The 72,089-nt window shown below is 45.6% G+C and overlaps 1 protein-coding gene across 1 annotated transcript; it reads right to left on the minus strand.

The window, feature by feature from the left end:
- Window positions 1-27,083: 27,083 nt before the first annotated feature.
- On the minus strand, window positions 27,084-40,636 carry LOC8024228. Its single transcript, XM_029989829.4, has 9 exons — window positions 40,473-40,636; window positions 40,085-40,205; window positions 38,189-38,328; window positions 35,715-35,838; window positions 34,172-34,296; window positions 32,819-32,936; window positions 30,540-30,679; window positions 29,208-29,286; window positions 27,084-27,381 (listed from the first exon to the last, which is right to left on the minus strand). Exons 1-9 carry the CDS (start codon window positions 40,537-40,539, stop codon window positions 27,102-27,104), a joined length of 1,194 nt encoding a protein of 397 aa, XP_029845689.3. The 5' UTR covers window positions 40,540-40,636; the 3' UTR covers window positions 27,084-27,101.
- Window positions 40,637-72,089: the final 31,453 nt, after the last annotated feature.

The following is a 72,089-nucleotide window of genomic DNA, read 5'->3' on the forward strand; positions in this document are numbered from 1 at the left end:
TTCGTTGATGAGAAAGCAACCATGACACTCCACATAAACAAGAAAATTCTTGATTTATGTTGTGTGGCATGTTTGCTATTTATACTGGATGCGAACATAAATAAGTCTTCAGTTGAGAGTCAGCGCTGTGTCCTGTCGGTTACTTTCTACTTTGTCCTCGTCTTTGCGCTGTTTTGTTTTTAGTCAGTTTTTAGAGCGAAACCACAAGTCAAAATCATTGACGACTGATCCATACATACCGTAGCGTGCAGCGAGTGATTCCATGATCAGCCTATTGAATGTCCATAATACACGCTCTTTCATTCCTCCAAAAATGTTTACATTTAGTTGTAACATGTCTATTTTTTTGTTCAGTATTGCTTTTCACTCTAAGAAGTCTTGAGCACCTACGTTCTCGAAAAACACTTTGAAAATCCATCGCTGAAATCACTGGAGGAAGACATAATGTAGGTGAAACAGCGCAAACGACAAAGACAAGAAAGAAGGAACAACCAAGACGGGACCGGTGCTGACTCGCAACTAAAGGTTTTATTACAGAAAACAAAAAATTAGCATGCAAGGCAGCAATCTACAGATGCGCCAACCTTTCTGCCTCATCAAAAAAGCATTTAGCTCCGAGTCAGCGCCTGTCTCGTTTTGGTTGTTTCGCCCTTGTCTGTGTCCGTTCCGCGCGGTTCTACCTACATTATGCTTAGTTTACACCAACTATAGCTCACCTTTTAACTTTGGTAGACTGGAGGAAGCTCTGTGAACGAGGAGGCTAAAACACCGAACATAAAACGGGGGTGCAAGTAAGCTGGTCAAGAGTAAACATGGCGACTTCACCCGGGACTCGTGCCTTGACACTTCTGGACGGTTTGTATATATAACAAAACCAAATCATGGGTAAAGTCACTGTGCTAAACATATGTTGATACCTAAAAAAAAAAAAAAAAAAAATACGCGCTGATAAAGTTTTAGGCTTTTCATTTTTAAGCTTCCTCTCTAGATTGCAGCGATTGTCACCCCCAAGTGCTTTGCGGGAAAGTGGACGCACCAGGCATCCTAGAGTGTCCGTTGCACTAGTTTGTCAACGCGCTCGAATAATACCGAAGAACGGGACTGCGACGAGGGTATTCTGTGCATGGCCGAAGCACTTAGCCCGCTGAGCCGAGAAAGTGCTTATAAAGATCACTGTAACTGTTCCGTGCCGGATTCTGACAGTCATTTTTACGGTATATGGACGGATTTTGGCTCCTACAGACCGTTTTACTGAAAGAGGGCGAGAGAGAAAAGGGGAAAGGGCGACCGGCGCTTTCCCCCTTTCTGATTGTGTAGAAAAAGTGAAAGTCCCGGATGAGAGGCTTGGCCGGTGTTGGGTGTCTGCTGTGCCCCAACTTCGTTCGCGCTTTCTTTTCTGTTTTGAACTCGCAAACTTTATTAGAGGAACGGGCTTCGATGGCAGCAGTTCCCTCGTCATTGGGACACCATTTCTCGGTCGAAGGGTGCACGAATAACGACAGAAAGCGTCGAATACTGTCCGAGGACCTATGTAGCTTGCAATGAATCCGGCAAGGCCAGAGCGGCTGCAATGCCTTTAAGCTCCATCGCTTTCCACATGACCCCGGTCTTGGCGGCAGTCGGTTGCGTTCGTAAACCGAAAAGACATTTCCTCAACACCATCTTCTCGACTGTGCTCGGAACAGCTTGTGAATAGAGCGCGCACCGAACGCTGTACCGCCGATGAACATGGGGTACGCTCGCAAGGTGCGTGCCAGTTTTCTCGTGATAATTGCTGTTTCAGCTTGTAAAATTTTGTAACTGAATTTATCTTAATATTGATAATTTGCAGTGGTGACTGACTCGAATTCATCATTTACAACACTTAGTTGAAGGCTTATTTCCACCGCCGGGTGAGGCTAGAAATTGTTGAAAAGGTAGTTCTATCGGTTTTCCTGAATAACGATCCCCTGTACGATACCAGAGAGCCGGCAAAAGGGCTCCTTGGAGTGCCGCTGGTGGGTTGTTTGGGTTGTTTCCGTTGATTGGGCGCTTTGAAGCGCTGGATAGTCGCTCCAGGGTACGACTCGTGTGTTGCGATCTGCGTCTTTGAGCCCAGTGTGTACGTACCTTTCTTTGTTCGAGTCATGGCATCCGCCAGTGCGGCAACTGGGGGATCAGCGGCAGCGAACGTGTCAGTGATAGAAATTGGAGGTTAGTACTCAAAATATTGCATCAAATAGTAAAATAATTCGTGGCTGCTTTGACGGTTTCTGCGGTTCGATATAAGCACATCTAGAACGTCTTCGTCGTTCATCCACAATGAAACATGAGAACACGGACACGCAAGATAAAAGCAGCGCAGCAAAACGATATGTAGCAGCTACGGGTGTTTACAAAAGTTAATTGAGGTTCCTGTTTCGTGTATCGCTTGTTCATTACTAAAACGGCTGCGTTGAAATGGGCCTATTGCAAGCAAAAATTTATGAATGGTTCATCATTTCCAGTCACGCGGAAAGCGGTGGAGCTTCAAAACAATGCAGCCGCACGTGCCTTGCCGAATTCCATGCAAGCTACGAGGTCCTTGGGCGGTATTCGACGCTTCCTGTCGTTATTCGTGCACCCTGACCGAGCAATGGTGTCCCGATGACCGCGGGACTGTTGCCATCGAAGCCCGTGGCTCTAATTAAGTTTGCGAGTTCAAAACAGAAAAGAAAGCGCGAAGGAAGTTGGGGCACAGCAGACACCCAACACCGGCCAAGCCTCTCATCCGGGACTTTTACTCTTTCTACACAATCAGACAGGGGGAAAGCGCCGGTAGCCCTTTCCCCTTTTCTCTCTCGCTCTCAAAATGGCGCTACCCACGATAAAACGGTCTATAAAGCACGAAACCGAATGGCGCTTAATATACGCGTATGGCGGGGCGGCGCACGCCTATACCCCAATACAAGGACCGCACCTCTCCCCGGGTGTGCTTCATTCGCATGGCTGTGCCAGGAAGAACTGAGTGAGAAAGAAGCTATAAAGAGAACCTCGCTTGCGTAAAGTCGGATCCCAAACTGAGTGATTAGACCTTTCGTTGGCGGATGTCACACCTCCGCGTGCGAATTAGTTGCGAGCGTTGTTGCCTGACTTTAACGCTGATTCGCACATATGCGTTTGAGCGTGTCCAATGGCATTACAACCGCTTGCGACTGCTTACTAGGGATGGATGAAGGAAGAACTTTTTACTTTTTTTTTTTATGCGGCAGCTTGAGCCACCTAGAGCCACCTAGCCAAAGCTTTAAAAATATAGGTTAACACTTTTAGCAGCATACTTCTAAATTCGAAAATAATGGAGCCAGGTAGATGAGATAATAGTTATCGGGGAGCTCTGATCCACTTGGAGTCTGCGTACATTTTTTTATATTTTTTCCTGTTTTACGCGTCGTTCTTTAAAGCGGTGTCACACTGCTCACACATCATACAAAGGGCAGTCTGCAACCACGAGTCACGGCAGTATCCGTGGTTCGAATGCCACGTGCCAAGCTTCTCCTTGAACTCGTTTGCATGCGGCATTCAAAGCACGGATCTCGTGGTGACTCGCGTTCAATTTTTTAGGCAGACTGAATCTTGTATCATGTATAAGCAGTGTGACCCCGGCTTTGAACGTGGGCTCGAAATAATTCTAACAATGTGATAGGCGACCATCTTTCGTGTGCGTAGATTCGTTCTCGCAAATACCGAAAAAGTTGTTTTCTCTCTTGAGGAATATCATATGCCGTGCAGGCGTCCACAGACCGGCGATTCGGCATTCTTCGCCCTGGTGATGAGAACTGGAACGATGTGAAAGAACTTACCACGTACGACGAAGACGGCGCACAAGTAGGTCACCAAAACTGCGCAGTTCCAGATTCGGGAGGCCATTTTTCCGGTGTGAACGGGTGTCTCTCTCTGACCGGGTTGTAAGCTCGGCGACCCTTGATATCGGCGTTTTCCGTCACACCGCTCACCCTGATAAGAACAATAGTGGCCGATTTTTTTTTCTCGGAAAGCGGTTTTTTTTTTTTTTTTTGTGATTGTGCAGCAAGTATCATACCAGAGAACTACCCAGAAATAATCCTGAGTCCCAAAGGAAGCGCTTCTAGGTAACATAAATGCTGGCTTGCGCTGACGGACGTAACACCCCCATAATATGACTGCCGCATTCTATGGACCTCTGACAGACATTATATCGCCCTATCGCTATTCTATCGCCTTCACTTGAATTTTGTGGACACTTTATCGCCCTTCTATCAACGTTTGGCACTGACGTGGTAGGCGCTAAAATGGCGAACAAATGGCGGAAGAACCCTTTAGCATCTTTCTATTGAGAAATGTCTATACAAAATTCGGGTGTCGTCTTTTTATAGTCATCGTATTGCCAAGCTAGCGCCCCCGGAAACAGTGCAACACCGCCTAATTTCTGCTGCAAGTGAAGCAAACTTCACGTGCAAACCATAGTTATAAATTGTAATGTACGCTAGAGGTTCAACTGGTGCTAGTGTGCCGCTGCATATTGAAGCAGACCATAGATAGGTCAATTACTTGCACAATGCAAATTAATGACAATTACAGTTTCTTTGCTCCAAAAGTAGTTCAACCAGAATTACAATTACTACTACGTGAAAAGTAATTCATTACAATAAAAATTTACTTGAAAAAGTAATGCAATTACTTTACAAGTACTTATTTCTGAGAGCGACCAACTTGGGCTATGTAACTTCAAACAACGAGGTAAGAATGTAACCCATTTGTTCATTCCGTGCCCCAATGTTTGAGAAGGCTTAAGCATCGCCGTATAAATGTCACGTATTGTACGTTCCTTTTGCGAATTTTCTTAAATTAATGATAGAACTTGACAGTTTGGGGTAATGAAATCCTACGTTCTTTTCTTTTTAACAAACAATAATAAACTTGTTCGTATACTCGAAGACGCCAGATCGCTAAAATAAATATGGGTTGACACACTTTTGTTAGCCGGCAAATAAAAAAAGTTGGGGCTCCGATTCACGCTGTGAAGGTGGTTTGTCAGCGAAACTGGGGTATCACCTGCATTGCAACGATTGCCTACTATACTATACGAAATGCCGCCGTCGGTCGCAGCACGCCGCCGCTGGTCGTATTGCCGTCCTAACTATGCGGGGCCAATTCATCGTGGTACTACAGCAACAATGAAATCAGTCGCTATACTCCGTTTCATCTTTCGTTTAAGCGCAGCGGATGTTACGAGCCATGGGAGCCAATCGGAAGCCGTGCGAGTGTCACGTCACCTTAGAAAAGGGCACAGCGACGCGTGGAAAGCGTATTACAGGCCACGCCCACAGAACGGGATTGGCTAATGCTATATTCGGATGGTCACTTTCGAGCTCTTTAATCGTCCGAGTCGGAGCTACCAGATCCCGGACCCCCTCCGCATCGGAACGAGAGAATCGGCGCACCCAGCCGAACGCTCCTCAGCTCTTCGGAGCGGCAAGCCGAGCGGATAGAGGGTGGCCTGCGTCACTAAAGGACGGCGCGAGCCGCCCTCTAGCGGAGCTTTTGCTTCTCGGATTCAAAGGGTTCAGCAGTATTCAGTCATCCATCCATCCGTCAATCCTTAAAAAATGGCAGCCGTCAACGCGGACGCTGATAAGGTCATCGCAAGCCAGCCGTGTCAAGCGGAAGTTCCTGCGAAACTATCACAAACGGCAACATTGCAGCTTGAAAACTCTCGTACTTGTGTTCTTACCGCTTTGTCCGAATAGGTTCGCACTATAGAAACATAGGCCTTGACCTTGGGCACCGTACAAGGTGCGTCAAACAACTCAGCAAACTTCGCTTCGTAAACACGGCCCTCGTTGTCGTCGTCGTCCAAGGTGCTCGTGTTGTCGCTGTCTGCTAGCTTCGCCAGCAGCACTGACGGTGCCACCCCTAACATAAAACTTCTTCGTTTCAACGACATTTCACCTCAATTCGGGGAGCACAACACAACGGTGACGGCGTCGAGACTGACGGCTGTCTTTCGCAGACCTTTTTCTACGCAGCAGCTGCGTTCTCGCCGTCCCCTTCCGACACAAAAGCAAAATGGCGGAATGGCTGGAGTCACGTGACCGGTCGGCAGACAGATCTCTCACGCGCTCCCACTTTCAAGTCAGAGCGCCTCAAACCGCTCCGATTCGGAGGACGGCGAGAGTCGGAGCTTCGAGAGCGCTCCGAAAGAACCTGCGAATATACTTGGAGCGCCTGGCATCGACCAGCCGAATGCACACCGGCTTTTCAGAGCGCTCCAAGAGGCCGAAAAGCGACCAGCCGAATATACCATAAGATAGCCCGTAGCACCCGCTGCATCCGGACGTAAGGTGAAGCGGGGCATAGGCGGGCTCTTCTTTTACATATGAAAGGCTAGTGACGTCACTCCCCACGTCGCAAGCTGCAGTCGCCGCGGAAGCAGGCGCTGCTATCATTCATCATGCGGTTCGCACTTCACACGAGGGCTTCGAATGACTTCAACACCTTTTGAAGCAGCTGCAAACCTAATCCTTACCGGAACGCGTGGGAGGGTGTTCCTATTGTTCACACGCGCCTTATCATCCATTATGTGGTTTTGATGCTTGTTTTGTGGTTTTATTTATTGAAACGAATACTGAGCTGTATGCTGTATGCCTGATTTCAAAGGAGATACGCTGTTTTGACTTCAATTGTTTGTCGGGAGTTTTTTGCTTACAACGACGACACGAAAATTTCCTTGGCTGGCAGAGGTATGCAGCTCCGCTGTAAAATGCGACAATTAGTCATATTTGAATATTTTAATAGAGCTAATATAAAACTGCAACCCACACGCTCTAATACAACCACGTACATATAGAGACGTTTCATGTTTTAGTAAATTACTTACATTGAGTTGAAATTACAATGACACTGAGATATATAAACAACCGAATTGGGGCTCCCGAATCAATAATGACAATTTTCACAGGTGCGAGGTCAGTCTCGAAAATGCTTATGGAAATATTATCCAAAGTAAAACCAAGAGGAAATAAACTCGAAAATAATAAAAAAGAAACAAATATACAACTGTACTTGAACACAGACGCAAAGTACTGACAAAAAAATGTTAATAGACAATTAAAATTCTCAACCTCGGCTGAAAGCTGAACCTTGATTTTTTTTCTTTCAATATTTTGGCATGTTTAAGCTATTCTTTTCTGCTTGCAACACAGGCAGCGAGGCTTCAAAGAGGATTCTCTCAGCCCGCAGTGCAAGCAACAAAACAACGAACAACGCGACGCTATTTTTTTTGTGCGTGTGTGTGAGTGCATGTCTATGTGAGCGAGTGTGTCACCGAGCGCTAAACCGCTTGTGCGAGCGCTGAGGCGTTCAGAGAGGTTCCGTCGGTACCGCGAAGTCTTGCAAGAGTAGTTGTAATTGTGCCTGAAATTTTGCAATTACTGAGGCTCGAAAATAATTAAATTACAATCGCGCGTAGCCGAAAGTAATTAATTACGATTACAAACTACAAAAATGATTAAATCACAGTAATTCTATTAATGTAATTTAATTACTACCCAAGTGTGAAGCATACAGCAACCAGTCGGAAATTGACTTCCGGTAATGCATTTCTATGAGAAAAAAAGAGCGCATTTCCTTCCTGCGCTTGGTTATAAGAGAAAATATCATTAATAATTCGTACGTACTAGTTACATGTCTCAGTCACGGAGACGAAATAATTAGCCACGACTGTACACAAACAGATTTTAATACGTGTTAAAAAGAAAGAAAATAGGTTGGAGTTAACATCAAACACATTGTATAAAGTAGTAGAATTCTTTTTTCGATTTCAGCGTAAATACGTTAGGATACAATGTCATCGCCTTTCCCCTACCTTTACTGTTTGCATGAGATAAAAGTTATTGCAAAATGGTTTAATAATATTGTTAGCACTTCCAAAAGAGGCTATTCAGAATATTCGCTTCCAGCTACTGCATAAAAAGCGTCCAGAAGGAGTTTCCTCAATATAAGTTCAGTTGGCCATGAGACAAAAAACGATTGTTGAACCATTTCCGCATTTTTAAACGTTATACGGTAATACCCTGCAAGAATGCTCTTAATGAAGCCATACATTACGGAAGGGTATGAGTACTTTTGATACTGGAACTTTAAGACAGATCTTTAATATCCGCTAAACATAACGATGACACGCTCCTTACTGTTATTGGTATTGTAACTGTTATTTTCATTGTATTTTTTTCTTCTCTTTCCCTCTGTGATGTTTTCGGACCCTGAAGGAACAATAAATGAAATAAAATGAAATCAATTTTTTTTTGCTGTGGCCGATCCGGGCAAAGGGCCAGAATTTGCGATAAGAGGCTTACAAAAGAACCAACTTGAAAAGACTCGTGTCATTAATATATGTCGGGTGTTTAATGAAAAGATCCTTTTGTTCTTTCACATTAAATAACCTCAATTTTCTTTTATGATTTACAGGCCAGGCTGCTTTATTCAACTGCACACCATTCATTTACCTCCTTTTTACGATATATATATATATATATATATATATATAACGGGCATGGTGGCGAGAGGCCGAAGGCGTGGGTATAAAACTGAGAAGAAAAAAACCCTTAGTGAAAAACAGCAACAACGGACGATTTAATCTTCGACGTTTCGGCCGGAGTCCGGCCTTCGTCAGGAAGACTTCCTGACGAAGGCCGGACTCCGGCCGAAACGTCGAAGATTAAATTGTCCTTTGTTGCTGTTTTTCACAAAGGGTTTTTTCCTTCTCAGTTTTATATATATATATATATATATATAATCTGCTTAAAAATAAGCTATTTTTCTAACATCTCACCACCTTCTGAGGAGAATTAAGTCTTCTCAATAATCATGGAGGGTAAATATATTTTCCCCGTTTTGCGTAGCCATTATTCACTAAAATTATCTCCCTGAAATATCTTCAAAACCAACCCGACGAAATGCGGTATTCCTTGTAAGCCAAACTTGAAACAGGTTTTTTCATCAATCAACTGCTTACTTGATAAAACACCATTCCTTTGCTTCCCTGTGTTTTGTTTATATCGCCCTACAGAATGTGTACAGTTCTTAAACAGCCCACATCTTACCAGGCAACCCTCACCGTTGAAGTATGTTTAGTGTATACACCGACAACCTAAGAAACCCAGGGCTTGACGGGATTCGAACATATCGCTCTGGTCATCCCTCCTCAGCCAATCAGAGTGCAGCTTCAATCGATCATAACGCCAAACACCCAATCACGAAGCGAGAAGCATGAACCTAATATGCGACGCCCGGTGTTGCTTCAGTCGTCAGTGACGATACAGGGACCAATCGAGAAATTGAAGTGTTTTTGTTTTCTCCCGCAAAACTAAATTACGCCTCGCAGTAAGCCTAAACTCCGCGAGGATGTTTCAGTAGATGGTTGCGATAAAATGCTACCGTTTGAGATTATGTCGTTGCCCGTAGATTACAAGGTACGGGATAAAAACAAAAATTACGGAAGGACACTTAAGGCTGCCTGCCTGAAGGAATGTGAAAACGTTTTTACACGTAGCGCATTCCTACAAGCCGCGCTGCACGTCTTACTAACGCAGACGGCGCTCCGGTGGCGACATTGTGCATGCTCCCCCACTCCGCAGGTGCGGCGATCCCCGCCGGCTGCTCGTCTTTCGTGACGCTGCATCTGCGTTGCTGTGCTTTTCTTTGTGTTTTATTTCCGAGGCGCGTCCGCTTTGACCTTGAGCGCCACGCCCACTTCTGTCACTTAGCATGGGATATAACGCGTCGTTGCCAATGGGAATTTAGCTGCCGCTTCGCTGCCACAGACACCGGCTTCGCTACATGGGACAATTAATGCTTTCGCATTAAAACTTTCCTCTACGAGCCGACATCCACATTATACCCGTGCCACACGGGCAACTCGAATGCCATTGACAACGAATGAAATTCGTGTGATCGTCGAATCGGCTCGCGATCTGTCGCGCGTGGAACGCCCCACGCTCGGAGTGTCGCGCGCTGATTGGCCGATGGTTCAAACGTCATTCGTTGTAAATTGCTTTCCAGCCAAAATGTGACATTATGGGCGCCTATAGCGTTGAATGCATTAAAGAAAATTGTCAGGGAGAAAGAACAAAGTCTTTTCTTTCTGTCCTACAATTGTTTTTCTTTTTGTTTTTTTTTAGGAAAACAAATGCAACAGTCCCCCACAGCGTCCTTGCTTGCTTTGATGAATATAAGGCTTAGGCGGACCTCGACTCAATGAGAAATTTGATTTTTCTCTCGTATCCTTCGATCCAGGCAATGTCACGTTCTTAAATTTTTGGATTTTGTTACCACGATCCTACCGTCACGTTCTTGCAGATTTTCATCTCTCTGCAATGCGCAGTTTATTTTTACGGGCCAAGAAAATACACGAATTTTTGTCAATTGGGCCTTGTAGATGGTTATCAGATATTTCGAATGGACAAGAAATATTTGTAGGGACAAAGTAGGCCGCAGGCGAGCCGTCTGGAGCATTTAGTTTCTCAAAGAAAAGAGTGAAACGCATAAGGCAGCCAATTTCAGAAAAATATTCGAGCTGGTGGTGACGCCGCTGTTCTTGTCGATTCTGCTGCAGTTCTTCAAGTCAAAATCCGTTTTGAACAACTGGTGCACGGCTTTCATCGCAGGACTGTCTCGAATACACTCTTTTGTGGCCTTCAGGAAGCAATGATAGCCCCTAAGGGTGCCAGAAATTAAAAGGAAATGCGAACGCAATGTTACAGAGGGTAAGCTGCCCCGAATTTATGAAACTAACCACTTCAAATATTGTGAATACTTCACCCGAGATCTTATCCGTCCTTATTAAAACGGTAAAGAATACGATTCCAAAGTAAACATTTAATTGAACCGGGGTTTTTGAAACGTGGGGCTTTTGCGAGAGGGATTCTGCACGCTGGCAAATTGTGCTACACCCATCTCGATGTGTAAACAAAGCACTTAACACTTAACACAGAGAGAGAGAGAGAGAAAAAAAATATTTATTTTAACACGCCTAGTCCGGCGCTCCCAATATAGCTTTACCACTCTTCCCCAAGTACGTTGTGGACGTGCTGGATCAGTAGTGGCAGTAGGAGGTGTTGGTGATCTTTAGGTGGAGTGATCCAGCTCTCCCAGGAGTTTGGGTGTAGGTCGGGGGGCAGTTGGTGTAAGGTTGCAGATATGAGGGGTTTCACGTGTGGGCAATCCCACATCATGTGTATGTTGGAAGGGTGGCTTCCGCAATGGGGACAGTAGGGGCGTCCAGGGAGTCCTTGTATGTAGTGTTTGTAATGAGGGGTCATTAAAGTGTGAGTTTGAGCACGGCGTAAGATGGCACCCTCCTCGCGAGTGAAATGTGGAGGCGGATGGGGGAGAGTCGAGACGGTCATACGCAGTTCTTTGAGGATAGCCGTTCGAGCTTTGTGGAGTTGCTTGCGGTGTTCACGTGGGTCGTAGAACTCAGGCCAGAGGGTAGGAGGCCCCGGATTTCCTTCAGCGCGGGAGAGCGCGTGCGCTCTTGTATTTCTTCCCATTCCCTGATGGCCTGGTATCCATTGGATGGTGACGTTCAGATGAGGGTGAGTAGTTAGGTGTTCTTGAATGAGGGCGTGTATATGGGGAGGGAGCGTGTTGTCCCGAAACTGTCGACAAGCTCCTTGACTGTCGGTGCGTATGAGAATCCGATCGCGATGATGTGTGGGGATGATGATGGCCTCGGCGATGGCAAGTGTTTCGGCAGCCGTAGGAGAGGGTACACCTTCATGCAGAGTGGTATGGGAATAGGTATTGTTAGTCACTGCCGTGCGACATCGGTCAGGGTAATAGCTGGCATCAGTGAAGTAAAGGTCTGTATCCGGCGGTTCCCCTTGCTTCGTGAGACGTTTGACACGATCTTCCCTTCGAGAAGAGTGGGCCTCCGGACACATGTTTCGCGGTAGAGGAAGGACATGTAGACGTGGCAGTGAGTCCCATGGTGGGGAGGTTGGAGGGATGGAGGGGAGCTGGGAGGTATCATAGTGCTGGTGGTCTAGTATTCGGCGGCCTGGTCGCGATGTACCTAGGCGCTCATGTTGAGCGTGGCGATGCATGGTAATGCGCTCGTCCAAGGTGTTGAAGATGCCAGTTAGAGGTAATAGGTGGTTGGGTGCGAACCGTGGAACGCCAAGTGTGAGTCGGGTGCACTTACGGAGCGCGGTTTCGAGTTTGCGGATTTGTGTGGTGGTGAGGGTGACATAAGGTAGGTTGTACATGACTCGGGTGTAGACCAGGGCTTCGACCGTTTTACGCATCTCATGTTCTTTTAGACCTCGGTTGCGCCTGGATACTCTAGTGAGCATATGGTGAATTTCGTTTATCTGCTTTGTGATGAGTGATAACCACTCGTCCGCTTTGCCGTCCTGTTGGAGGAGGAAGCCTAGCACCCGCATGGTGCGGCGGCGAGGGATGAGGGTGCCATTTATATGTAGTTGAATGAGTGCGCGGTAGTCGTCTGCCTTCTGTCCCGTAGCGTTAGAGACAACAATGTATTCTGTTTTTGTGGGGGAGCACGTGAGGCCAAGTTGCGTTATGTGGGTGTGGATGGTGTCCAGTCCGGCCTGCACCGTGGCTTCCTGGTCTGCTGGGGAGCCGGTGCAGCACCAAACGGTGATGTCGTCCGCATAGATATTGTGCTGTAGGTGCGGGATTTCGTGAAGTTTACCCGGGAGATCCTTCAAGGCTAGATTGAATAATGTGGGAGAGAGAATAGCCCCCTGTGGTACTCCAGCTGTTAAGGTATGGTCAGGGGATATGAAGTCATTGACCTGTATCTGTACTGTTCGATCGGTTAGAAAGGCTTTGACATTATTATACATTCTAGAGCCGGGAGCCGTGTCCAAGAGGTTATCTAGTATTGTGTGGTGCGCTACAGAGTCAAAAGCTTTGTGAATGTCTACGCTTGCTATGGTACGCAGTTGTGTAGTACTGGCATTCTGGTATATATCTTCGTATATACGAAGCATGGCATCTTGTGTGCTAACATGTGATTGAAAGCCCGTCATAGTGTATGCTAAGGAATCTGTGGTCTCTAGATGCCATTGAAGGCGATTTAGAGCCATTCTCTCCATAAGTTTGCCAACACAAGAGGTTAGTGAAATAGGTCGGAGGTTGTTGATCTGGTTGGGAGGTTTTCCGGGTTTCGGGATGGGTATGATGAGGGCCGTTTTCCACTCATGAGGGAGGATTCCAGTCTCCCATGCCTGATTGATTTGGTCGAGGAGAGGTTCGAGGAAGTGCTCGGGTAGGTTGCGTAGTGTGGTGTAGGTGATTCCATCCATACCTGGGGTTGTGTTCCTTTTCAGGTTGTGAAGAGCTGCTTGTATCTCGTTCATGCTGTAAAGGGAATTGATCCCGGTGGAAAGAGAGTCGGGAGATTCGGGAGGATGGTCGGGCAGTGGAGAAAGGTTTGGTTTCTGTGGATAAAAGAGTTTTTGTATGTCTCGTGCAAGGGATTCAGGGTCTGTTCCTGCATGCATGAGAAGCTTTGTTAGTGTGTGCTTAGGTTTAGCCTGTCCCAGGAGGGAGCGAAGGATCTGCCACATTCGAGGTGTGTGTAGTTGTCCGTTAAGCTGATCGTATGTCTGGAGCCAGTTTTCGGTAGTAAGGGTGCATGCATATTCCTGCGCCTCCTCAGTGATAGCCTGTATAGCTTTCTTGAGGGGGCGATTAGTCTTGTTCTTTTTCCAGCGTTGTATCATGCGGTGTCGTTTGTCCCACAAGGAGAGGAGGTGTGAGTCCACATGTTCCTGGTCTGGGGTGTTTATTATGTGCTTTGTGTGTTTGCGGTATGTGGAGTGTAGAATGTCTACCCACTCTTGGTAGGATGAGGGGGTGGGTAGTTCGTCCAGTTCCGTTCGGAGTTTATCCCATTTGGTCATTTTAGTACGCAGTCCTCCCTGGGAGCTCTTTCGGCGTGTTTGAAGGTAAGTGAGCGAGGTCTGTAGGATGCAATGGTCGCTCCCCAAAGTTTCCTGGAGATTATCCCATGTCGCTGGCACTGGTCCGTTGTACCATGTGAGGTCTGGTGAGCTGTCGTGTTCTACGCTGTTTCCTGTACGTGTGGGCAGGGTGGTGTCATTAAGAAGGGTATATTGATGAACTTCCATGGCCTGCGCTAGCTTGCGGCCATTCGAAGTGGTGCGTTTATATCCCCAGGAGGTGTTGTGGCTGTTAAAGTCCCCTGCTGTGAGGACCGGATGAAACTTGTATCCTGCTGAGTGTTTAGCTAGCCATCCTAGGTTTGCGTTAGGGTGTTCAGGTAGCCAGTAGGCGTTCGTGATGATAGTGTCCTTGGTGTTGTGCCCTAGACGACATTGGACAGTGACATATTCATTGGATGGTGTGTTCAGGTGGGAGGTGTCAATTTGCGTAGCAGCTATGTGTTTCGATACATAGGTGGCGGTCATGATGGGGACTGAAACGCCCGTGGGTGACCGTTTGTCTTTGTGCGTGATGCTAGGTTGTGTGAATAATTCATATCCAGGAATAGTGATTGATCCGTTTGTTTCTTGAAGGAGAATGATGTCAGGTTTGGGGTCAGCCACCTTCATGTACTGAGTAAGGAGGCCCTTTTTGCGACGTACGCCTCTACAATTCCATTGCCATATGGTGTACGTTGCTTGTGGCGTGTTCAGAGAAGAGTTCAATGCGGTGGGTGGTGGCGGTGGAGAATTAGACATCTTGGTTCATATCCATATCTATCTTTGCTGTGCCGTGGGATGTTTCTCCTTGGCTGCTTCTAGTTTGTCGTTTGCGTGGTAGCTCCAAGGCATTTATGGCCTGTTCTAGTTTTAATATAGTGGCGGCTTCGTTATCGAGGCGACTAGCCAAGTGTTTGTTGTGTTCGGTGATTTGCTCTATGAGTGCGTCTCGCCTTTGGTTGGCCTGTTGCATCTGCTGTGTGGTGGACTGAAGCGCCGAAATGGCGTTTACCAGTTTGTCTACTTTAGTCACAAGGGCATCTAGCTTCTCCTCTATCGGCGAGGAAGCGGCTGTGAGTGATGAGTGAGGTTGCAAGGGCTGTGGGGTTTGCGTATAGGACGGGTGTAATGTGACTGATTTTGACACGTTAGGGGTTGGGAGAATAGGGGAGGAGAAGGGGGGTCCCTGGAGAGCTGGCTCGCTCACATTGGTGGAAGGAATGGTGGTTCTTTGGGCCGACCCTGGTAACTTGGGGTTTGGTGTCTTGGGTGGTGGTAGTGTCTTGGGTGGTGGTGGCGTCTTGGGTGGTGGTGTTCTCTTGGGCGGTGTGGTGGACAGCTCTCTTGATGTTTCGTCCCGGGTTCGGCTCTTGCTTCTGCTCCTTTGCGAGGTTTGAAGGGCTTCGAACCGGTTGTGGGTGGGTAATTCTGGCCACGCTTGAGGGGTCAGTGGTTCCAGAGATTGGAGTTGATGTCGTCGTTTCTGTAGGGCTTGCGTCTGAGCTGCTTGGTTTGCCTGCAGTCGGGCGGCGCAATTAGGGGAAGTGGGCGGGTGGTCTTCTCCGCAGTTTACGCAGTGTGGCTCGCATTCATGAGGAGTTGCAGGAGTTTGACCCACGGGGAACTGTTTGCTGCAGTTGAGGCATGTGGTGAATTGAGTTTTGTTGGGACAGACGTCGGCGCGGTGTCCGATCACACAGCAGAGCGTGCAGAGGATGCTTCGCGGCTGGTAAGGGTGCAGTCTTATGGCGACGCGGTTCATAAAGGCGTAGCGCGGTAGCCGTGGTCCCTCAACTGTGACCAGGATAGTGTTCGACGTGCCGATGCGGCGAAGGTGCAGGAGCTTGGCGTGTTCCACTTCGAGGGTGTTGCGGATGTCTTCTTCTGATAATGTCGCGGGGATTCCATGCACAACTCCGCGTGCGTTTGCTGGATCATTGGCCTTGTATGTCCTGATTTCATGCTGTTTGCCTTGGATATGTACGGTTTTCAGAGCAAGTAATTTGGTCTCGGCTGAAGGTCTGTAAGTGTCGATTGCGAGGAGGTTCTGGATTGTTCGTACTTTTATATAGGTGTCTTTTCGCTCGATGGTGTTGAGGCCAGCGGCATGAAGCACGTCGGCTCCAAGCATATGCGTTTCCACGCTGCCCAGGTTGATGTTGTCGGATAGTTTCACAATAATGGTCGTGGTGTGGGGCTGCCGTGGCGCCGTGCCGACAGTCTGCCATTCATGGGAGTTTACTCGGTCAATATCCATGACGTCGGTGTTGTCGGAAAGTGTTGTTGGACCCTGGCCGAGCGGACGGCGGCCGGGCCGAGTGCAGGGTCGAGTCGGCTGTCTCACCGAATGTCAGGCTTAGCGAGTCGGTTCCCGCAGGGGGGTGAAGTTGACCTTGGGCGATAAAGTCAGGTCTAATAGGTCCGGGATATTGCTGCTCGAAGGTCCAGGTGAGGTATACTGACCTTTTGGTGCAGCTTGAAAGGTCACTGGTGAAGTATTCCGGGATTTTCGGCAAAAATTTGCGGAGCTCGGAATGCATCAGAGAGCACTGGTCGGTGCTTCGTCTTCTTTTTTTCTTAACACAGAGAAATTGACATAGATATCTCAAGAAAGAACGCATGAAATAAACTATGGTGTGCTGCATTATATGTCCCTGTAAAGCGGAAGCAGACGCGCGGTTGGTAACAAATTCGACGTAATGATATAAAACAAGCTATCTGAAACACTTGCAAAAAAACCACTGCCAACATACCGGTAAAGTAAAAACTGGGACCCGTTAAGGGGTATTCACACGAGGGAGAAATCCCGGGGATTTGTCCCCGGCACGCGCGCATCACGAGATAAAAACGCGAGGCTTTTGCACATCGCAAAGCCTGACGTTTTCGTCGTGGGATGCGCGTGCCGGGGAGAAATCCCCGGGATTTCTCCCTCGTGTGAATACCCCTTTACGGTACACAATTCTTAGTTGCCAGGCTCCGTGATCCATAAACAGCTTTCGGAAACATATAAATGTTTTTTTAACATCAGCCTTAAGAGCAAAATTAAATGTCAAAATTATGGACGACTTATTCATAGATAACGCAGCGAGCAGCAAGTGATTCAATGATCGGCTTATTGAATGTCCAAAATACGCGCTCATTCAATTATTCAAAACTGTTTACATTGATGTTTAATCATAGCATCCTCCCTACTCAAGAAGCCTGGCAGTTCGATCGATGACGGAGCCATAAAGAGCCCGGTCGCAGATTGGGAGCGCGAGGATCTGGTAGCACAGAGCATTTCTCCGGGGGCCTATGGTCAGCGCACAGCTTTTGCAGCGGCGAGGACCACAAAAATGGTTTTCAAACCCGACGAGAAAAAAGGCGGTAGCCCGACCAACGCGAGGAGGACGAGCGGACATTCCACCGCTCGGAACAAGTGTGTTTCGGCGTCTCGCCGCAGCGGGGCGCCCGTTACATGCCACTTTTCTGCCGCTCTACCTTTTCAGTTTCTGAGGCCGCGTCTCGTGGCGATCTGCCAGGCATTGTAAGCATTGTAAGGCTATGGTTTAACATGCATATGTTTTTTGTAGTATTTTTTTTTTACTCGATCAAGTCTGGAGCTTTTACGTTCTCGAAAAACACTTGGAAAAGCCATCACTGCAGTCAGTGGAAAAAGCTTTGTGAAAGAGAAGGCTAAAACATTGAACAGAAAACGAGGGTGCAAGCATGCTGGTCAAGGTTAAACATGGCGACTTTACCCGACCTTACTATAACAAATCCCAATCATGGATTAAGTCACTGTGCTAAAAATATGTGAATACCTAAAAAAAACTGCGCCGCGTTAGAGTTTGACGCTCCACCATGCTAAGTAACACAGTGAAAACAACTTTTGTTTTTTGGCGTAAAAAAACGTTGACGCTTGTCATTCACCAAGTTTTCTCTTCCGATTTAAGCGATTGGCACTCCCAAGTGCTTTGCGAGAAAATGGACACACCAGGAATCTTACAGTGTCCGCTGCACTAGCTTTTCAACGCGCTCGAGTAATACCGAAGTGCGGGACTGCGGCGAGGGTATTTTGTGCATATAGCCGAAGCACTTACCCCGCTGAGACGAGAAGGTGCGTAGGAAGATCACTGCAACTGTCCTGTGCCAGATTATGTCAGACATTTTTACGGTATACGAACAGATTTTTTTTTCTGGCGCTTAATATCTGCGTTTGCACTGGCGGCACACGCCCTTCTGCAGTACGATTAGGACCGTACCTCTCCCCGGATGTGCGTTATTCGCATGACTGTGCCGCGAAGAACTGAGCGAAAAAGATGCTCTCAAGGGAATCTCGGTCGCGGAATGTTATGTCGGATGTTGAACTTAGCGATTCGACCTTTCGTCGACTGATTACATTTCTCCGCTAGCGAATCAGTAGCGAGCTATGTTGCCTAACTTTAACGCTGATACAGTCATTTGGGCTTGGGCATGACCAACGGAATTACAACCGCCTCTGACTGCTTACACTCTAAAAAAAGTCTGTGCGTCTACTTTTACGCAAACCACTCGAAGAGGCAATCACCGCACTTAGGGAGGCAGCTCAGCGAATGACGATGCCGAAACGTATGCTTAGACCAAAAAACTCAGTCTGAGTTGTGACATTAGGCAATGCAAAACGTCAGGATTGTATTGCTTAATGTCACAACTCAGACTGCGTTTTTTGGTCTAAACATATGTTTCGGCATCGTCATTCGCTGAGCTGCCTCCGTAAGTTGCGGTGATTGGATCTCCGAGTGGTGTGCGTGAAAGTAGACTCACAGACATTTTTTAGAGTGAATATACTACGGGCGTATGAAGGGAGCTGAATTATTTTAATCGGGCGGCAGCTTGAACCACCTAAAGCCACCCAGCCAAAGCTTTAAAAAAATAAACAGGTTACGGCAGCATGCTTCTATATTCGCAATTAATAGAGCCTGGTAGATGGGATAACAGATATCGGGGAGCCCTGGTTCATTTAGAGTCTGCGTACATTTTCCGATTTGTTTCCCCCGTTTTACGCATCGTTTCTTGAAGCCGGGGTCACACTGTTTATGCATCACACAAAGGACAGTCCGCAAACACGAATCGCCGCAATATCCGTGGTTTGAATGCCGCGAGCCGTGCTTCTCCTTGAACTCGTTGCGATTCGGCATTCGAAGCGCGGATCTCGCGGTGACTCAGCTTCGAATCTGTATTCAGACTGTCTTTTTTTTTACAGCGAAGCTGTCTATGGCTAGGTTCTGAAAAGTTTTATGTGAGCGGACTGAGCGTGTAGATCGAGAATTCCAGGCGCTCCTTCGCTCCCGATTGGAGGGGCTGAAAAGAATAATAAAACGTCGTAGTCTATACCCACCAATCGTAGTGCCTCGTTATCTTCTGACGTAGTAGGAAGATAACGAGGCACTACGACGATGGCGATTGTCGGCACATTTCCATGTCCATGTCGCGCCCACGACATGGACATGGAAATGTGCCGACCACGTGTCAGCGGTCGTGTATAGATTTAACCTTCGGCAAGAACGTGTCTAGCATAGCAGTACAACTGATCGCGGTGCACCACAGCGACCACAAAGCTACGTTCGCTGTGGCAACGAATGTGAGAAAATAAAGACCATGACAAACCCGAAGTTACGTGTATATGTCTTTATTCAATCAACATAGCGATAACCCTATAAATCAACATTGTTGTCAATATAGTCATCCCAATGCAGCTTCGCTAGTTATGCTTCTTCACAGAGGTGTAGCGCATTACGTTTTTGTACGATGCATAATGAGTGTGACGCTGGCTTTAAACGCGGGCTCGAACTAATTCTAAGAATGTCATAGGCGGTGATCTTTCGCATATAGAAGGCAAATTCGTCCTCGCAAATAACAAAAAAATATATCTCTCTTTCTCTTAAGGAATATCGGATACGCCACGCAGATGTCCACAGACCAGGGATTCGGAATACTTCGCCGTGGTGACAACAACCGAAATGGTGTGCAAGAATTTACCACGTTCGACGAACACGGCTCACAAGAAGGTCAACAGAACTGCGCCGTGAAAGATTCCGGAGTTCATTTTTCCGGTGTGAACGGGTATCTCACCTGGTTGCATCCTCTCCGACACTTTATATCGTCGTTCGTTGTCGCCCAGGGTCACCCTAATAACAACGATAAGGGCCGTTATTATTATTTTTTTTTGGGGGGAACCGCATTATTCTTTGCGTAATTGCGTGGAAAGTATATTATCAGAAAAAATGCCAAGAAATAATCCCGAATAACAAAAGAAGCGCTGCGAGGTAACATCATCACTGGCCTGCGCTTACGGATGTAACACCTCCACTCGTCAATCACCCGTCAGTTCCAACTTGCAATTTCAAGGCGGCGCCAAGTTAATCTTCGTTTCACTCCAAGTCTCAGCGGAACCATCGTTCCGACGGAAAAAAATCAAGCAGAGCCGAAATCGCATCATCAAGGCGTTCCTTGTCTTTTCGCTTTTGAAGTTGCAGGATAAACCGATCTCGCACACAAAACAGAAAAAAAAAAAGAAGAAAAAGCGCAGGTTCACAAGGAGCATTCAGTCTGCCTTACTGGTATCGCCGGCGATATAAAACGCAGAAAGACGACGATATCTCCGTGGAGATATCGTGCACCAATTCCTCGAGAACGGCAAGGTGCGCGCGAGGACGGATCTTCATGATATACTGTTTTGTAAAGCGTGAAATGCTTTTTTAACGCTACCCCCCGTTCCCGAAATTTTGTCCGTCCGTCCTTTCGCCCGTCCGTGCATTTTCCGCTAAATTTAGCGAGGAAAGGGGCGTCACGTGACTTCACGTGTTTTGTACACCTTGGGAAAATTGACGGTACGTCAACTCAGTTTCCCCGCTAAATGTAGCGGGAAAGTGACGTCACGTGATCTATTCACAAATTCAGTTACCCAGTAAATTTAGCGGGGAAAGTTTGCGTCTTGTGACCCAGACACTAATCCAGTTTCGCCGCTAACTTTAGCGGCGAGAAATCGACGTCACGTGATCTGACGTCACGTGGACTGTACAAGCATCCAGTTTCACGGCTAATATTAGCGGGAAATTACACGTCACGTAACGCACCAATTCCTATTAATTTTAATATTTATTTTGCTTTGTAAAATCCACCTCAAGCCGACACGTTTTTTATAAACATGAAAATTAACAAAGGACGGACTGACAACATAGGGCCCATTGTATTTAGGCCAAACATTAAAATAGTGGGAGAGGAAAGTCCCTCACCCCACACTGCAAAAAAACTCGCGTATAAGGCACCAGTATCACCTCTGGGGAAATATTACAATATTCACTAAAGACAACACCTCCCATTCCGTTTCAGATTTAAACATGAACCCTCAACTGCATACACGGAACCATACACTTAAGAACAAATCAGCGAAAACTGTCGAGGAAAAGAAAACGCACACACACGCAACGTTTCACTTGTCGAAGACACCCCACCCCCGCCCGTTTCGATCTGGATGAGCATCGCACCGGCGTGCGGTTTTGTGTCACTACTACGTGAAGCACGTTAAAGACCCCAGGCTAGCGGTTGTACTGCACTGGCTAAATTTCTCATCTACAGCTGGGAGACTCGTCGCCCGTTAAGGCAGACCAAGTTCTAGGCTGTATAAACGTACACACAACCCAATTTTTCGCTTGTCAAGCTTACTGTAAAAGGCCGGTTCACACATGCAACGAAGCGCTGCTGCAGTGCTGCTCACCTGTCGTCAGCTACGTATCGCCTGCCACGAGGAACAGTCCTGACGGTGCGATACAAAGCTGGTGAACGCTTCCGCCAGCATGCGCTTAGCGGGAGGTCAGCGCTGTGCTTGCAGCGCTCCGATGCATGCGTGAACATGCCTTTAAAGAAACAGAATGTCGTCAAGATGGACGCGTTCAATCTGGTTCGCCTCTTTTAAAATAATACCCACAAATGAGAAGTCTCTCCGTCGACGCACTTGATGCTGGGATGACATGCACAAACTGCGCAACAGTAGTATGGTCCCTAGAAAGACATCTAATCTCCCATTCGAACGCTTCTCTTCACGGAGCGAGACGGCAGCGCCGTGAATGAAATTCCAGGGGCACTGCGCGCAATCGGCGTCCTGTCGTAGCTGCCAGCTTCCTCACTCGCTACCTTCTTTAGTCTTAACAAGCTTAATGAGAAAAGCATTGTTGACCTCTACCTTTTTATGAAGGACGTATTTACCTTTGCTTGACTGTGAGGTGCACGCAGTGTCGATAACAACAAGCATACACCAGTTCTTCTTCCTCCTTCTTTTCCGCCCTCACACCAAAGCAATGAACCAAGAGAGGGCAGCAGGGCGAGAACGGCTGTGGCTTCTAAAGGCCCAGGAGGTGAAAATAACTCAACTCCGAAATGCCTATCTGCCTGTGTCGGTCGTACTTTCGCCAGATTTCTTCGGTGACTTGGTAACTGACAAATTCTGGCACGCCGATTGCTCGCGGCGCCGCCCCGCGTTTTCATTCCGCGGCAGTCGCCAACGGGGAGACGGGGCAGTGAACGGAAGACAAGCCAGCCTTGCTGGCGCAAGTTTCACCACTCCAGAGAATCATATTCAATCTCCTCGATCTACATTTACGCGAAAAAGCCACTAGTAGGCTCCCTCTACTTTCTTCTGGCTTCAACATCTTTTAATTATTTTTTATTGCCGAAAGACCGTTTTTTTTTTTTTTCCAAAGAAAAACAGCTTTGTTTGGGACGACTTATGCTCCTGCATTCCTTAGTTTTTCTAGGGACCACATTTTATGTGAGATAGAACGTTCTAAATCGATCTTCGGCAAGAGTTGAATCTTTCTTGACGTAAAGAACAATTTTCTCCTCGGTTCACACCCTTTTATCGAAAGGTGTAGTTTGCTCCCGCAATACATTCGAGGATGCACTTCATAGTACCGCTCAATTATTCCCTCTGCACTGTGCGGCCCCACACGTTGATGGGCCCCCTCGGCAAAAACATAAAGCTGGATCCGCAAATATCCGTATCCGATCCGCATCCGTATCCAGTTCGGATCCGGAATCCGCCAAATCTCATTTATTTTTATCCGCATCCGCCAGTCTACTGCGGATATCCGCGGGTACTCCGCGTGTAATTCGAGGATATGGACGACACTAATTATAGGCTTCGGCTGTTTGTGGACACAAGAAAGATAGAATAAAGAAAAAAAAAAAAGGTTAAAATTGCTGGTAATTTTTTTTTTCTTTTTTTTTTTAATGACTGGTTAGACAAGTTACAAAAACAAAGACGACCGCGTCTTTCTTTCCGCTTCGTTGTCATCATGTGCTTGGGCACATAAAAAGAAGACCCGGTGATCGTGAAGAAACGGTGAAAGGACAACCATTGACAGCTTAAAGGGGTCCATGAAACGATTTTCCTACTTCTTCCTCCTTAGCTTTAATCCTCAACACTAAAGCCGGGAACACATTTGCGAAAAACCGAACCGAAAATCGGAGAGAAATCGGAGGCTGCGAAAATCTTGGCAGGCGATTTGTGGATGACGAGCCACATGAGGTGGAATGCGCGGCGCGGAAATCGCAATGCACTGCGGTTTTCGTGCTCCGACTTCAGGAGGCTGTGCGGTAGTCTGGCGAACTGGCGTCCCATATTTCGCGCCTCTTAAAAACTTCAGCTATTAAAACCTCGTTGCAAGCCACGCGAGCCTTTCTACCACCACCCTTTGATAGAGACAGAAGGGGTTTTCTACGCTGCACTGCTTCCGAAGCTGCGTGAGCCGCCATGTTGCGAGCCGATCGTATCTTTTCGTTCCGTCCTGTTCCGGGCTTTCGCTCACCGAGCTCCTCCGCCCCGAATTCGGAGGCGCCGTGCGAAAATATCTGGCGCTGCAGATCTTTCGAACCGCTCCCGATTTTCGGAAAAGGGGAGGAGCCTAGCTGCCGTGCAATTTTCGTGTGCGGTTTTCGCACAAAATTCGGCCTTTTTTCGCAAATGTGTTCCCGGCTTAACGCGAATTGTGAAATCACGTCGTCGTGAAATTCTTCGGCACCGGTGCGATGACTCCTAGCTTCCACCGCCCTTTTTATGCACACCATAGAACTTGTCATTCCCCAGCGACGATAAGTTCCGTCAGGGCACTCATCGGCCACCAACGCGAATCCAAATATTGGTCGACGGATTGATTGTTGACGAGCGCATACGTCCCGGTGACGCAGTTCTCGTGTCCAATGCGTGAGCTGGGCTCTGCTGACGTCAGGTTGGCGCCGCTGACGCGCTTTAGGAACCGCGGATGCATCATAATGAAAAGGCGGAGAGCTTTCGAAGGAAAGAAGGTACAAAATAGTCCGCTATATTTTCAAATTTTCGTACCGAAAAGCTGGCTTTTGACTTCCTACCCTCTTTCCTTTTGCCAACTAAACGATATGCGATAAGTAAAGTTCCAATTTAAAATCATTCATCCCAGCCCAAAATTTGTTTCATGGCCCCTTTAAGAACCGCAGGGCGTGGCATTGTTACGTTCATGCCTCTTGCTTCCCGATTGGTTCTTCGGTATTCTTATTAGCAAATGCAGCAATCTGATTGGCTGAGGAGCGATAATGAGATGCTCGGGGCTCACCACTCTCTACGTTTTTCGAGTTGTCCGTGTCTCTGTAATTAGTTCATTTGAAACGGCACTCCATGTGGTAAAAGGGGAGGTTTAGGGATCCGTTTACGCAAATCGGATCCGGTACGCACTGCGCGTACGTGAGTGTTCTGTGATTGCGCATGCGCAGTTCATATCGGAGGGCCCACCGGATCGCACATCCATCGGATGTGCGAAAACGGATCACTAAAACTCTATTTTCTCCGTCGACGGTTCCGTCCCATGGGCCATGCAAACGCTGTCTAGAGACGTGCTCGAAGCATTTGTACGCACGAAGCAGACGTGCCTCCAACAAGCCCGAGGCGCGTGTACTCCGCAGACAGTTTTGTCATCGCGTTTGCAGGGAACCGTGCGTCTTATGTACGATATACGTACAACGTGACTGGTCGGTAGTCGACGTATTTTAGGAAAGGGGTTTATTTTTCTCCAGATATAACCCCTGTCTTCTACAATAAAAATCTAACAGTTAAAAAAAAAAAGATTTGCACACATATAATGAGAAGTTCCTGTTACTATGTCTGGTACATATGTTTATGATACATTTTCAATGCCTCGTTCGATCAATTTCCTCTTTCATGGTTTTTAATTTTTTTTTTTGTACTGTATATATAATTTCCTTAAAAATAAGGCCCTCTTTTTAAATATGTCCTATTCCCGTTCTCCAATATCTGGGAAGAATTAACGCTCCTCAATATTCATGGCGGGTAAATATATTTTTCCCGGTTTGCGAAGCCACTATTCGCCGAAAGTATCTCCCTGAAATGTTTTCTGAAGTAACCCAACTCAATAAGGTAGTTCTTGCCGGCCAATTTTGAAAAGCTTTTATTTTTTTTACCAATCAAGTGCTTACTTCAAAAACACCATTTTTTTGTTTACCTGTCTTTTGTTTCTATCGCCCTACAGTATGCCTATAGTTCATAATTAGCCGAACTCTTACCAGGAAACCTTCATCATTGAAGTGTTTTTATTGTATGCACCGACAACCTAAAAAACCTAGGACGTGACGAGTTTCGATTTTTTCATCCTGGTCATCGCTTTTCAGCCAATCGGATTGGAACCACAGCCGATCATAACGACAAAGACCCAACTACAAAGCGAGAAGCATGACCTTAAAGGAGCGATGCAACAATTTTTGTACTTTGCGCAAATACAGCTTAAAACGGATCCCTAACCTTAATGACCTATGAAACACGCGTTCGTTCTTCACCCCACGCAATAGAAGTCCCAGAAAAAAAATTAAGAAAAACGAGCAGCGTTCACCCCCTCAACTCACAGCCAGAATAAGCGGCCACGTGATCTGGAGCCGATTATATGCCGCCAGTGCTGATCATAGCCACGCGCTGGGGTTGGCAAAGCGCAGGACACGCGCTGAGTTCCAGACATTGTTATGGCACGGCTGTTGTCGTCGTTGCAGCGATTGGACACGGGTCACTACCCGAATGCTTATTGAGCTAGCAATTATCACGAGCCCAAGTCGAGTGCCCACGCAATGCTCGGGTCCAATCTATGAACCGCATATAAATATCGTCACTTGGGTGTACTGCGATCCCCACGTTACGTCATCAAATTTTGCAAAGGAGAGATTGAATGAAAATGATCGCCTTTTTCCTTGAAATTACACCGCAACAAAGGAGTTTCTTAGCCAGTGGCCTTGCGTGTGGGTATCCTTGAGTCCCAGGTGTGCCAGTAAGCTCGTGTAGAGTGAAAAACATTCCAATTGAATATCGTTGCACCGGTCCTTTAATAGGCCCCGCCCTTCATCTCTTAAGTCGTTTCTTATGTTGTCAGTGACGATACAGGGCCAAATCGGAAAATCAAAACGCATTTTTTTTTTGTTTTTCCTAGCAAAAATCTATTACTGATCGCAGTAAGCTGAAACTCCGTGAGGGTGTTTCAGTAGGTGAATGTGATAAAATGTGAAAGTTTAAGAACATGATGTTACCCGTTGATCAAAAGATACGGGAGAAAATCTACATCTTCTGAACGAGCCGACATCCACCTTAGACTTATATTCATCATGCCAAAATATGACAATATGTTCGCCTGTAACGTTAAATGCAAAAAAAAAAAAAAAAAAAGATATATAACAACAAGAAAGAGGATATTGTTTCCTTTCTGTTTGACAAGCTTTTTCGAGGAAAACAAATGCTGCGGTCGCCCCCAATATCATTTCTTGCTTTGATGAATATTAGGCTTAGGTGAACCTCGGCTCATCGAGAAATTTTGTTTTCCTCCCGTATCGTTCGATCCAGGTAACGTCACGTTCTCAAATTCACGTATTTTGTCCCCACGACCATAGCGTCACATTCTCACAGACTTTCATATTTCTGCGGTTCACAGTTCATTTTTACAGCCCCCCTCCACCCCCCTTCCCCCCTCCCCCCCCAAAAAAAGGGATTTTGGTCGATTGGGCCCTGTAGAAGATTATGACATATTTGGATCGCACAAGAAATATTTGTAGGGACGAAATAGGCCGGAGGCAAGCCGTCTGGAGCATTTATTTTCTTAAAGGAAAGAGTGAAATGCATAAGGCAGCCAATGTCAGCAAAATCTTCGGGCTCGTGGTGATGCCGCCGTTCCCGTCGTTGCAGTCGATTCTGCTGCAATTCTTCAAATCAAGAGGAGTGGTGATGCCGTCGTTCCCGTCGTTGCTGTCGATTCTGCTGCAATTCTTCAAGTTAAGATGAGTGTTGAACAAGTCGTGCACGGCTTTCATCTCAGGACTGTCTCGAGTACACTTTGTTGTCGCATTCAGGAAGCAATTGTAGTGGTCATGGCTGCGAGAAATTAAAGGAATACGGGATCAAAAAATTACCGAGGTAAAGCTTCCACGTATTTATGAATATAACCACTTTTAACATCGTGAATGTTTCATCCAAGATCTGATGCTCTCAGTTAACGTTGCCTCAAACAGCATTTCGTATTAGGGTGAAGTAAGTTAAAGCTTACAACATAAAGTTCTATCCGTCCATATTAAAACGGCTAAGGATATGATCCTCAAGTAAACATTTATTTATTTTGTTTTAGAGCGCAGCTCTTAGGCGCCCGTTCCCGGCTTGAGCGGCGTCGGCGTCGCCGTTGGCGTCGCCGTCGGCGTCGGCGTAACCGCGCGGTGCATTATGGGTAAATTTCCCCGCTAAATCTAGCGGAAAAAATTTCCCCGCTAAATCTAGCGGAAAAAATTTCCCCGCTAAATTTAGCGGAAACAATTTCCCCGCTAAATCTAGCGGAAAAAAATTTCCCCGCTAAATTTAGCGGAAAAACTTTCCCCGCTAAATCTAGCGGAAATTTTTTTCTGGGGGTCACGTGACCCCCTGAGGTCACGTGACCCCGTGGTCACGTGACACCCCCAGGTCACGTGACCCCCACGTGACCTTGGGGAGGGGATGTGACCCCACTGTCACGTGACCACCCCCCCTCGAGGTCACTTGACCCCCCCCCCCCCCCCTGAAAACACGTGAACCTCAGTACCCTTCCCTCCTCCTCCTCAAGAGCTGCGCTCTAATTCGGCGTTACAGGGAGTTGTAAACGGCTTTCATTTTTTTTTATTCTTTCATAACTATTTTGTATTAAAGCATGTATGACTTTTTAACGGAATCTCCTATCACAAACATTTGCCAATCCGTCCTTTCATTCGCTTGTTTAGGCATTTTCCCTCTATATTCACCTGGAAAAGTGACGTCACAAAACATTTTGATGTCACTGGGCATCACGACATGACTTCGTGACTTTGCGTGACGTGAGATCACGGGACTCAAGGTCAGTGATGACAATTTCTCCGTTAAATCTAAAGGGGAAATTGATGTCACGCGACCTGACATTACGTGACATAAAGTCACGTACGTTACGCCAACTTTTACGCTAAATTCGGTTAAGAAATTAATAAACAATACTTTTTCACTTTCCGAGACGTCTTCTTAGTATCTTAGCAAATTCAAAAAAATCCCTTCTTATATAAAGCATGCCATGCATTGCAGGACTTTAGAGATAAAGGTCAAAGGTAATTAGTAATATTTAGTGCAGGCAATAATTACTTCTCAATATATATGTCAAAGATATCCTGCCAAAGTCCATAGTCAAGTCATCTCAAAGCAAACTTCTACTGGTTTGAAAAATATCGGTCTAAAAAATTTGACTAACTTTTCCTCATCTCATATTCACCTAAGAATGGTAAGCGTCTTTAACAAAAGAGTGCCACTGATGCACCCTTCTGTTAAATAATTTTATCCTCCCTGAAAGAAAAAAAACAATTTAGCTTACAAAAAGAATTGAAAAAAAAACTTCTCCTAAGCATTCTTTCTTTACAGCCCGAAATAGCGTTTGACAGAATAAAAATAGTTATCATTTATGTATTCGTTAAATTAACACCAACCGGTCCAGCGCATTACCAAATTGGTTTTCTCAATGTCTTTCTCTACCACATAGGCATGATTCTGGTATTTTGCTTAAATATTATGACTAAACGACTTTTTTAAATATTTGTACAACAGGTCCATGCTTACGTAGTTTTTAGTCATTAAAACTAAACTTAGTTTAGCGTACTAAAACCGCCCACCGTACAGCAGCCACCTTAAATGACCCCTTCTCTTTTAGTTGTCGTTACCTGCAGAGGTCGTATGACGCAAGCTTGACGCAGGATTCCATGGCATTTTTGTCCAGGCACTGATTCAGCTCAAGCGCACCTAGAAATGCGAAAGGTTGTTCAAGCTAATTACGCACATCTTTTATTTTATTTTCTACTAAACATTTTAGCGAGAATAAGCTCCGCGTGTAGCATGACTTCTTTAATTGTTTTTTTGTAATACACTCGTAGGGCGCTTTAACTTATGAGTTAGAGTTTTATGCGTACACAGCGTGGGAGCACGAGCATGCGATTGCCGACTTTCAATTTTTTCTTGGCAACAATTGAATCGCTTTTGACAAAACTGGTCATCTTGTTTAGATTGCTTATATGGAGCTCCAACCTAAGTGATAAAAGATTCGCGCACGTCGATACCCTGTCTCGGTAAATTTCTGAAAGCGTCGAAGCCGTGTTCGCGCTGCGTCGTGTAACGCATACAGTGCTCAGCTCACCTGCCTTAATTTCACCTTGTTCTTTCTGAGATTAACGAATTCGGAGCTGCAAACTGTATGCTGCAATGCACGTGGTCAGCAGCAAGGCCACCACAATGAGCCCCCGATATGCCATCGATGCAAGTAATGTGTACCGAACACACTAAAGCCGTTGGAGGCCGAATAAACGCGGAGGTCCCGGGCCACCTTATTAGCGCCCCTCAGCCAATCACGCAGCACCATTAGTATATACGAATGTTTAAAGAAGGATTCCGCAAGGTAAAGCGTTTACACAACAAGCCATGCCCTCAATGTCTTATGCTGCCCTTTTCTATAAGTGTGGATGATCTCATGGGAGGTTTTTTTCGCGGCGGCCGAGAACCGAGCGGAGACCACAGCAATTTTTCGGGCCAAGACATCAACACTTAGATTAATCAAAACCTGCGCAATAGGATTTTGACGTCATCGCAGTGAGATCGAGCGAAGTCCCTGATTGGACACGAGAGCCGCGTCAGCGTTCGGCTGGGACTCGTCTCCAATCAACGCGTCGAAGGATACTCGGCTTCAGGCTCTGGCCCAATTGCAAAGTCGGCGCCATCCGGGTGCGGGGACGTTGCATGGAAGGAGAAGAGGCTTTTCACAGGTATTGATTATTCTGCAGTTCGTTTCGCTCTAAGTCCGACCGCATTCGACGCTACAGCCTGATGGAGCCAATCAAGAAAGCGGAAAAAGTTCACATTTCACGCGGATCTCAGACTGTGAATAAATACCTTTCAATAATCACAAAGTTTTGATTCTAACAATTTAGCACGAGTGTTAACCACGGGCTGATCTCAAAACGAAACGTACGGACCCTTATACACATTGAGTAAGATGAACTCACTTGTATGGAGGTTTGGGTCGCAGATGTGGGTACGAAGGGAAGCAAAGTCACTTTTCAGATATTGGAGTCTTTGCTTGGATTCGTCCGAGCATCCTCCAGTCTCCATGTATTTAGTGCAAAAATCAACAGACTCCAAAACGCTGAAAGCGAAGGTCAAATTAGTCACAATATATGAGAGCAAGCGCAACTTGCTTCTTTATGTTCTCACGAGCGTAATGACAAAGTTATCATTTGTTTCAAACCAAAGTTTAATTTAAGTTTTAAGAATTTAAGCTGTGGCACGTTAAAATGGATAATGCGGAGTCTTGAACACGAGATATGAGTGAGGCATATGATAAAAAGACACACACAATGTCACTTGGAAAAGTACTTACACTCGCAGGTCTGTAAATAGGGGGCAATGAGCAGCCTGTGTTTCTTTTTTTCACAGTGTGTTTTGTCGTTGCCTATGGAGGTTTTATGTGCGTGTAAACTGCGAGATGTGCGCAGCAGAAATTTTTTAGCAGTTGTGCTTTCCAGTCATTGATTGAAACACTTGCTCATGTCATATCAAGAGCTGTTCACTCCGTCTCCGAGAATACTAGTTTACTTAAATATTTTCATGCCGTCACATCAGTGAAATATTGCAAAAAAGAAATATCAACATGATTCAAAACATTAAACAATTTTACACCCTATATACAATTCCTTGAGAACACAAACGCAAGTATACAGATGATTTTGTCCATGGAGTAGTCAACAGGGTGTGAAATTGTTAGGATTCCATGCAATTTGTTACATTCGACAACGAATAGAGAGGAAACAAATACATGAACTGGATACTCAAGTAATGAACGCGCGTAAGAGGAACGGGCGTTTAGGCGGCCTGAAGAACTAATATACTTCGTGGTATCAACGTTTCAGGTTTTCGAGAATACTTTTGAATAAAACGTTCAAGCCATGTTCCCGCGCTCTTTCCCTCACTGTCACGTACGTAATTCCAAGGCAATGTAAGTATGCACGAGCCAGTAGGTATGGCCCCACACGAATTAGAGGCCAGACGGACGAGCTGGTAACCTTTCACCATGTTGAAACAGACTGAAGGTGTTTTTATTGCTGAAGCAACGTACCAAGCTAAGATCAGAAGGTGAAGAGGAATTGCAACGGCCAGGGTCTATATGAGGTTACAACCGCCACAAAGTCCAGTGTGGACGGAGTTAGCAGTGCCGGGCATCACGCTTCCTATATGGCGGACTGTGCCTTTTGTCAGGCACCTGTCTCTACCTCTAGGTGTGCGAAACCGAAAGAGAGCTGGTCAGGACAGCCATTCAAGCAGTACCGAAATAGTCCGTGGGAGGGTACGTGGGCTGATTCAGCTTTGACGACAGGGAGGCCCGAAACTGAGCTGGGCTTTGAGTGAAGTCTCAGCGGGACGCTGAGGCTTCACCTAAACAGAAGCTCAAACCGCCTGTCTAGACAAGACTTTTTAAATATTTGTGGCAAAAATGTGTCTAATGGAAACTCTTGAGCTGCACCAGGTAGAATTTGGGACGTAATATTTCCTTAAAATGAACTTCGTCACTGTTCATGATCCCGGGTGTTGCTGCAGCATCGGGAAATTACAGCCCCGGTACCTTCCTTTGCGAGTCTGCCCAAAACGCGGCAAAAATCGCGGTAAAAAAAGAAGAAAAAAACTAACTGCCTAAGTGCGGCCCACAGCTACAATGCCAAATGCCCCAAATAGCACCAAGAATGCATGGGAGAGGCTTATACTTCATTCACGTCGTTCATGTGTTCTATCTTGAGTGGAAAAGCGGCGAATCCTTGTGGTGATATCTGGCAACAATTGTCTGAGCAGGCATTATAAATATACAAGAGGCAATGGCGGAGGGCAAAGTCAGCCTGTCATATTTGCAGTGAATAAACATTATCGCTTTTCGCTGCACATTTCCCAACATATTGGCGTTGAGTTTCGCGAATGAGTTTTCCGCTCATTATTTTGAAGAATGAGAATCTATTGATAACAAGTCATAAGGAATACATAGGTGTAATGACTTCTTAAAGTGTTTGATTATCTTATCAATTGACTAGACCCTCAACTCCAAGTATGCCATTAAAATATATATTTCTTATATTTTAATATTTCCGATCAGTTGCACGATTCTGAGCAGATGGGCGGGCGTATAATATTGCTTGATGGCCTTTCTGAGAGCATGTTATCTTCTGCCCTCTTTTCCGCCCTGTCTTTCTCCGAGACGATGCTTGCATCTTGACGATAAAATTTAAGAAACTGTACTCACTTGCAGTCTTTAGCGAGCGATTTGTCGTCATGAGTGTCTGGAAATCGGACATTTTCCACGGCCCTCTCGAAACATCCCAAATATCGTTCGGCATCGCAGCGTTGTTTGCCCGAAGAACCTTTAAAAAAAGAAGTTAAATCAACTAATTGTGAAACTTTTGAAAAAGTAAATTTTCCCCTCTCTAGTTTTTCTAAAGTTGAAGCAGGTGGAATACCACTTTAAACATGCGTATTGACACGACGAATAATCTTAAGCCTATGGTCACTGTCAACTAAATAAACGCAGAGTATGGCTCAACATATTCTTGTCTCTTGCTTCGTCATTGGTTCTTTGACGTTCTTGTAAGCTAATACCGCAATCGAATTGGCTGATAAGTGATCAGGAAGTATCGGGGAATCGCCAAACCCTGCAATTCTTGCGTCGTCAGGGACTAGAGTTAGAAATAAATGGTATTTCAGAAGTGTTGTCCCAAAACATGAGAGAGCTCAGATCAGCGTTCTATTGCTCTACTTATTCTAATAAAAAAAATACATTTTTTTATAAGGAATAATAGCTTTAATGGCTCACATCACACCCCTTAGCCGCGATTCGTGTCCGCTATTGAGCAGCACACTCCTTGGAGGAGAGAAACGGAGTGCTTTATTAAAATGTTAATTATTTTTCCTATTTTTTTTTAATATTTCGGCTTTTTAAGAGGCAGGCATTTTTTTTTATAAATATCCTCTAAAATTTTTACGTTTCCTGCCATGTCCAGATCAAGTAATGTGAGAGTCAAAATATACCTTATTGATGCATTAATTAATTAATTAATTTATTTATTAATTTATTTTTTGGTAGTTTTATGTGCTCACGAACTAATATTTCAATAAATATATGGGAAATAAGCGGGTTAGGATAGTTTTTAGAGTATATTAATTAGAACTGAAACACCATCTGCAAAATGATATAATATATAAGACATTAGTCTAGATTACAGATTATATAAAATAAATATTAAATTTTATTACGTATATTGTTTTATTAGACTAAGCTCTCCCGCTCGTTTGAGAAGTACAGGGCGATGCATTTCACATTGCTTCATTTCTCAAAGTCGTCATTTTATTCCATATTCATATTTTATAGCGGAAGGTGGAACATCTTGTCCTTCATCTCTGTGCAATTACAAGCTTGCATTTTATACTCATTGTTTGTGTCTCATTTTGCGACGCTATCCTAGTGAAGCTGCCGCCGCAGGAGGCTTGTTCTCTGTCAACTCTCCTCAAAAGACAAAAGTAAGGGATCTCTCTTTTTTTTTTTTGCTAATATTCTTTGTTCTGTTATTATTACGCAATGATTTCACGCATTTGTACTCACCGTCAAAACGTGGGCAGTTGTACAGGTCAAGATTGGTGTTGTAAACGTCCTTCACCGCCTTCGTGGCAAGACTCGTGGATAGACAGCCTTCGCCGGACTTTAAATAACACGCATATCCTCCATATCTGACAAAAGCAAAGATGACGTCTCTACCTACTTTCGTTCATAGGTTCTATAGAATTTGTCAAAGCAAAGGCCATTACGGTTATTGAAGAATTTTATTTTAGAGCGCAGCTCTTAGGGGCCCGTTTCCAGCCTGAGCGGCGTCGGCGTCGGCGTCGGGGGGGTCACGTGACCCCCCCCCCCCCGAGATCACGTGACCCGCCCCCGAGGTCACGTGACCCCCCCCCCCCCCCCGAGATCACGTGACCCCCCCCCCCCCCCCCCCCGAGGTCACGTGACCCCCCCTCCGATGTGACGTGACCCCCCCCCCCCCCCCCCCCCCGACGGTCACGTGACTACCCGCAGGTGACGTGACTCCTCCTCAAGAGCTGCGCTCCAATTCGGCGTTACAGGGATTTGTAAACGGCTTTCATTTTTGTTCTTATCAAAACTTGCTTTTCAGGTGTTCCTCGTTACGGGGAACTCTCGTAACCTTATTATATATCAACCTTTTTCACTTAAACATTCTCTGCGTCTTCTTTAAACTTTACGCTTTGCAATAAACTGGCCTCAATAAAAAAATTCGAATACGTTGATGTTATGATGCTTCAAGCGACCCTTTTAAAAAGTCGACGGCTGACCGCCATTGCTTGCTCACATACCCTGAGCATGGATTAGACACGATTGTGAGGTCACCGTTTGGCAAGGACTCGGGTCCAATCACGCTCTTCGTTTCCAAGCAATGGCGACTGCCAATGTTGTTTGATGGACGTTTGAAAAGGGGTCTATTAAAACACGACCAACAATAATGACAATAATTTTTTTTTTCTATAATAGGATTCACACCTAAAATAACGCAACGATATTAGTTCATTGCACAGCCTGCTCATACAGCTGCATTACTACTCACTCATCCCCCAATCGCCTGCTCGAATCCAGAGATCTGATTGCGCGCGAAGAACCCAGATGAAGTATATATATATATATATATTATGAATTGTTTAGCCCGCTTAAATGACCTATGAAAATATCCTTCAGATCGCAACCATGGTGTAATAATTTTAACATAAAAAATCTAAAATAACATTCGAAGCGGTGGCGACAAATCTTAAACTTAGGTCTAAATGTTGCGAGTCATAACGACATTAAGCTTCAGAAGTAGTCAGAGAAGAAACCTTTACCTTATGAAGAATAGGTCAATTACGATCTCTCGCACAAAATCAAGCAATCTAATTGAATACTTTTTTTACCTGGAGTACGTGTAATTAATTGTAATGGAGAAATATTTTTGTAAACAGTTTAAGAAAGCGCAAAAGATAGTTACAACTCATTACGCGTGAACATCAAAAGCACTCCCTTCGTTTCATGCGCTGTCACTGCTTGAATGTGAGGTTCTGTGTCTTCACAAGAATGATCGCGGATGAATTCGTGCTGACATTACCTGCATTCTTTTTCATCTCGGGTAAGACGGCCAGTTTCTTCAAGTGTTTTCCGTTCATAATTGTATTCACGAAGGCACACATCAAGCATCGTCTTGTTGAGACAGCGGTTCCATTCATTCATGCCTGTAAAGATCGCATTCATTGAGCACATATTGCTGCATTGCACTCCAGTGAGGTAAACGACAAGCCATAGTACGTGGTTCCAAAGGCGTTTGCAAAGACCGTCGAAACGTGACACTCTTTGTGCATATTTGCCTCCAAGATGCGACGTTTCCGGTGCTGGCAAGCACCCAAAACTTTTTAGCTATAGAAATAATTTAAGGCTTTTATTTCTTGTACAGGGTGTGTCCGAAAAACCTCTACAGTGTTCTCTTCGCCTTAGAAATAAACTACAAATCGTGGAACGCTCAATCTCCCCGCAAGAGTAGCGCTAGTGGTCCAGACCAGATACCATAGTTTTCAGAAGTAACCATTTCCTTATTCAAAAGTTATGAGTGATCTTTTTTTCTTTTTTTACTTTTACCAGGAAACGCGGGCCCGTTGCCGGCAGTCGACGCCTCTAACCCCGTGCTTTTACGCGCTTCGCAAGGTCTCACTTTTCAAGTCCCGCTTGAGGAAGAAGGGTCCCCCTTCGAAACGTCGCGGTTTCTGTATAACTTACACATGTTGGATTAAACCTTCCAAGTTTGTTTGACCCTCGGTGCTTCTACTTTTATAAAAAATACGCCTACAGCCTACTTAGCCCCAAGATGTCATTATATATATATATATTGTTTGGGGGGGGGGGGGGGGGGGGGGGGGCATCATGCTGCATTTGAAGTAAAGTCACGGAGTGTTGATTTATGCTTCATATAATGTGTGCTTTCCAAGAAAAGTACAACTCTCGATTTCCCAATGTCCGTTTTTCTAGACTTGTGTCACAAAAATATCCTCGCAAAAATAGGAGATTTTTATGACGGAGCTGTTAAGGAGTAGTTTCATCAGGATCGCGTCCCCGCGAAGAAATTAAGGCACCGAACTCTGGACACATACCGCCATCTATGAGCGATGGCGGCAAGCCACGTATCTGGTTGCCGTCGTCGCTCAAAGATGGCGGCAGCTTTTCCACTCTGACTCGCCGACTTCCGGCCGGCCATTACTTTCCATTGTACAGCTTCGCTGATCTTCCTTCTTCACCAGAATGGAAAGGCTGAATGTTTTTTTTTTCTTCTTTTGTTCCGGTACCACGCGCTTTTGTACTTCGTTTTCCCAGTACGTTGTCGGGGATACGTGTCAGAATTTTGTGTTTAGAGTTTAGCGTCCTATTCTGCCCGTGCATAGAAACTTTCCCAGACTGGCAACAAACGACGCCACACAAGCCGCAGCGTCATGCCGTCGCATGTCGCGATCCTGGCGTCTTGGTCGTAACATTTCCGGCGACAAGTACGAGCCAATTCGAGTGTCGCTGCGGTCACGGCGTCCCAACTCCTGGCCGCCGAAGCTTCCGTGTGTTGTTGAGCTGGAGAGCGAACTGCAGCTAATCAGGTGCCGGCCACGTACACAACCGCTGCCGTGACACCGCCAGGATCGCGGTCGGCAGCAGGGTGACACTTCGAAGGACCGCCTTTTTCTTTTTATGACGGTGTCAACACATCCGTCGGAGAAGCGTTCCAGGCACCATACAGCTGTTCGCGACTATAGCAACAAAATGGCTGATTGCGTTCATGTGAAAACGCTCAATTGTTTTTAAAACAACATCTGGCCACTTTTTACTGAGAGAAGCGATGTCTGCTGTGAACAGGGTGTCCCCCAAAACAATTTACGAGGTTTTATTTACCGCAAACTTCAACTGCTCATCACGGGAGGCTCATCTTCCGGCCAAATGTAGCGATAGTGGTCCGAAACAGATGCGAAATGTTTCAGAATTAACCGTTATCATCTTCAGAAGTTATAAGTGATTTTCTAAATATTTTTTGGGAAAATCGGGCCCATTTTTTGCCCGTTTTCGGGAATAAGCACGAAAAAGCTCAATGTATTCGACAGCTCTGTCGACCACCATTTTATCATTGAAAATTTCAGAAAACCACAAATGACTTTTGAATTAGGCAATGGTTATTGCAGAAACGTCGGCCTCTAGTTCGAACCTCTAGCGCTAGATTTTGGGCGGAGAATGAGCGAGCAGCGATGCGTAGCTCTTTTGTTTGATTTTTTTCTCGCTAAAAACAAATCTTTAAAAAAAAATTGGGACGCCCTGTATATAAGATAAAAGCAAATCGGTGTTTACAACTGTACTCTGGCTGGGACATAATCTTTAGTACAAGAAATTTGTAAAGAGAACTTGTGTTAAATAAATTGTGAGCAAAAAAAAGACCGAAAAAACTACGATGTGGCTTGTTGGACACTTCCGGTATACGCCGCCACCATGATAAATATTTTATATACTTTTCTTTACCAAATATTAGTTTATGAATGAATGAGTAGAGCACATGCTTACTCTGGAAGAGATTTTCGTGACATAAAGAGTCTCTTGTTGAACGAAGCCCGTCTTTAAGGAGTTGGAGCTCGCGTCTTTCTTCTTCTGGGCAGCCGTCGATCTTTAGATCATTTACGCATGCAGATATGGCGTCCGCATTCCTGGGAACAAGATTTTCAAAGAGTTACTGAGACCAGTGAAACAGTGGTTAGCGCATATGAATCTGGCTTGAGGACCGAGGCAGGAATGAGAATCAGAAAACATTACGTCTGCAGCGAGAGCTTTGTGCTGGTAGCTCCCCGGTCGTTTCTTGCTAGTATTGGTGTGAACGCAAGACGTCGCAATATCACGTGACATTAATTTTGCCGCTGAACTTCGAGAAAAATTTATCTCGCGGGACATGGTGTCACACGAGGTTATGTCATGTGGCCCCAGTTTGCACGCTAAACTAGACAAATGACGTTAAAGCTTGAAGTCGTTTTGACGTGTGACGCCACCTGGCGTCAATTTCACCGCTAAATATAGCATAAAAATTGACGTCACGTTATCCGAGGTGTCATTACGTGGTCGCGAGCGCAACCACGTAATGACCTCAACCTGAGCGAATCATGGTTCCACCTGACGCGATGTCATTGTTTCGTGTGACGTCATATGTTACGCAACGTCACAATGTCACGTGATGCCCCAATGGCGAGGCGTAATAAATTACGGTTAAATTTAGAAGGAAAATGTCCCCGCTCAATTACAATAGCAAGGGCTGCTTGATGAAAAAACCCACCAAGTGTAATCGCAGCTTCACTGTGTTTGGCGGAATGTCTAAGCCAGGTAATTCTTCGTTGAAAGTAATCCATAATTGTGTTACAGTGACTTATTCGTCAAGCAGCTAAAGAAGATTTCACTATCTGTGTTCGAAACGAAGAATCCTGTATGGTAGGCTAATCCTGTGCAGGAGTATATACGTGCACAGTACACTAAGTATACGCGCAATCAAGTTACTTGTGGCCGCTCACTTTATGAACTAATTTCTAATATGTAGATTACATTTATTAGGAAGTTGCCACAACAGTAATTTTATTACTTTTGGAAGCTCTACAACTGCTCGTAACTGTTACTATTTTCCTTCCCACCTCTAATGTCGCCCTCTGTACAAGTTTCCTGCCAAGAAATCCTCGACCCAAATCTCTGGCTGGAGGGTGGTTTACCAGAACCGGTGGTTAAAGAAGTATACAAGTTGTTTATAAATCGGTGATTATAATTCAATGATGGACAGTGCGAAAGACCCGTTTTAAAACGGCAGAAAATTCAGCTATTTTTTAAATTCCGAAGAAATAGAAGTAGTGGTTACTATTTCAAGTAACGACCAATTACTTCTATTTTCAAGTAATGAAGTAATATAATGGAATACTTCTTAACCAGTGGTAATTGTAATCGTAATCCTTCAGTTTTTTTCTTTTTTGGAGCTGAGCTCTTAGGCGCCTGTTTCCGGCTTGAGCGGCGTCGCCGTCGGCGTCGGCGGCGGCGTAACCGTGCGGTGCATTATGGGACGCGTGACGTCACTGGTGACGTCACTGATGAACGTCGTCAGAGACTTCATCGCGGTGACGTCATCACGATGACGTCATCCTCATCGTCATTATCACGATGACGTCACTTATAGCGTCATCACGATGACGTCACGTGACCTCACGGTAGTCAAGTGAACTCACGGTTACGCCGACGGCGACGCCGACGTCGCTAGGAGGGAGGAGTAGTACGCAGGATGAGGAGGTGAGGAGGAGGGGTATACGCTCCCCTCAGTACCCTTCTCTCCTCCTCCTCAAGAGCTGCGCTCCAATTCGGTGTTACATGGGGTTGTAAGCGACCCTCATTTTTTTCTCACTAACTTGCACAACACCGTGTAGGATTAAGGACACTTACGTGCAATCCCTTTTGAGAGAATTCACCGTGAAGGATGTAATCTCGAACGTCACTTTATCCGCACCCTCAGGGAGGCAGGGACTTGATGCAAACTTTTCACATGTTGGAGCGTCGCAGGCACCTTCAAATAAAATAAAAATTGCGATAATTTTACTTCTTACTTACGCTCATGTGATAGAATAATTAATAAACGCGTGATCGAAATAATTCCAAGAATGTGATAGGTGACTATCTTTCGTAAATAGGGCGTAGATTCGTTCTCGCAAATACCGACACACTAGCTCCCTGTCTCCTAGGGAACATCATATGCCGTGCAGGCGTCCACAAACCAAAGATTCGGCATACTTAGCCGTGGTGACAAACACCAAAAAGGTGTGCAAGAACTTACCATGTTCGACGAGGAAGGCGCACAAGCAGGTCATCCATACTGCGCAGTTCCAGAATCGGGAGGCCATTTTGCGGTGTGAGCGGATATCTCTCTCTGACCTGGTTGTAAGCTCGCCGACGCTTAATATCGGCGTTCGCCGTCAGGCACCTCTCCCTGATAAGAACGATAAGGGCCGTCATTTTTTTTTTTCTCCGTCACTGCGTTTTTTTTTTATGTGTACGCGTGTGATTGTATACCAAGTATTATATCAGAGGAATGCCTAGATATGATCCTGAGTCACAAAGAAGCGCTGCGAGGTGAAATAATCGCTGGCTTGCGCTGAGGGACGTAACACCTCCGCTTGCCAATGATCTGCCTGGTCGAAATTGCAATTTCGTAGCGGTGCCAAGTTAACCTCCGTTCTTCTCTAAATTCCAGCGGAACGCTTGTTCCGACGGAGCCAATCAAAAGCAGCGCCGAAAGTTCCTCCTCACGGTGCTTCTTGTCTTTTCGCGTTTGAAATTTCGGGATGAACCGATCGCGCACACGAAAAAGAGCGCAGGATCACACGGAGCCTCCTGTCTGCTTGATTGGAATGGCCGTTGATATATCAAACGCAGAAAGACGACGATATCACCCAGGAGATGCGCTTTTGCCCTCCTTGATTGGCTCCCTGAGATTGTCGGTTGCGTTTCGACTTGAACCATAGTAGAAGTTAGCTTCGCTGCATCCATTGGTTACGTATATAGCGCACCAACTCTTAGAAAACGGCAATGTGCGTACAAAAACGTATCTTTATTACTATCTTTTTTTTTTTTTGTTTTTGCTCGTTAAAGACAGTACTGAAAACAACTATGACCGAGTCTTTATTGACGCGATAGGGTTAGGGAGCAGAAGAACGGGCGTAGGTGGCGTTGTGACGGAAAAATCCTGATTGGTCAATAGGGTCATGACGTCGCAGCCGCATGACGTAGCGCGGGAACTTCAAACAACCCACAACGCTCACGTGAAATGGGACGTCACGCGTGGGATAAAAGTGATTAAGAAAACGTTACATGTAATGCGAATTAAAGGTCGCCGCATGTCCTGAATGATGGTCGCTTCATAAAGTAATCGAATTGCCTTAAAGACAACATTTTAAGAATTTTAGGTGGGATTCAAACCCGCGACCCTTCGAATGCGAGCCAGACGTGCTATATACTGGCGAGGCCACCGTGTCCGCCGCACTTCCTGCTCATAGGCAGCAGGAGCATGAGAAGGCAATGAGAACGCCAATGCAAACGGGGCGCGATAACGCTATCGTGTTCCACCCTTAAAGGCGAGGCTTAAGTATCCTCTAAGGTTTTTTTTTTTTTTTCGCAGGGTTCTCGTAACGTTCGTGGGCACATACAAAAGGAAAAAAAAAGGTAATTATAAATATTTTTTTGAAATCGACACTACTCTCTACTGAAGAAATGGATGGCGTGGATTACTTTGTTTCCACCCCCTGCTTCATTATCGGTTCTTCGGTGTTCTTACCGGCAAATGCAGCAATCTGATTGACTGAGGTGAGATAATGAGATGTTTGGAACCCGCCATGCCCCATCATTTCTGGAGTTGTCGGCGACTCTGAAATTGGTTAATTTGAATCGGTGAATAGTTTGTAATTTTGTACAAACAGTCTAAATAGACTCGGGCAATTCACGATTCGAATGAACTCGCAAACAATATTGTCTTTTTACCATCTTTTCATGAATTTGTTACAGGAGTTGACATGCATTTGTTTTTCTTTTTTACAGATTGTTGTACGGTTTGACTGGCGTTTTGTTTTTTCTAATTTGTGTCGTAACCACTTCTACTATGGCTCATTGAGCGGGAAAGGTACAGTTCTGCATAAACAAATAAACACGCGGTGTAAAGCCGTGGAGAAGGTACTAATACGTCGTGCAAAAGACAGTCGGCAGACAGGAGAGAGTTTTAGGGAACCTTTTTTTGCACATCCTAGAATGGTACGATGGAGACTCTCCGGTACGCACTGCCAATGCGCTCCCACAAAACACTCACACATGCACATCGGATGGGCCAACACGGTTTCCTAAAACTATCTACTGTCTGAGGCGAGTCTGTTCCTTGTGTGACTCTCCTGCTACATTGATCCTACGAAAACGGTCTGCGGACGTGTTCGAAATGTACAAAAATGTGCGAAGCCAGCATATTCCGAAGATTCTCGAAGTGCGCCCACAGATACTTGCCTCCTCATGTTTGCAGCGAATGATGTGAGAGAAGTGTGACGAATCGATCGCTGATGATACTTAAGATAATGCTCTCATGTTCAGAGATAAGCGAGCATGATCAACTCAATCTGCTAATGACGATAGCACGTTTGTATTTTGAACGAATGGCTATATTTTGTTTCTTCATTCCAAAGCATCGATCCCAGCGAGAGCTCGAGGATCAGCCATCGGGGAGCGCGATGAATCACGGGAGAAGTGACGTCAACTGGCCCAGGACGGGCAAAGCTGTTTGGGGGACTGGCGTGGTCATGAACTCCGCCACTTGGTGTCGTCAACGCCTTACAACCTGACCGTTTTAGGGGCGATGCTCCTTAGGGTCTAGCCTTGTCCGGCGTCCGCACTCACATCGATTGCCATCCCATTTGTCTTCTTAAAAAAGGAAAAAATGTTTGCGCAGTCGACAGGATTCGAACCTGTGCGGAGAGACCCCAAGGGATTTCTAGTTTATCGCCTTAACCACTCGGCCACGACTGCGGGACGAGTAGGGGGCTCTGAGGTGTGGTAGTAACTCAAGAGCTGGAGATGTCATGGATGAAACGTTGCATGTATACGCTCAACGTCTATACAGGAGAGGGCGCTGCGGTCAAATGCGTATATAATCGCTTTAAACTTTGCATGCATCGGCTAATGAAGTCGAAACACAACCCGGAACTCAGCACTACCTATGAGCAATAAAAATAAAAAAAAATGTCTATTTCAAGGACGCTCGTTAAAAAGAGCAATTGCCGCCAGAAATGCATACATACACAACCATACAGCACTACCTATGAACAAAATCAGTATCATCAGCACCACCGGAGCTTCGCCCCAATCAACATCATTCACCACGTGGAGATGCGGTCATTTTTTATTTGTCCCACACGTCACTCCCGCAGGAGTTGAATAGGCCGGCAGAAGAGAGAAACCTGGTTCGACAGGGCACGCTCGCACGCACCTTGCCGTCGTATCTCAGCGGAGAGGCGCTGCTTTTAATGTCAAAGTGACGTAACGGCACTAGGTTTATTCTTTTTTTTTTTTTCGGGGGGGGGGGGGGGGGGGGCGAAGCTTCTTTGGGGCTAGCCATGTCTGTATATCCGTCCGATGTCTGGCGTTGGGTGCTCGTGTAAAACAAAAAAAAAAAAAAACAGAAAAAAAAACAACCGCATCTTTACATAGTGAATGATGTTGATTGGGGCGAAGCTCTATATGGTGCTTGTCTGCGTAGACGGTGAGCCGCAGCACGCCGAGCCTTTCGTTCGTTTTCATCACGGAGTAAGAGACACTCTTTAGGTAAGGACACGGCGGGGCTGAACGCGCGGCGCGAGGAATCAGATAGTGTTCGTTCGACGGGCATCCGAAAGGCTGCATTATTCCACGGCCACCGTGCCCGTGCCCGCGGCTGACAGTGTCGCCGGCGGCCAAACGGCGAAACTGTAGAGCGAAAAAATTATCTCGTTGCCATGACACCCCGGTACAGCGTGGTGTTTTTGCACGTACGACAACCTCGCTGGAGCTTTGCGCGTGTGGTACATGAGGCGGCACGAGCCGTCTTGTACGTGCGCACGGGTCGACGAGTCGCCTGCCGGCGCTGCTTGAAACCATAGTGAGAGATAGTGAAGAACGAACTTTATCGGGCACGTCGCGAGGAGCGCGCTGTCCTCACCCGAAGAGTATTATCTTACATCGTGGCTTTCATCCATGTCAGAAAGAGAATGTGTGGTATGGAACGTGGTTATAGGGAGTATTCACTGGACGCCATATTTGTGAGTGCTGTTTAGAGCGCATGCTCAAAACGAGCTCACATCAATAGGCTGCTAAGGCCGGCACTCTTGATGGTGCGGAATGCACGCTCCGAAAGGACTGCGGAAGCTCGCCGTCAGCACGCGCTCAGCATTCGCGCACACAGCTATGGCCGCCAGTGAATAGTCCCTATAGTACACTGTAGTTATAGGGAGCATTCACTGGCGGCCATATCCGTGTGCGCTGCTGCTGAGCGCGTGCTGACGGCGAGCTTCCGCAGTCCTTTTGGAGCGTGCGTTCCGCATCATCAAGAGTGCCGGCCTTAGCAGGCTATTAATGTGAGCTCGTTCTGAGCATGCGCTCTAAACATCACCCTCAAATATGGTGTCTAGTGAATACCTCCTATATACGCATTTGAGCATTTGACCGCAGCGTGACATGGATGAAAACGAACGAAAGGCTCGGCGTGCTGCGGCTCAGCGTCTACGCAGACAAGCACCACCAGAGCTTCGCCCCAATCAACATCATTCACCACGTGGAGATGCGGTTTTTTTGTTTTTTTTTTCAATAACCTTTAGGTTTTTTATTTTTTATTTTTTAGAAAGAAGGATGTTGTACCCGTTGTATGACCAGAACGTGGTTGACATTTAGACTGTGAAATAGGCGCTAGAATTTCGTTGCAGTATTACTTCAGGGCTGGTTCCCACGGCAACGTTTCCTTACGTTTTCTTATGTTACGTAGTGCAGGAATTTTTAGTGTTTTTAGTTACACACTGTTGGCGCCCCACGGTGGCAGGAGAATTACGATAAAAGCAGCACCCCCTGGAGGGGTGAAAAGACGAAAACGTGTGCGAGAGAACCGTTCGTGAGCCTGTGTGGCAAACCAGTCCGTTTTATTTAAGGGGCGTTGAAGCGGCTTTGCAGTTCAGTAAATGCACTTAAGTCATCCTCATTTGTAAAATAAAATCACGAATATAAAGATTAGTTTTCAATTTGGTACTCGAAGGCTGTAGGAAATAATTTTCGAGGTATCGCTGAAGCCACTCCTTTCCGGAGCGTTCCGTCATAAAAGGAGTTTCGGAATCTCCGCTCTCGCGCATTTTCAGCTCCCATCGAAGCTATGCACGCGCACTCTGGCTATTCTAAAAAAAAAAGGCCAAAACAAGATGTCACGACTGGTGTCAGTGTGGGGCGTGATGGTAAGCTTGCAACTGTACCCGCTGCCCACAAGAGCGACACGCGCTTGGCGGTCGAAAAATCCTTTTACGACGTAACGACTGGTCGGAAGTTTTTCCTGTGTTTTCGTTTCGCATTTAGATACATCGTCGGGGAAAACGAACGTGATATTGACATTCACGAAATAAAAATACTCTAAAATTCATCTCAAACTCGATTTCTTTTTTTTTTTTAAGAACCTCGTTAGTTTTCTTTTAAAGTGGTGATGCAACGATTTTTGTGCTTAGCGTAAATACCGCTTAGAACGTATCCCTGTGAAACACCCGTTCGTTTCTCCATACACGCAAAGGAAGTCGCAGAAAAAATAAAAGAAAAAGAGCAGCGTTCACCCCCCCCCCCCCCCAAAAAAAAAAAAAAAAAAAAAGTTCTGTGTATGTTTACACAGCCGGAAGTTAGTCTACATCAGTGGGCGTCTGGTGTCTCAGCTGTAGATGAGCAATTTAGTTAGGTGCGGTACAACCGCAGCGTTCACCCCCTCAACCCGCAGCCAGTAGAAACGGCTACGTGAAATGGAGCAGATTATGTGCCGCCAATGTTGATCATAGCCACGCGCTGGGGTTGGCAAAGCGCGGGACACGCCCTGACTTCCAGACATTGTTACGGTTCGGCTATTGCCGTCATTGCCGCGATTTGACAGGGGCCTGCACCCGAATGCTTGCCGAGCTATCGATTATCACGAGTCCAAATCGAGTGCCCACGCAATGCTCGGGTCAAATCTAAGAGCCCCATTCAAAAATTGTCACTGGAGGATACAACGATCCCCCAGTTACGTCATCGAATTTCGCGAAGGAGGGATTGAATGAAAACGCTCGTGTTTGTCCTCGAAGAGTTTCTTGGCCAGTGGCGTTGCGCGCGAGTATCTTTGAGTCCCACCACTAGTGCCAGTAAGCTTGTGTAAAGTGTAAACATTCCAATTGAATATCGTTGCACCACCCCTTTGAACCTCTAATTTTATTTTCTATTTATCACTTCAAGTGAATACTTTGAGCAGTCGACCGCAGGATAAAGAAATAGATAACAGTACAAGTCACCAAAATATTCCTGTCTCGAACGTCGCGTGCCAGGCTAGCCCCTTGAACTGGTATCCGCCGTTGGTAAATACGCTTAATATGAAGCACAGATGTTCCAGGGACTTGTACGTAAGCCTTCGTAACATAAGGTAACGTAAGGAAACCGGGCTCTGTGAACCAGCCTTTAGGCGTCGGAGGGATCGGTGGCCGAGCGCGTTAGCGCAGCCCCGCTCGGAGCACGTAGAGCGAAAACTCGCTCTGCATAGCCCAAAAGATCCTGGGCTCTCAAAACCCCATTCCTGAATGCCCTTTGACATCTGGATGAGCGTGGCATCGGAGTGCGGTCGCCTATCACTACTACGCGATGTACGTTCAAGAACCCAAATTTGCGGTGGTATACTGCACTGGCTAAATGTCTTATTTGCAGCGGACACTTTGGAAGCTCAACGGGGTTGACTGAGTTTCCGCCCTCTAAACATACACAAAATACCATTGTATAGGCCAGAATGTCGAACCAAAATGTTTATCGGTTCGGTTCGTCTTCGGGTTCGGGGCTTTCGGTTCAGTCCCGGTTTAGTTCCGGGAAGCAGATGTAACGGTTCAAACCGGTTTGAATCATTCAGTTGAGAGTATATTTTCCGCTTCGTTTTTTTTCATAGGCGCTATTTCCGCCTTGAAACGAGTTAATTATATGTTTTTTTTTATCGTTCGCACAATCCACTTTTATTTAGAGACACAAAAAATAAGAAATGGTATTATTTAGTTTTGACGCAACATTAAACGCAAGTCCAGATTAACATAAAAAAAACATCGTGTTTATACGACTTAGCATCCATTTGTTTATGTTAGTCACACACATTTTACCTGAATCGAAAGGTTGTTACAAAGTCCGGTAGATCGCGTAAATTGGACAGCGTTTGCAGTCCAATTTAGCGGTTTCCACACTTGACACCACCGCAGACGAATTTAGCGAGCTCCAGATTTGATACCAAAAAGTTTAACGACAATGTAATATTGAAAACAGACTAATCTACAGCTAAACCAGAATTGCGTGTGCCGTCCATGCGTCCCTCCCTCACCTCCATCGCCTAGCCGACGTCATGCGCCGCATCTGAAATCCTGATGTTTTAGACGAGTGATGTGCAAGCCGGGGAGAAATCCCCGAGGTTTCTCCTTTATGTAAACACCGCCTTACAGCACATTACGTTTTAAAAAACGACCCCCCCCCCCTCCCTTTCCCCCCTTTTTTTTATTTTCGTTGCTTTTTTAGAGAATATTTTCGATTTCGGGGGAGCCTCCCTTCTCCTTTTGGGGGGTGTTCATTCGGCAGTTATATATGTGTCACTCGTTAACAGATATACTCCATTGCTTTTATTTTGCTCACAAAAACTGTGAAGTTTAAACAAGACACGGAAGTGGTCAAAGCTTGGGGAAGTGCTTTAGAACGACACTTTTGTGAGACATAGAGCGATTTCTTTTAGATCTTGCTTTTAGGTAGCCCTCCTGTAGGCACTTGAAGTGCTATGTGGCGTCGAATTAATAACTCACATTTAGTCCTTTCAGCTCTCCTATTCTCGGGGACAACTTTCTATAGGCAGTTCAGCAACAACGAAAACATGCATGGGTGCCTCAATGATGTCTCCATGTAAAATGAATCGTGCAACAATTTTTGTACTTTCTGTAAATACCGCTAATCACTAATCCCTGATATTGATAACTTGCCAAAACGCCCATTAGTTTTCCTTTCCGCACAATGGCAGACGCGGAAAAAAAAAAAAAAGAAAAGGGAGACACCGCTTTCCTTTCCCCAACTTACAATTAGAACAAACGGGCACGTGATCTGACGTTCAGTGTTCATCACATAGCCACGCGCTGAGGTAGGCAAAGCTTAGAGCATGGGCTGAGCTTTAGCCATTGTCCGAATAGGGCTATTCTCCTCTTTGATGGAACACGAGTCATTACCTAAATGGTTGGAGATGGTGATTGTCATGAACCCGCGCACTCGACTCGTGCCCATGACAGCCGAGCATGTCAGGGTGTCATGTGACGTCACGGTGAGAAGTCGTGATGCCATGTGACGTCACGGTGTTAACAACGCTAATAAATCTTGTGGCTTTCTTAATTTGAATCAACTTGACGCAGTGATTCACGTAACTACGTCAAGTGACATTACTGGGCCACGTGACATGACATTGTTTGACAAATTCAGATCATGCCGTCACATGACCATGTGACACACGATTAATCATAATGTCAATACAAAAGCGCCACGAAAGCCCACAATTTTTCCTACGTTGCAATCATGACTAAGAAGATTTGATCAATTATTAAATATCCGGCTTCAAATTTTTATTATCAATTATTCATTTTGTGATACTAGAAAAAAAGAACAAGAATTCCCGTGAACCGTTTTGAACCGGTTACCGTTATATTTTGTTACGGTTCAGCCCCGGTTCAGTACCATGTTGGTGGTGAAGATTTCGGTTCGGTTCAGTTCCGGATCGGCTAAAAATAACGGTTCGGTCGCGGTTTTCGGTTCGTTTCGGTTCCGGTTCGTCACTCTGGTATACACATCAAGAAAGCACATCCGTCTACCAAGGCAGCACACTGCATCTAATATCACAAATGACGCATTATAGTATCTGCGTCATTCGTGACGCGCTGAAATCCACGGCAGTTACCATTTCCCGTATCTGTGTAGTACGCGACGGCCGTTGTACTCACTGATATGTAGCCTACACCAGATCACGGCCAACGTCAACCGATAAGAGACTATCAAGAGAGAAATGCTCGGCATGCGAAGGCATTATCGCATCGCCGCGCCTTTGCTATTGTTACGTATACGGATACTAATGGGCTTGTTGCGCAACAATCCACACAAGACAGCCAACACCACTCAACGTTCAGCTCACTGAGTTCAACGATATTTGAACTTTGCTCAAATATTGCTTAGAATGAATCCATGACGTTGGTAGGCTGTGTTCAGATATGGACAGATATATAGGATGTCATGCCTATTTTTTTGTCGTCAATTATATTTTTATAGAAGCTAGCAAACCATGTTCATGCAACAAAATATACCTGACATTCGCACAAAAAAAAAGTTTTGTTTTCATAGTAACAGATTGCGGTTGAGAGGAACTTTAGCTACGATTTTTCCAATTACGCGTAGACGCAACTTTGAGGTCCACAGGAATTTAAACAAAATTCTACAACGTGTTTTTTCTTACACAAAGCGCGCCAACTGGTCTGCCCGAAGCAGTTAAATCTAGTTTATTTGAGCTTATAATTCAAATAAAATGAAATGCTAAACTTGGCATCAGTGAGCAACTCTTTCATATTAGGCATTTTTCCGCATTCTTTGAACACATCTTAGAATAAGGCTTTTAGACTAAAACGGTTTGTACACAGGATTTCGTGGTTTGTTCACTCTTAACAATAAAAGCATCCCTCAAATATTGTAAGTGTATTTGCTCCAGGAATTTCTCGAAGTATCGAAATAGTCAAAATTCTGCACTTTGTGTGCTGCAATATATAAAAACAATCATGTTTAATTTTTTAATGTTTCCCCACCCCCCTCATAACGATCCCTTATAAATTAATAATTCAGAATCCGGAAAAAATATGTTGCAATATATTGCTTTAAATTAGGAAAAAAAAATTTTTTTGCCAGGTCTATGTTGCAGTCCGTTAAAGGCTTCGTGCTTCAACGTACTCGTGCTACTCGAGCACCGGACCCACGGTTGCCGTAGTTGCTGACACTATCTCCAAGACACCATAAAACAATGTACAGAAGAAGAAAAAAAAGACCTGTTAGATTATTTTATTAGTCATGTGGCTGATATTGGAAATGAAAACTGAACTTTTCGGCGCAATCGGTCATTATAGGCGTGGTGCACGGTTGATTGTGCCGCACTGCACTACTTTCCCATGGTAGTACTTTAATGTGTGTGTTCAGTTGACACAATGACTGGATTCATTTATCTAGACGTCATTATACTGCATTTTCCATTAGGGTGGATTGTGGCGGAGGTTAAGAGCTATCTCAGCCAATTTACCATATCATGTGGCAAAACGCCAACGCACGCATCCTTAAGGTCCCGGGACAGTCACACGACAATGGATTGATTTGAATGGCTCGTAGCGGTGTCTGTGATCCTTCGTAAGGTAAAATGAAGCTCATGAACAGGAGACGTGAGGGATCTAATGCCCCAACCGATGGCTTGCGTACTGAGGACGAACCAATAGCTGGTTGCGGCTATACAAAGAAAGAGAAGAAAAAGCAAATACCATGTAAGCCAATACTGGCAACTCCTGCGAATTGCAGGCGAAAGTTGCACGGCGGAACCGCCCGCTCAGCGGGCAGTTCTGCCGTGCCCGCTGAGCGAGAGAACCGGGGGACCCTCACTAGAGCGCTTCCCTTTTCCGCCGCGGGAGGGTGAGCGTCGAGCTGGAGCAACACCACCTAGATGAGAAGGCCAGAACACGCCTCCGGTGACGTCACGGCAGCAGGCTGACGAGCGCCGCGCTTTAGACCTTTTCTGCAAGTGCGCCGCCATCTTGAATTGACGTCACTTCCAGTATGGGCGAAAACATTGTTTTGCCTTTGCCTCGCCAATAGAAGGCATTTAGGATATAAGCGCAAACGTCACACTTTGTCGTTTCGCTTCCCCTTTATGTTTTTACTATTTGCAGGTTGAAACGCTGGATTATTTTTTCGTCGCCCATACCGGATACGCCTATTAGGTGGCTGGAGTCGAGAGTACAGAGAAAAGGTCTATAGAGCTGAGCTGAAGGCTTTGCGCGTAGCTTTTACGTCGTAGAAAAACGGGTTTTCGCTGTATTTATTTTTTCTGAACTAACATGAGAGCTGTGAACGCCGAGTGATTTAAAGAACCAATTTTAGAAGGCAGGAAAATTATTATAACCTACAATTATTGTAGTGAAATACAAGAAAGTTATATCTCGAGACAGATGTGTTATTTTTTTTAAGCGATAAACTGGGTGGTGTCATTATCTCTGAACGACATGGGAGTTATATATAAAAAAAATCCCTATGAAATGACAATAATCGAAGTAGTAGGACCAGATAAAATGACCTAAAGTAACAATTGGATAAATGATGCAGAGGCATTAATTTCATTTCATTTTATTCACCTCAGAGGCATCCAGAGACGCATTACATCAGGGGGGATTCAAAAATAAAAGACAAAAAAGTAATTAAACTTAAAAAATAGACACCAACAAAAAAAAATTGTCACACAAAAAACGCTTATTAGCATGTTATTGTTATGATGCAGTTTTACAAATCAAGGTTCAGTTACACAAATTGATACACTTCTTTTTAAATGAAATCGGATATCTCTCAGTTACAATATGGTCAGGTAGTTGGTTCTAGTCAGTGTTGCAAAGTACTAAGGAAGAAAAGAGGAAAGTGTGAGTATGGCACTGAAATGATTCAATCTTGCAGGAATCATCTAAGATGGATAATATGAAATTGGCAGCCCAGCACTAAGTAGATTGAAAATTAGAATCTGAGTAATATTGCCGCGCGCAAGGCTGAGAAAGCAACGCTCGGTCACGGTCCTCCAGACGTCTGTCTTCCTCGGCGCAGGTCGCTCTGGGGGAACGTGCGCCTGATCTTCCGGCCGTCGGGGGTACTGCGGCGTTGGGGCGTCTCTTCGGGGTGGCGCCGTGGCTTGGCGGGAAGCTTGCGGCGGTCGTCGGGCCATGGCGGCGTAGCTCAACGTCGGTTCCTCCGGTGCCACCCTGGTGACGGGAACCTCTGGTTGGAGCGCGCGATGCACTTCTTCTCGGACAGCCTCGGCGATGGAAATGGTTGGCGGACGGCTGGTGGTTGGCAGCAACCTTCGCAGTTCCTCCCGGACAACCTCCCGGATAATTTCGCGGATGTCCGTACCAGGCACGTTTTCACCGCTAAGCAGCGCGGTTGCAGTGACGCTTGGCTGCCGCTGGTAGTGGGAAGCGCGCGCTTGGAGGGCGCGCTCGATGTTTGTCGCCTCGCTGACGAAGGCGTCAACGGTTGCCGGCGGGTTGCGGACGAGGCCTCCGAAGATGTCGTCCTTCACGCCCCGCATCAAAATGCGCAGCTTCTTTCCCTCGGTGGCCTGAGGATCGGCGCGGGAGCTCAGGCGGAGCACGTCTTCCACAAAGCTCGTGACGCTTTCATTGGGGCCCTGGGTCCTGGTTCGCAGTAGGTCCTCGGCTCTCTCTCGGCGGTGGTGGTTGACGAACGTAGCCTTCAGGTCGGTCTTGAAGATGTCCCACGACGTCAAAGAGGACTCATGGTTCTCGTACCAGTGCTTGGCGGTTCCCTCAAGCGAGAAGTAAACGTTGTGCAGGCGTTGCTCGTCGGTCCAGCCATTGTGGCGGGCAACGCGTTCATACTGGTCAATCCAGTCTTCGACGTCTTCGTAGAGTTCACCGTGGAAGGGGGCAGCCGTCCGCGGTGCGACGGGCATGTAGACGACGGGAGAAGCGGCGGGGGCTTGCGACTGGTTGGCCATCGTCGTCTTCTGCGGCTTGGGCTTGTCCAGGAGCAAACCGTACTCAGGATCCTCTCCCTTGGTGCGGCGGCTGGTCCGAATTTCAGGTTCTGCGGTGAGTGGTCTTCTCACCGAGCCGGGAATCGGACTTGCACTGCGGTCCCTTGGAGGAGAACGCTGCACGGGCATGCGGTACCCCGCACCTCCACCAAAATGTCACGGGTGGTGACCAAAAGAAAACAGGAAATAAACAAGAAGAAATAAACGTTTAATGTGGCGAACTTGTGCCAAAAATAAAAGAGTACAAAAGATAATAATAGAGCGTCGCGGGCGTCGAAGTCGGCGTGGCAGCAGAGTCGAACGCTGGGGCGAGACTGACTCGACAAGGTCGCGGGCGGCCTCTTATCTAGAGTGCGCCGCTATCTCGAAGATTCGGCGAAGGCGGTTCGAGCGTCGCGTGATCGGGGCGAGAATGAACACGCACTTTCTAGAAAACAAAAGCAGGGATAAATGATAGAAGTTACGTGCGGTACATGAATAAACGGGAACTTTCTGGAGGACCGTGACCGAGCGTTGCTTTCTCAGCCTTGCGCGCGGCAATATACTGTACATCTTGAAAAAAAAAAAAAACACAATCGGGCTATGTTTGTCTTCTTTGCAGATTAGGAACATTTAGGCTAGCTTTTAAAACGGAGACACTAGTTTCGGATGAATAATCACTGCATATAAATCTGGCTGCTTTGTTCTGAAGATTCGAGCTTCGAAGATTAGGTAACTTAGGTGTGGATTCCAAATTATGCTTGCATATTCTAATGTTGGAAGGATAAATGTTTTGTATGCGAGTAGTTTCGTCTTAATGTCTTAATCCTTACCGAAAAATCTTATTTGTATGAGAAATTTTTGTGTCCAATAAACACATATGAATCATACAAGATATATAAAAACATATAAGAGCCCTATAAGAACCGCATAAGCACTAGATTACAACTATATAAGAAACTTGTAAGAAGTTTCTTATTTATCTTATATAGTTCTTATATGGTTATTATATATCTTGTATCATCCATGTGTTTATTGAACACAAACATTTTCTCATACAAATGGATTTTTCACAAATTGTTTTTAGTGCACTATTTACTATTTGCTCAATCCATGATAATGAGTCTGTAAAATACATGCCCAAATACTTTTACGACAATGAGTGTTCTAGTGGTTGGGAAAGTAACGAGTACTGGGTTAGTGTTTAAGTGGAGGACTTAATTATGGACATTTCTTTGCATTTACATGTGTTAATGTTCATCTCCCATTGGGAACACCATGATGATATTGTATCTAAATCGTCCTGAAAAATATTGTGATCACTATAGGTGTATTCATTTTCCGGTAAAAAACTCAAGCAGCAGCGAAAAGTCTAATTGTCGATTTAATTGATGGTTGGTCATTGATATATATTAGAAACAATAGAGGCCCGAGTACACTACCCTTAGGGGCCCCCGATGCAACAGCAACGGGACGCGAATTGCCAGACAAGTTTAAAAGTAATAACATTCTAAAATCGTGATGTGCTGGTTTGAAAAATGTATTGCACATAGTTTGAAAAATGTATTGCACATATTTTGACAAACTTTTCTCAGAACTTTGATAAATTTGCATAGGTTCAGCAATTCAATGCACTCTGCCTGTTCAAATATAGTACTTGTTTTGCAGCAAACAAATTATCTGGTTACTACATCGAAAAAACTCCTGTGACCTATTTCTTGGCAAAGTCATAATGTGAAAACTTAAGATTTTCAAAAAAAGTACCCTAATACCCGAGCGTTGCCCCATACGCTGATGTACTTCGACAGTACCGAGTCTGTGAAACGACACAGCTAGGGCGGCTAAAACCAAGTTTTGTACACAAACAGAAGTGGGCATGGGAGCTTCATATTCAAAGTTGCTTGAATTTACAATACAGAAGAGTCATAAATAAGAAATTGGTCACCTTTGAACACTGCGAAACGAGCCTCCTGGTATCCATAAGTTCTGAAAATATCCGTCTTGAAAAACATTTATACACATGCATCTTAGATGCTGTAGATTTTGTGACACCGAGACACACATTATCTGTGCAGCATGTTGGCATTTACGCTGTAGCACCACAAGATACCCAAGAGACTGCTACAAGGACACCGACTATCTGCACATACACACACACACACACAGATTCACCGACTTCAGAAAGCAGTTGCCTTTGCATGAGGATGAAGCGCAAGCATGTTGCTGGCCGGACAGGAACTAATTTATTCAGCCTTGACCCCTTAGCTTTTTTTTTTTTTTTTTTTAGATGCTGCACTGGCACTTATAATATTGTTGTCATCTTGCAACAAAGGTTTCTGAGTTGAATGTTTTCACTGCAGTAAAACGCATGCTTCAGCTCGAACTCACGATGGGATCCCAGGCGTCAGACATACTCTTCCTTGGTCTGAGTTCGCTTCTTGACATCCGTGACGGTTGGCAGCGAGTGTCTTTGATTGCGGAGTTTCAGCTTTTCATTTCTTTTGTTTGGCATTCTTGACATTAATGCGAACATTCATTTTGCTGCAAACATGTCGCAAGAAAATGCTTGTGCATTTTCTTACGACAACACGTGTTTTAAAATGAGCTCACTCGTATGTTAATTTTCACAGTCGGAAGTCTTTTTTTTTTGGCGAGTAGTTCCATTATGAGATATGTAACAAGTCGGCACTGGCTGGGCATCACCAATTGGTGAACAACATAGTTGTGTTCTACAGCATTTACACCAGCTCAGTCTTCCTGTGCAAGCAAACTGTAGCCAACTTGTTTCGTGCTGTCGATGCGGCCTTACATTTTTCGCCCCTTAGGCTTTTCAAGGTGGTGTATACTGCACGGCTGGCCACATAGCCCAAGGCCGGGAGGCTGTGTCTTATTTTTTACAGCCCAGGGCCACATTGCAGGTATACCACGTTGCAGGTAGGGCGTAAAGTATCCGCTCCCTTGGGAAGATCTTTCTAGTTTCCATCCTTGCTAGCTGTAGTGACTGTTGACATTGTGCTCCACAGCAGTGTTTTGTTTTCATCTTCGTAAATATACCTTGTAGAGATGTGATATTAGAAGCGAGCCAGTTGCCTATACATTCCGAAGCACTCTTCTAAGGTGTCAGTTTTCAGCTTGTCCCATGGAGGCCGTACAGTAGCCCGAGTTCATCAAAGCAGTATCCGGGATGTGTATCTGAACGCTTCTGCGGGAAATACAACATAAAAGGAGGTAATCATATTAATCCAAAGAAAGGTAATGTAATCAAAAGTTACTATAAAAAGAAAAGAAAATGCTCTTGAGAAAAAAACACTGGCGGTGTTTCGATCTGGTATTTTGGATCACAAACATCAAAATTATTCTTGAATTTGATGTTCCGAATGCGCTATAATAATAATAATAATAATAATAATAATAATAATAATAATAAGAAGAAGAAGAAGAATGTTTATTGCACGAGCACATAAAGCCAGCTACAGAAAATAATAAATAGTATTATTAACAATAATATGCTCCATAGAGCTTCCTGGTGTGTGGTGGGATTCCTTGGGGAGCCTGTAGGGGCTCCAGCTAAATTGTTTAGTATATGTAGGGTGTCTGGAATGCGTCTCCGACTGGTGTGTTTACCGCGACCAAAAAAGTGGTCCTTCGATTTCCGCCTGATGACGTCATCGAAGTGTCATGCTGTCGCCGGTCGCGACCCTGGCGGCGTCCTAACAGTGGTGGTATATATGGCAGACGCCTGTTCTGTTGTAGGACGCTCTCCACTGTGACAGTTCACGGAAGCTAGGGCAGCCGGAAGTTGGGACGCCTGGGACACCGTGACGACAGCGACACTCGCGCTCGCTCGTGCTTTTCGCCAGCATTTCTACGGCCAACCGCCAGGATCACGACAGGCAACAGCATGATACTCCGGCTTCTGTGACGTCATTTGTTGCCACTTGGGGACCACTTTTGATGTATGGGCGGGATAGGACGCTAAACACACCAGTCGAAGACGCGATCCAGGCACCGTAGTATATGGCTCTGGTGTATGGATAAGTAAACCGGTCAATGAACCATATTTCGGCTTGCGTGCACTCCAAACTACAGCTAAGAGACCCGCTAAAATATAGATCGTACTAGTTAGTTGTAGGGGGATAATTTCTGCGCTCGGATAAGGATACGCAGAAACGACAAAATGTACTTCTGGTTTTTTTTTTTGTTTTTTTTTTTTAATAGACCAATTTCACCAAGCGTACGACGCATGCGCGAGGCAGCCATAACTTTAGTTCACAGGAGGCAATCGGCAGTGCACGAGACTGATCGTGCCCTGCCAATATTGCCCTGCACGCGCGGAGCTCCAGGGAGGTTGTCGCACGCGCAGAAAGACTAAAGTTCCCTCGATGCATAGCGGCAGCGGTGGCGTAGTCAAACTGGCTGGTGAGATCGGTCCATTGATGTGTTGGTTGCAACCGCGATAACCTATCACTTGCATACCTTGCGAAAATATTCCAACCTGAACTCATAAATCAAGTCATTTCTATTTAGTTCTGCACCTACAACTAGCGCCAGCATTTGAATCTGATGCTTCCAGGCCGCAACCAAATCACTCCCAAGCATGCATTCAGCGAAAAGTAAAAACAAAAAAAGCAAAAACAAAAATCAAAAAGTTCTCACCTTGCCATGCCGTCAAGGAGCGAGATCTTCCCATCGATTTTCGTAGTCATCATTGCAGAAACTCAAATATGGACACTTTCACGTCCAGCTTTTCGCCAAAGTGCGGATATACAACATCTGTACGGAATCACAGCTACGACAATCGAAAAGCAAAGCTCACGTTCACCATGACGTATACACACGAGGCCGCGGTTGTGTTGTATTCCAAAATGTGCTCGATCTTACTCGAGTGTTGAACTTCCGACCCTCGGCGTCCAAAAACCTACTCGCTTCTAGAGTTGTTCTAGTTCATTCCTCCAGCCTTATTGTCACGTGATCCAACTCGCAGGAGCAGCTAAAAAAGCCGTCGAAGAAAGGAACGCGACCATGGAGAATAGAAGGGTAGGAGAGGGCATGACGTCGGCCGCGTAGCCTCCACAAGCCATGCTCCCTTGACGCCTCGCCTCTTTCTCATTTTCCTCCTTACTCTCCTCACTCACCATGCCAACATGACCACATCACGTGACCGTAGCTAGCCTTCGTCTTGCTATGGGGTACTAGAATACACCACAGCCTAGACTTCGATCTGATAAAACCTACCGGACGGAGCGCGCACAAGCCTGCAAGGAGTCCTTCTACAATCAACCATCCATCTCGCACTTGACATGTCACGCGCACCAATCGCCAGAGAGATCTGAGGTCACGCTGGGCACAAAATCGTTTAAACTTTTTATGACTAGGCTTCACCAATATTGCAACGTGCCCCCTCCTAGTACTTCTAACCTCCTTGAACGCGACGGACGACCGTTGGGGAGAAAAGAAAAAAAAGAAAAAACGCGACACCGTGGCGCTTTTTTGTTTGTTCGCGCCGCGTTAGGCGTAGAGAGAAAGGGAAAGTAAAAGAAAACGTGCATTGCAAAGAAGCCAACTGTCAAGGGGAGGCTTGCGGAGAAGCGCACTACCAGTTCAGCCTACTCACGCCGACGCTCCTTGAAGGGAGAGGGGGAAGCGCTGCGGCTTTAGATCTAGGTGGTGTTGGCTGGAGACGCGAATAGCAAAGGGTCAATCTTTCGGCGTCGTACCTTCGTCTTCCAGAAGCAACTCTAAAAAGACCGTACAAAGGATTTGCTTCTTTTTTTTACGTTAACACCAATTTTACACAAAGGTTCTCTACAGTAAATCTTAAAGGAATTTTATTTATTTAGTGCTTTACAAATTTCGGACACGTTATTATTTAGTACAACATCGCAATAAGAAAAAAAAAAAAGATTGAAGTTTTAGGAGTTACGTAAGTGTTACGTTTGCCTGAACATATCTTAGGTAAACTGAGCATGTTGAATTGTCGTATTCACCAAATATGTCATGTTCAACTTGATGCCAGGCATTATGGCGTTGACAAACTGCAACGTCGTAAGTTTCGAACTGTTAGCTTCAGCAGCCACCATTTAACGTACACTAGATTCAGGCAATTTAGCAGTTATCTCAAAATTCACGTCTCTAATATTGAAGGCCTTCTTAAATTGGGTTTTATGTGTATAGCAGAAATATGCTTTCGTTTATAAATGCGGCAGAAATACAGCAAAAGTCGCCACACACCTCTTTTGATATAACAACAACAATTTTGAATAGCTGTGACCAAACCAGTTATAGGCTGGTCGCAAATCATCATACAAAAGGAAGACGAAAATTCCTCTGGTGCATTGGTCCCGCAAGACTTACTAGCCCAAAATGTACGCGACCGTAAAAACACATGCGCATTGCAATAAAAGACGGAGATATTATACACCACTGCTCAGCACTTTGCTTCGTTTGTCTCATCGAATGTCAATTTCATATTTTACTAATTTTCGGTGTTTTTTAATTGCTTGTTTTACACATGCTTGTTGCTATTTATAGGTGCTTCAAAAGAGGTATTGCGTTGAGCGTCACATAATATTGGTTTACACAATTATCAAATCATCCATCAAAGCGTTTCATTCACATTTATTGCAAAAAAAAAGCCCTAACGCAAATAATGAAGTCCCATTGATAAGCCGTGGATAAGCTTGACACATTTCAACTTTGAATATGCGTGCAAAGGATTTATAATATTCTATACTAAAAGAATGTCTTAGAGCCTCAGGATAACCGTTTTGCGGAATTACCCAAGCATAAAACAGTATGCCGGGAACATAGGTGCACGCGCTGCGCGTGCTGGCGTCTGCAATTGTAACTGTTCGAAAGCAAAACTCTAAATACAAATGGCACATAGCACACGGTATCCACAAACGCTTTATTTTGGTCATTTATTTCGATTATGTTGTATAGGGAAGGCTAGCGCGTGCAGCCCGTGTACCTGCGTTACCAAAATTTCCTTTGGTGCTTGGGTAGTTAGCGAAAGTTCTATAAGAGTAGGCGTTTTTCCAAGATAATTAGTTATCTGAAAGAGCTAAACGAATTAACGAAATATTGCCTGTAAACACAACTCAATCGAAATAATTGCTGGGCTTATGCAAGTGTTCAGTCTCTAAGCAAAATGCCCTCTCGCCAAACATTTTTTTTAGGCCGGGGGGGGGGGGGGGGGGGGGGGGGTATCCTTGCATCTGCATGCAGGAAGGGTCGACTATATTCTTTTTTTTTGGGGGGGGGGGGGGGGGGGAGGGTGATACAGCCTAAGAAACCGCTTCCTTTTCCCTACCTAAGTTTCTCAAGAACGACTTTAAACCATAATTCTCGTGCTGCTCCCAGGACCCTCACGTACACGTTTTCTTCGTTCTCTCAAGAGGCTACTGCAACTTTAGTATTTTAGAGACGTAGGTCATAGAATATCGATATTTTTATGTTCTTTGTGAAAAAGTTACAAGTTTCCTAGCTGGAATCAAGCTACAAATTCTTCATTGCTTTTGCCTTACCGTCGTGTCGAGGGCAACCTTCGAGGTCAAACTCGGTGTTCAAGGAATTGTCTACTGACACAGTGGCCATACTTGTGAGCGAACATTGTTCTGCTGCCATCTGAAGGCATAGATGTCCACCTAACCTGCAAATAAATGCAAGCAAGAATCAAACGAGCTTGAGCTATCGCATCAAACTGAAAGTCCGAACTATCAAGCTCTCGCGATGGTTAGCAAGCTTTTTGCAAGATGTAATGGCACTAGATACAAAACTTGTTTGATTCGACTGTGTTGTCACAGTTCCTTTCCGGAAGAATCTCTGCAACATACTATGATCGAGAAAAATAGATCCTGCCAAAGGGAAACAGCACATTCGACGCACTCAAAGCCAGACTTACAAAATGACTTAATTGAAGAACCGCTAATTGACTAACATAGCATCTGGTATATCGTTACTGAAAAAGTTTTGCTTTTCTCATCTCTGTACTAACTGCAATTTCATCTCTTTAACGTATTATTATAGCCAAATATTTTTCATTCGTGAAATTTATTCATTCATGATCTGGTTTAAATACCGAAAAAAAAAAGCAACACATGACAAGCGCTCACTCGCAACTGAAGGTCTTCTAATTGAAACAGATAAACAGAAGAAAAGAGCAATAGAAACACAATATAGCACACTTGCACCATTCCTGCGTCCACACGCATCAATGTAGGTCCCCCATCATAGAACCTTTCTACATAAGGTCACTGACGTTTCGCTTATGTATAGCTCGTCTAGACCGAAGATCTAATAGGTCTCAAACGCCTCCCGCGCGCGTGTCCTTGCGCCTCCCTACAACTGCCGTGTAACCAATGGCCGGGTAACAGACGCATGATCCGCAGTAAAGTGACAAGTGTCCTCCATCCCTGGCTTTCAGGGAGTAACTTTGCTCCCTCAGGTGCCAATTAACAACATGCTCAGGGAGCACAGTTACTCCCTGAGAGCCACGATCGGAGGGAACCTTCCGCTTTACTGCAGATCGTGCCCCTGTTAACCGGCCTTCGGTGACACAGCAATCGTGGAAAGGCACAAGGACAGAGTCACGCGGGAGGTTTTGGAGGCTATACTGAATTTTCAGTTTGAGCTACCTCTGCATATGCAAGACGTCAGCGATCTTATCTACAAAATGCATCTTTGTTCGCTCTACGATAGGGGACATACGCTGATGCGATTGGGTGATGGATTGGTGCATGGGTGTTACATGAGCAGAGGTGCATGGATCCGACCGTAGAACTTCGAATCGAGATATTACGATTGTGATTGGGTAGAAGAGAAAGAAGCAGGGTGACCGGACGCATGGGATTGGATCGTTCTCGATTCAACGCGCTGCTATTGCATCCATGTAAACACAGTCATTAGCCGCGGGTACATGAATGCGACCGTATCCCATCGAATCCAGATGACAATTGTGATTGGGTTGAAGATGGGGTATCAGGAGGACTGGAGCATGTGATTGGTTTCATTTAAATTCGAAGCGCTACTGTCGCACTCCTATAAACGTAGCCATTGCGCTCTAAAAAAAAAACCATGTGTCGGCTTTCCCGGACAACACTCGGAGAGCCAATCACCGTAACTTACGAAGGTAACTCAGCGAATGACGATGCCGAAACATATGTTTAGACCAGAAAACGCAGTCTGAGTTGTGACATTAAGCAATGCAAGCGTGACGTTTCGCATTGCTTAATGTCACAACTCAGACTGCGGTTTTTGGACTAAACATATGTTTCGGCACCGTCATTCGCTAATCTGCCTCCGTAAGTTGGGGTGATTGGCTCTCCGAGGTGTCGTGCGGGAAAGCAGACGCACGGGCATTTTTTTTAGAATGTGTGTTGCTATGGCCCTTGTCTTTATTTCAGTTTTTTTTTTGTTTTGTTTCAAGTAAAAAAACATTTGTTGTGAGTTAACGGTTGGCCTGTGTTGTTTAACTCTTCCACTCCGTCCGTCTTTTTTTTATTTTTGTGTGGTTTGTTTATACCATAATATGTACAAAGAAAACCAACTAGCTCAATTTTTGACGTAATAAAAGAATCACTCATTTTACTTCAAACAACACATCAGAGTCCTCGAACTTTTACCTTGACATCCTTTCAAGAAAGACTGCAAAATTCTTACAGAAAAAAGCATTTCCGGAGGTCTTTCATAAACGCTCATCTGCAACTTACAGGTTGTCGCGAGCACCTATTTCACACCCTGCACATTCAGCAGAAAACAATGCAAAAACTCGTGAGCGTCTAAGAAAGGATGACGTCACGGTTTCCGGTCGATGACAAAACAGAATGCTCATCTTCAGGACCTGTTTTCTCAAAGCTGGTTAGCTTTAACCGCGGCAGAACGTTAACCGCATTTCTCTACGAGGGGCGATTACAGGTCACGTGACCGGAAGAGCAAGGACAGCGGGAAATTTTGGCGCAGCCCCTCCCAGCGAGCATGGCTCGCTTTGGAACAAATTTTCTGTAGTCGCTGCAAAATCGGGCTTGGTTATCATCAATAAGTGGTGGAGGAGGCTTTCCCTTTGCCTTCACTTAAATCCCAAAGTATAAGCAGTGATCTCGCACCATTTGTTTTAAAGTCGTTTTTTGTTTCTGGTTATTCCAAAACCTAAAGACATGTTCGTCTCTGGATTCCTAGTGGATTATCTTTAGCCCAGTGCTGCACAACTAACCACACTCTAAGGAATATCTGCGCGTCTATATTTACCCGCAAAACACTCGAAGAGTCCATCTCTGCGACCTACGAAATCTGGTAACCGAATGATAAGGCGGAACATCTGCTTAGACCTCAAAATTAAGTCTTCGCTGTGGCATTACGCAATGCAAGCGTGGAGCTTTGCACAATGCCACAGCACAGACTTCAGTTTTAGGTCTAGATGGATGTTCCGCCTCATCATTCGCTCAGCTGCTTTTGTAGATAGCAGAGATTGGCTCTTCGAGTGTTTGGCGGGTAAGTAGACGCGCAGGCATTTCTTAGAGTGCATCAGAACACCCGAGGGATCGAATAAGCCGAAAGGTTTAGTTTTCATAGGCAATATCAGTCACTTCACTAACAAAACAATGCTCATAGGATTTTAGTTTTGTATAATGCTCCATAGAGTCTAGAAAAGAATGCGACTACCTGCGGCAACGGTGGGTCCGGTGCTCGAGTACCACGAGTCGTTCAGACAGAAAGCCTCCAACGGTAATTGACTTTCTCTCTAACCGCACAGCCATACTTAAGATCGGGGACATCACCTCCAAAGCACCCATCAACTTGGGATGCAAAGGGACTCTCCAAGGTTCGGTCCTGTCCCCCCTTTTATTCAACATCGCGCTCCTGGGCCTCCCTGAGCAGTTGGGACGAATACCGAACTTAAACCATGCCCTCTACGCGGACGATGTCACCCTTTGAACGGGCACCGACTCCCTCAGGGGCTTGCAGGACACGCTTCAGCTCGCCGCCGAGACGGTGAATCAATACGCAAAAAGTTGCGGACTGTCCTGCTCGCCACAGAAATCCGAGCTTCTCGTGGTGAGGAGACGGCGAACCAAGAAGGACGACGACAACATCCACGTCACTCTCGAAGGGCACGACATCAAGCCAAGCAAGTCCCTCAGGATCTTGGGCTTGCTAATTCAAGCGGACGGCAAGAACGACGCAATGGTGCAACAGCTCAGTGAAACCTCTGAGCAAGTCATGCATATGATACGCAGAGTCACGAACCGACACAGAGGCATGAGAGAGAGCGATACGGTCAGGTTAGTTCAAGCCTTCGTCCTCTCGCGCATAACTTACGCTGCTCCCTACGTCACCCTGAGTAAAGCGGAACAAGACAAGCTCGACGTGCTCATACGCAAGACGCTGAAACAGGCAATCGGATTACCCGTGAACGCATCTACGGACAAGCTACTTCGTATGGGGCTACATAACACCGTGAGGGAACTCATTGAGGGCCACTTGTCAAGTCAAAAGACACGACTCGCTCACACTCAAACCGGCCGCAACTTGCTGATTAAACTCAAGCAGGTTCCACGGGACCAGACCCTGCCGCTGGCACTCCCGGAATCGTGGCGCCAACACATCTTTGTTTACCCAATCCCTCGAAACATGCACCCGAACCACCATCAGGGCCGCAGAGCAGCAAGAGCAAGAGCACTAAATAAGACATACTCCAGAATACCCACGACGACGTATACCGACGCAGCCAACTACAACGGCAAACGAGCCATGGTGGCCGTGGACGGGCACAAGTACCTGACCAGCGCCTCCGTCCCACGGGGAACGGCTAAAGAAACAGAAGAGCTTGCCATCGCCCTCGCCCTCACACAAACCAAAACCTCCACAATAATCACGGATTCGCAAGAGGCATGCCGTAGCTTCCAGTCGGGCTGGGTGGCACCTGTCACGCTACGTATCCTAGAAAACAAGGCACCGGACAGGCAGGTCGACATTGTGTGGACCCCAGCCCACTCCTCCATGAGAGGCAACCAACACGCCCATCTCACGGCCCGAGACCTCGCCCACCAGGCCACGGAGGCGACACTGGAACCCATACCCCTCACGACCTATCAAGAAATTACACAACATTACAGGCTCAACAGAAGAACATTACCCGCACCACACCCTTCCCTCACGAGAAGTCAGGAAACCACACTCAGATTACTACAGACTAACACATTTCCCCATCCAATTAGGATGCACCTGCTATTCCCCACACAATTCGACGCCCAATGTCAATTCTGTAACCAACCCGGCACCCTGAGACACATCATATGGGAGTGCGACAACAACCCAGACATGTCACCCCCTTTTCCTTCCCCTACCCCCGAGCAGTGGGAGACACTGCTGTCCAGCTCCCTCCCTCAATATCAGCTCTTGCTGGTGGAGAGGGCCGATCGAGCCAGGACGGCACATGGGTACCTGAATTGAGGATCCACCCCACAGCGTAAAACGCTTAATAAATATGTTTTGTCCTCCTCCTGCACTTAACAGCACGTTTTTTTTTAACACTATAATTTAAACATTTTAGGTTAATTCTGAATTACTCATTTAGAAAGACTATTTATAAAAAAATTAAAAAGAAAATCGAGGATAACTTTTTTTTTTTTTTATCTTGCAGCACAAAAGGTGGACAATTGGGACTATTCCGTATTTCAAAAACATTCTAGCGCAATTACACTTACAATAGTTGAACGCTGATTTTGTTGTTAAAAGGGAACAAGGCACGACATACTGTCGCGACAACGAACTCCAAGATGTAATGCTCACTATGAAGTTCCACGAATATACACTCCGTGCGACGCGACTGGCGCGCCGCCGCGCGGCCGGTACCGAAGGTAGGCAGTGAGAACCCCAGAGAAAACGAAACCGAAACCACGCCGCGTACGTTGGTCCGCATTGAAGTCGGAGTGGTGCGATTGCGCTGGGTTCACAGCATGAAGTGCTGTCTGTGCTGCGTCATTAAGTGCTTCAATGGTTATGCGTCGTATCTCGTGGAGACAAAGTTTCACAGTTTTTCACGTCGCCGATGTTTTGTGGGACAGTGACAACGATGGAGCCGTGCCGTACGACGCGAGAAATTCGGTCTCCCGATCATGTCTGCCACTGTGTCGGCACGGCTGACATATTCTACACTGCCGCTTTGCGCTCTGCGTTTGTTTTCGTACCAGTAACACCTACATGTGTCAGCGCCGATGGGACAAACTGAAATGCCATCCCACACTCGCGGGTATGCAGTGCCAATTTCGTTGGAGGAATGCCCTCCAAAGAAGTTTCGTCCCCATCGTACGTGTCGATGATATTTCCGGACAAGTATGGCACGCAATCTGTACTTCATGAAAAAAGATTCGAACGGTAAAAAAAGTGACAAATATAAATCTAAAGAAAACAACAATGAAACTCGGAGTCGCTGGAGAATCGACGTTTGAGTATGGAAGTTTATGTGGTGTGCTTTCTTTCTTGATCAGCCTCCTTTTGGATGTGGAAACGCTGACGCTCAGAGTTCTGGAGACCACAATTTTTTTTCTTGGCTTTAGAGCCACCTATCGCAAAGTGGTTCGAACTGGAAGTACCGTCCACTGGTCCCTTCCTACCTGTAAAGTGTGCACCTCCCACGATGAGTGGTATTATCTGACAGCCTTTGACGGTCAAAGCAAGTTCCCATTTAGTTACGCCGCCCAAACTAAATTTCCACCTGGTTTCGCTATGCCAACTCTTTTTGTTATAATAACGGTTGTGCCAAGTGACGGTCATGTCAAAGTACCTGTGCGCCGAAAATCAGGAGCTCGCACAACAGGTTATTACACAACAGCTGACCGCAAAAGCCCTTTGCGGCCAAACCGTGCTTTGGCCAACAACTTTATTTTCTCGGTCTTGGAACCACCTTTCGTAAAGTCGTTTCAACTGGAAGGACGGTCCACTAGCCCCTTCCTGCCTCTAAAGTCTCCACCTCCCCCGACCAGTGGTATTCTCTTGACAGCCTTTTCATGGACAAAACCGATCCTATTGAGTTACGCCGCCCAAACCAAATTTCCACCTAGTTTCCCTATTTTTTGGTATAAAAATTGCTGTGTCATGTTACTGTCAAGTCCAAGCACCTGTGTGCCCAAATCTGCACTTCGCACAGCACGGTTATAACACAACATTTTGGGTCCAATATTGGATATCCCGTACAGCTTTATTTCTTTATTCGTTAGAAACCTAACTTTCACACCTGCTGTCTTAAAGAAACTTGGCACTCCTCGTGCACAAACTTAGTGAACATCTCACTCACCTCCAAATATCATCGTTCCAGCAGTCCTAGGTTTACAGCGACGAGCAAAATAAATTTCCCACTCAGAGTAATTAAGGTGGCGGCCGTCTTGTTTTTCGGAAAATTGCTCCAACACCTTTTTCGGCCGCAACTAGAGAAGTTACCCCTAATAAGGACTCAAACTCAATATATAAGAAGTGGAGAACAGCTAAATGGCCCTTCTGCCCCAGCACTCATGCAACGTCACCCTCAACTTATCGGCTCAAAAAGCAAAAGTTTCGTCCGTGCGCGCTTCCGCCGCCACAGCTTGGCATGCGAAAAGGCGCCGCAGGCTGCTGAACGCGCCTCACAGTCGAACGCCAGCTCCTCCGCTAGCGGCGCTGCGCGCGTTTTTCAAAGCGCCCCCTATAGTTCCCGCACGGAGTGTATACAATCGCTACGGAGAAAGCATTAGGGCATTTTATGTCCCGAAAATATTCAACGCGTTACCGGATTCTAGATTTCTTTCTGAATCATGTTGTCATGTAAAAAAAAAGAATTAAAAAATTTCATTGCCAGTTATTTACCTTTGTTCGTATTTGTTAATGTGAAGAATGTGCTTTCACTGCGAGGTCGCGCCACACAAACCTACTCTGGCTTCGGCAGGCCTGGCGTTTTGTATTGTTGATCTTGATTAATAAATAATAATAATAATATTATTATTATTATATTATCATTATTAATATTATATTATCATTATTATTTTATGTACAAAAAGATTTAGCCTAAAAACCTTATTCTAAGTTGCGTTCAAAGACCTCCGAAAAATACCTAACATCAAAGAGTTCCCTACTCAGGCCAAGTTTATCAATTTATTTTATTTGAAATAGAACCTTAAACAAACTACATTTAGGTGCTTCAGGTAGACCAGTTGGCGCGCTTTATATACAAAAAATACGTCGTAGAAATATGTATTTTTTTATTCCTGTAGCCCTCAATGTTGCGTCGACGCGCAATTGGTAAAAATCGTAGTTAAAGGTCCTCTGAGACGCAATCTGTTATTACGAATACAAAATATTTTTTGTTCAAAAGTAATGTCTATTTTGTTGTATGAACATGCTTTGCCACCTCATATAAGAACTATGATCGAAAACAAAATAATGGCATGACACCCCATATAGCCCCCCCCCCCCCATTTTTATCTTAACACATTCTGCACATACAGACTTGTACCGTACGCATTACAAGTAATCAAATTACTTGTAATCGATTACTTTTTTGGAGTAATTTTGTAATCATTTGATTTCTTTTATTAGGCAGTAATCACAAGAGTAATCTGATTACTTTCTGATGTAATAAAATTACTTGTAACCGTTACAATTTGTCCACGGGACCCCCCCCCCCCCCGGCACACGCCTTTTTTTTATGAAATAACAAAAATAAAATTTGCATTTCTTTTTTTTTCGATCGGAAAAAAGAAAGATTTTTGCGGAGCTATAGGAAACGAGGTCAATCTCTTTCTATGCACAGTTTCTGTGGCATGTCCTTTTTTTTTTTTTTCGAGCTGGGACCGGGAGTGGGAAGCCCCAGGAAAGCCACAGTGCGTGACAAAGGCCATTCAGGGCGAAGTTTGAGGAAGCAGAATGTAGCTTTGTGAGTCCTTCGTTCAAACTAGCCCCCTCACGCACACACACACAGAAATAAAAAAAATTAAAAAATCCTGATTAGGGTACCCCCTCGCAGCCCATAGGAGAACCAGATCCGAAGAATGCCTAAAGCGGATGCAAAATATAACAAAGGCATTTGAAATATTTCCCCATTTCCCCTATGTGGTCTTTGTGACAAGCAATGTTTCGAGTTGAGAAGTGGTCGGGCGATCTCTTCCGCTAATGGATACTACACATGATCCATTTCAAATCCTGGAGCTGCTGCTCTTTTGTATAACATGCGAGTTCATCCAGGTGTGAATAATAAAATGAGCGACGCAAACTTTGAGCGACAACCCTTGCTCAAGCTTAACAAGATCTAGAACCCCCTCCGCTCCCCCCCCCCCCCCCCTCCCACATACACACACACCGGCGAACGCCCAAATCATTAAACGTCTTCAAACGAATTCTATGCTTGTGTCCGCATTGTGAAGGTGCAACGACCACGAAGAGGGAGCCAGTTTTTCTTCAATACTTGTGCAATTCTGAAATATAGGTTGGAAGCAGTTCATTGTTATGACTCTAAAGATGTGTCTTCACACAATAAAGTAATCGGAAAAGTAACGATTACTTCTTTAAGTAATGTCCAATTACTTTTGCCGTCGAGTAATCAAGTAATCTAATCGAATACTGTTAGCCAAGAGTAATAGTAATTATAATTGATTACTTTTTTTTAGTAACGTGTACAAGACTGTGCACACATCAGGGACTCAATCTAAGCGGTATTTGAGCAAAGTATAAATATCGTTGAACCGCCCTTTACGGAGAAACGGAGCATGAGTGGTGTTGGCTCCGTCTTGTGGCGTTTTTGTGCAACAGCTCCATTAGTATCCGAATACGTGCAAATAGCAAGGCGTGGCGACGCAATATTGACTTCGCCGCTGAGCATCTCGCTCTTGATAATCCCTTATCGGTTGGCGTTGGCCGTGACCTAGTGTAGGCTATACTCTGTTTCACCTTGTGTTGTACCTCAGGAAAAACTACGAGCGCGAGCTCCTTGCTCTAGGGCACATCTCGGAGGCACAAGCTCTCGCGCAACAAGGGCAGATGCCAACGCTATGAGCTCGCGCTTCTAGCCTTCGCTGCGGTACAACATAAGGTGAAACGGAGTATAGGTATCAGAGGCTACAACGGCCGTCGCGTACAACACAGAAACGGATAACGCTAACTACCGGGGACATCGGCACGTCACGAATGACGCAAAGACTATAATGCGTCATTCGCGACATTAGACGCAGTGTGCTGCCTTGGTATAAGGATGCGCTCTCTCGACGTTCATACAATGGTGTTTTGTGTATGTTTAGAGGGCGGAAAACCCGTCAACCCCAATGGGCGTCCGATGTCTCCGCTGTAAATGGGAAATTTAGCCAGTGCGGTACGCCGCCGCTAACCTGGGGGCTTGTACGTGCATCGCGCGGTTGTGATACACGACGGCGCGCCGATACGATGCTTATTGAAATGTCAAAGGGCATTCAGAAGTGGGGACGGAGCCCCGCATCTCAAGGCTCCGCAGCGCGAGGTTTCGCTTCACGCGCTGTCCGAGCTGGGGTACGCGAAAGTGACTGGATCCTATTAAAGTAGCGCCAAGCTCCCCGTATTGTCGTCATATTACACTCTAGAAAAAGCCCGTGCGTCTGCTTTCCCGCACAACACTGGGAGAGCCAATCACCGCAACTTACGGAGGCAGCTCAGTGAATGACGATGCCGAAACATCTGTTTAGACGAAAAAAACGAAGCCTGAGTTGTGACATTAAGCAATGCAAGCGTGACGTTTTGCTTTGCTGAATGTCGCAACTCTGACTGCGTTTTTCGGTGTAAGCATATGTTTCGGCATCGTCATTCGCTGAGCTGCCTCTGTAAGTTGCAGCGACTGGCTCCCCGAGTGTTGTGCGGGAAACCAAACGCACGGGCTATCTTTAGAGTGGTATAGTATTGTTGCGCAGTTCGGTGCACGCCATCTCAATATTATGTGCATCGCCGGAGAGACTTCTCATTAGTGGTTAATATTTTAAGAGAGGCGAACCAGTCTGGGAATCCGTCTGTGTGAACGACGTCCTGTTTCTGCTTAACAGCAACCTCGACAAGTGAAACATTGTGTGAATGTCCGTTTTCTTATTCCAAAAAGTTGGCACTCGTTTTTTTTTTTTTTTTTTTTTTAAGTGCGTATATGGTTCCGACTCCCGAGTGTGCAGTTGAGGGTTAGAGCTGTTGTCATTATTGAATAGTGCGATATTTTCCCAATGGTGTACTGGTGCCTTATAGACGAGTACTTCACTGTGGAGAGTGAGTGACTTTCCTCTCCCACTTTTTTAAAATTGTTTGGCCTAAATACAATGGCCCAATGTTGTCAGTCCGTCCTTTGTTAATTTGAATGTTTATAAAAAAAACGTGTCCCCTTGAGATGGGTTTCACAAAGTAAAAAGGAAAGTAATATTAAAATTTCGTTCCAAATTTTGTAAGTGACACGGACTCCCAAGACGATCTTATAATTATCTGCGATCATCTTTCCTGCGATGCGAAATGACTGGAAAAAGGATCGAATATTACATAAATACGATGAAACAGAAAACGATAAAAAGACTTTCACCGTATTTTCATACGAAGAGTATCTTTCGCAAAGCGAAGCAGACGCGTTATAGGTTACAATACAGATAGTTTTTTTTATTTTTTTTATCTACGCTTCATTTCATTATGTATAATAATATGTCGATTGAGGGTGGGATGTGGTTACGAATTTTTCAGATGCGGTTCGGACGCGGATACAAATGTTTACGAACATTGCGGGTTCTTTCGGATGCGGATGTGAAATCTGTAGATGACAATCGGATGCGGATGATCAAACTCTTCTCCGCGCAGAGCTCTACATACAATGCGTGAAATGCATTATAGAGAATCGTT

This window comes from Ixodes scapularis, unplaced genomic scaffold (genome assembly GCF_016920785.2).
Source record: "Ixodes scapularis isolate PalLabHiFi unplaced genomic scaffold, ASM1692078v2 PGA_scaffold10__122_contigs__length_95168666, whole genome shotgun sequence".
NCBI lineage: Eukaryota > Metazoa > Arthropoda > Arachnida > Ixodida > Ixodidae > Ixodes > Ixodes scapularis.

Coding starts and splice junctions, on each gene's coding strand:
- LOC8024228 (XM_029989829.4), bottom strand. CDS start 40,539: ATGGCCTCCCGATTCTGGAACTGCGCAGTATGGATGACCTGCTTGTGC. Junction 29,287..30,539: donor CGACCCAAACCTCCATACAA/GTGAGTTCATCT, acceptor TCGCATTTCTAG/GTGCGCTTGAGCTGAATCAG. Junction 27,382..29,207: donor GCGTCATACGACCTCTGCAG/GTAACGACAACT, acceptor AATTTCTCGCAG/CCATGACCACTACAATTGCT.